This window comes from Gekko japonicus, unplaced genomic scaffold (genome assembly GCF_001447785.1).
Source record: "Gekko japonicus isolate JY-2015 unplaced genomic scaffold, Gekko_japonicus_V1.1 scaffold2483, whole genome shotgun sequence".
NCBI lineage: Eukaryota > Metazoa > Chordata > Lepidosauria > Squamata > Gekkonidae > Gekko > Gekko japonicus.
The window spans coordinates 159,663-223,297 of record NW_015163678.1 but is presented as its reverse complement, the minus strand read 5'-3'; the positions used below and the strand labels follow the sequence as shown (position 1 = coordinate 223,297).

Genomic DNA, 63,635 nt, shown 5'->3' with positions numbered 1-63,635 from the left:
TCCTGGCTCCCATTGTTTCCAATGAGCAATCCTATCCTTCCTTTTAGTACATCCCCAGCCAAGGGCAGATGGCAGCCCCCAGTAGGATGCCACAAGTCCGCCCCCCCAGGCACCCCCCCAGCTAACAGAAAAGCCAGGAGAAAGAATCAGAACAGGCCCCCACCTGGTCGTGCCAGCAGCCAGGAACAAGCAGCAGACCGGAGGTGATGGCAAGCCTCCCCGACCCCCCTCCAAGCCCAAAGACCTCCTGCAACTCCCACAACGACACCCGTGTCTTCACCCCCACCCCACCCCAAGGAGTCCTGCACGTTGGAGGGAGGGAGGGAGGGGAGCAGCGGTGGGAAGGCGGCAGAGGCCGGGCTGCCCACCCCCCCTCCCAGGGATGAAGACGATGCTGGCGGAGGATGGGACAGAGGAGGAGGAGAGGGACATTTGCTTTCAGGCTTGGAGGAGGTTTGGCGCCGGCCAGACGGGGCTCGGGGCGCAGAGAGGCACACTCATTCGGGCAGGCGCTCCCTTCTGCAAGCTGCCGCTGGTGCTGCTCATTGCAGTCAGCTGCCTCGGAGGAGAAGGGGAGTTGCGGGGCGCAGCCGGCTTCTCTTCCCCTGCTGGCTCGACATCTGCCATGCGTGGCCCCCATCCTCCATTCAAACTGCCCAATCGGGGGCCGCCTGGGCAGCTGGGGCGATGGCGCACGTGCCCACAGAGAGGACTCTGAGTGCCACCTCTGGCATGCATGCCATAGGTTCGCCACCACAGCCCTATAAATTAATGTTCCTCCCAAATGCCCTATCGTTTACAGCCTTGCTCAGGTCTTGCAAACTGAGGGCCCTCGTGGCTTCCTTGTTTAAGTGAATCCATCTCATGTTGGGTCTTCCTCTTTTCCTGCTGCCTTCACCTTTTCCTAGCATTATTATCTTCCCAGTGACTTCTCATAATGAGACCAAAGTACAATATCCTCAGTTTAGTCATTTTAACTTCTAGGGAAAGTTCAGGCTTGATTTGATCTAGAACCCACTTGTCTTTCTGAAAGTCTACAGTCTCCATAAAGCTTTCCTCCAACACCACATTGCAAATGAATCAACTTTCTTCCTGTCAGCTTTCTCCATTGTCCAACTTTTATACCCATACATTGTAATGGGAAATAGTATGGTATGATCTTGGTCACCAGTGAAATATCCTTATACTTCTAACTGGCTGCCTTTCCTAGTCTCAGTCTCCTTCTGATGTCTTGGCTACAGTCTCCCTTTTGGTTGATGATGGAGCCAAGGAATAGAAAATCTTGAACAATTACAATTTTTTCATTGTCAACATTAAAAGTTGTGTAGTTTCCCAGGGCTCTTTTTGTATCTGGAACTCCTTTGCATATTAGGCGACACACCCCTAATGTAGCCCATCCTCCAAGAGCTTACAGAGCTCTTCTTACAGGGGCTACTGTAAACTCTTGGAGGATTGGCTACATTAGGAGTGTGTCACCTAATATGCAAAGGAGTTCCTGCTACAAATATGCAAAGGAGTTCCTGTTTTCTTGATGTTCAGCTGCAATCCCCCTTTGGCACTTTCTCCTTTAACCTTCAGCAGCAGTCATTTCAAGTCTTGACAAAATGAAGCTAATGCTGGTTGGGAAGACTGAGGGTTTGAAGGACATAGTACTTCCTGCCTTCAGTGGGGTTCTGATGACCCTTGCTGACTTAGTTAAGAGCCTAAGGATTATACTTTATCCAGTATTACTGCTGGAGAGCTGCAAAAATGCTTTCTTTGAACTTTGTTTCACACAGAAGATGGTCCTCTACCTTGACTCAGCCAATCCGGCCACCTGCATCCATGACACAGTAACAGTGAGACTAGACTACTGCAATGCACTCTACATGGGTCTACCCTTGGTCAGTATAGAGACTCCAGTTAGTACAAAATGCCACAGCTTAATTATTATCCTGAGTTACGTGGAGTGCGCATATTACAACATTCTGCGGTCTCTCCATTGGCTGCCCATAAGTTACTGGGTTCAGTATAAGGACTTGCTATCACATACATACAAAGCCCTTCATAGCCTTGGACCCTCCTATCTGTGGAACTGCTGACACATGCCACCCTGGCAAAAGGGCAAAATCAACACCACCTTGTGGAGTGGCCTGCCTGAGGAGGTCAAGAAAGCTCCCCTGCTTCTGTCATTCCACAAGTTATATAAAACAGAATTGTTCAAGAAGGCCCTTTTAAAAAGGGGAATGGGACTGTGGACTATACCACTGTATAATACCAGTATGCATTATCTGGGTGCTGTATGCATTATCTGGTCTTGACTGTATGGTTTTCTACTTATGTCATACCATTTTATGTATTGTTGAACATATTATGTCTAATATGTTATGCTTTGTTTCAGATTTCTGTAATTGTGGTCTGACTAAATTCCCTATTAGATATTTCATCTTGTTGATTGCATTGACTTACACAAGGTGGACTGTAAATAAATAATTCTTTAAAACTCTAGCATGAGAGCACAATTATATCCTTATGCTGGAACTGGGACTCATAATACTAAAGTGTAGGGATATTTCTGAAATCGTCTGGACGGATTGTCTCCCACTCCCCCCACATTTTGGAGCTCTGAGTTGCTGGTCTTGTTTCTCAAGCGGTGCCAATGTAATAGGTGTTCTAAATACTAGAAAAGAAGCCTCCCAAGTGGAAGCTTTGCAAATCTTGATTCACATAACTTTTGTAATGCTACTGTAATGTACAACTGGAAAACTGTATGGATATTTGGTCTCCTTGGTAGAAAGGCAACGGTTGCTTTATCCACATAAATGTTTTGCTCCAACTTGGCTTTCATAGTAGAGCACTGTTTTTGAAGTATCCGTAGAACATTGTTCTCAAATTGTCTATGTTTCCAGCACATTCTCTGCTTTCTCTAGTCTTATCCAAAGCTGCTTTGCTACAGCCTTTCCTAAAAGATGACAATTGAGCAGTTTTGTATGCTGTGTAGATTGGGAAAGTACATTTTCAAAATCTTCCATCCTCATAGCCACCATTTTAAAGCCCTCATCCCCTCAGGGCTATTTTCCCATTTCCCCAGCCCTTTTTGCACATCAGATGCACAGTGTTGGCCAAAAAGCCTTCTGGTGGTGTGACCAGAAGAAATGTAGCCACGACAGGATGACCAATGTAATGCCTGGGTTAGTTTCCATCTGGATGGTCTGTTGCCACTGTGAACACCTCTGCATCTGCAGCAGCAGTGAATCCACAACAGAAAATGTCATGTGGATACAGCCATTTATCTAAGACTTCCTCAAAAAAAAAACTTCAAGAAGGATCTTTCCCCCCCTTTTTTTTCCTTCCAGGAGAATTTCACTGCTTTCTATTTGTTTATCCTTCCTCCTCAACCACCTTTTTCTCCCCAGAAGGGAAACACCCCAGCAGTTTCCCAACAGTCAGTTTCCAATTGTCATTGCACCCAAATATTCTGAGATCATAGCCTCTCCAAATCAGGAAGAACAGAAAGCCAGAAATGCCTTCCAGGAGCTTACTTCAAAACATGGTTTCAAGGCAATCTGGGTTAGCTCTTACTCTCGCACCAGTGGGGAGATAGCACTGAACTATGACTGCAGCACAATACAGAAAAGACAAGGGAAGTCATGTGTGAGAGGATGGAATGGAGTGTGTGAATCCCCAGAGGAAAGTTGTCTTAACATTGAGACTTCCATCCATTTAGTCCTTAAAGAAAATTAGGTCTATTTTACTGTGATAAACATAAAACAGCAGCACAGCTAAGGCAATCTATTAGGGAGTCACTCAAGAAGAATTAGTTACTAAATAAATGCCTTCTCCAGACATATTCCCAAGGTGCCAAAACTATTATAATTTAGGCATCAAGACCTTTTCACTCATCAAAAATTACTTTAAAAATGGCTGTCTTCCGCTTTTATCCATTGTTCTAATCTGTTCATGCTTTTTATTTTAATTATATTGACATTCCATTTTTTTTACTAATACGCTATGTTAGCAACTTTTTAGTGGAATAGCAGCCTATAAATATTTTGACTAAATAAAAATGTTCGCACACTACAGGCTACCAACTTGCAACATCTGTAACTGGCTGGGAGATTAATTAGGCCTCTGAAACTTATGTCTATCTGGAGAATACTCCAGCTGCTTGTAAACACTGCTGGATCGATATTCTCCATACCACTACGGACCATTTTTCTCCAGCTAGGAATGAAAGATGTGATAAATTCACAAATGGTTTGGGGGAAAAGCAAGTCACAAAGACACTTTTGCAGCATGTTAGAGGGCATTCTTTGATGTGATTACACCATAAGTTTGAAATTAGGAAATGAAAATAACATTTTCCATTATGATAGTAAGGACACTGGGCAAAGTGCTTGTGCAGATAGAAACAGTTCAGCTCAAGCTGTTCACCAATGATGATGATTTTCTATACCCATTTCAAACAGTCCCAAGTTGGGGGACTGAAGCAGTTTTGCTTGCCTTGGTAAAGAGCCTTTGCAAAGAGAAAGATGGGGCAGTGTTTGACCCTATTCTTTTGAATTTTTTAAAAATTCTTGCTCAGGTGCAATAATCATGCATTTACATAAGTCTCAAACACTTCTACTTTGGCAGTAAAGAAAAAATCCAGATAGCAAATAAGCACTTCATCCCAGAGACAGTCAAGCAACTATGTAAATATGGAGGACCAGATTTTGATCATTGAAACACTGGGGTGGGAAGATAAGGAAGGGGCACACACCTTAACATTCATAGATGTTGTATTGCGAATGTGATATGAACCCTGGAAGAACTCATGACCTTCAAATCAAGGTGTGTTGTGGCAGGGCAGTGGCAGCCAACTAGCCCAGAGGGATTTGCAGTATAGAATTACAGATACAATATAGAATAACAGTTCAGCAACCAAACTAGGATACTTAAACTTTTCCCAAAAAAAGCCCTTCTTTTGCTTTAGGTCAGTGTGGTATAGCAATATGAGTTCTGTTCTAATGTTGGGAGAGAAACTGGCTCAAATCCACTCAACCATGAAACTCACAGGGTGATCTTAGGACAGTCTGTCCAAGACCTTACTTATGTAAGGGTAAAACAGATGAGAGGAAAACCATGCCAGTGCCACTAAGGTCCTCAGAAGAAGGGCAGACTAAAACCATAACTCAGGGGAGGGGTGCAATGGTAATGAAGCAATCCTAAACAGTGGGACTTACTCCCAGGAAAGTATTTTTAGGATTGCACTGTAATTTGCTTGTTGTGTCTGCAGGTAGTTTACACTGAAACCAAAAGTCTCAAACATGTAGGAGGGTCTACATAACCTCTTTTCTGAAATGATGTATTTTGCAATTCTTTTCTTAAAATGGTGATTGAAAATTCTCTTAGAGTTCACAAGGGGACACTTTCCCTGAGCCAGCAAAGGAAGGCAATTCAGATCAGATTTGGGGAGTTAAGGGTGCAGTCCTCCGCAGTTTAAGTATTATCCAAGTATAGATTAAGGAATATATAAAATGTAGTTGACAAACCTGAGTGATGATGAGCAATCAAAAACTGGTGCTCAAAACTTTGCTACCTGGTACATAGCTAAGTGAATTTTGTACTGCAGAAAGGAAACACACATATTTTCGTAGGCAAAAAAAAATTATAGAGAAATCAGATAAAAGCCACGTATAGCGTAATTGCTACTAGAATAATTCTTCCACCATGGAAAGCAGCCAAAATGCTTAGACAAGCATTGGCCCCAAGTGACCTGGCTAATTTGGAGACAAAATCCTTCCAATTAAACTAACAGGACAGAAAAGCCTACCCAGGTTATTTTTAGAAATGAACGACCGGGTAAACGCCAAACTGGGTAAACTGGGTAAACGCCAAAGGTGTTCTGCTGACAGCAATACACTGCGCCCTGTTTGGTGTGTTCCATCTGGCACCTTTTTCCGGTGTGCTAGCATGCTTCCCCCACTTCAAGTTCATTAAAAACATTTAGGGATCAAGGGTGAAATGTTTAGACTCTCTGGAACTGTGGCCACATTTTCGTTGTCATCTCTCATAACTTGCATTTAGGAAACGACAACTCTGGGTGTTGCTTTATAGGTCACTGACTAAAACTCATGGCCATAATTTTGTGCAGCGCTAATTACTCTCTCGCACAGTTGAGAAACTGTTCCCAACATGAAGAATTAAGGAGTTTCTGGCCACATGGGAATTTCTGCTCCCCCAACAAGATCAATCATACCTATTACTTCCTATCAAGGAGCTGTAATCATATGAATTTTCTGCTCTGGCAAGGAGAAAAGAATATGATAATGAAGCCTAATGCATTTTGCTTGCCAATTTATAATCAGGTTGCGATGTCTTTTTCTTTTCCATGCATGGATATAGAAGGTCCCAGGTTCAACAGCTGGCACTCGTTCTTGATGGATGGCAGACAGGAAAGCTGGGAAAGAACATTATCCAAGAGTCAGACTAGGGTCCGGGAGATGCAGGTTCAAACCCCTGTGCTGTGAAGGAAACTCGCAAGGTGACCTTGAGCCACTCACACACAGTCAGCCTAACCTACCTCATAGAGTTGTTGTTACAAGGATAGAACAGAAGAGAATGATGTAAGCAGCTTTGGGCCCCCACTGGGGAGGACACGGAGGTATAAAGTATCTAAATAAACTTGGAGAACTGCTCTCACAGTACAGACCAATAATCTTACTCATTACATTATTAAACTATACTTTAATGTTTTATCTCACCTTTATCTCCAAGGAGCTGAGAACTATATATGCCCTGACCTGGACTGTCCAGGCTAGCCTGATCCCATCAGATCTCGGAAGCTAAGCAGGGTCGGCTTTGGCTAGTATTTGGAAGGGTGACCTCCAAGGAATGCCAGGGTCATGACGCAGAGACAGGCAATGGCAAACCACCTCTGAAATGTCTCTTGCCTTAAAAAACAACTCTTGCTCGCCACCTAGTGGTGCATATTGCCAAAGAGCTGGGACTCCTGGCTGTCAGACGATCTTTAGGCTATTCCACACCCAATGCCATACGATAATTAATTAATTAGGACAATGTACAGGGAATACTTCTTCATTTGGTCCACACAACAACTCCATGAGCTCAGGCCAACTGCAAAGGGATTGCCAGTTAGTCTCTCATAGCAAAACAAAACAGAAGTCCAGTAGCACCTTAAAGACTAGCAACATTTACTTCAAATTTGTGAATCACCGGAGCAAAAAAAACACATTTCAAAACAAAACAAAAACAATTTCAGAAGACAGAAGGAAAGCCAAAGCAACATGGCAAAGCCAATTCCAAACCCCAGCAAGACACGGACACACAGTAAAATTAACGAAAAAACGGTCCTGGGAGCCTTAAAATGCTGGCTTCTGATATTCCCGTTCAGTCCTGGGATCTTTGGGACCCATTTTTCAGTATCCCAAAACATTCCAGATACCCTCTGAAGACCCGGATATATTTGGAAAATACCAATAAGGTTTTTTCCATATATATATATATATATATTCAGACCAGAAATATCCAAATGCACATCCTCTATCTGGATCAAAACATCCCTTTAACCTCTCTTTATCAACAAATTCCAAGAGGCTAAATTCAGAACAAGAAAAGGTTGTTTGTTAAAAAACAAAAGCCATGGATAGATTTCTTGCCTGGGACACTGTAAGCCCATCCCAACAATTTTATGTTCTTTTGCTAGGTGCACAGGATTCCCCCCCCCCCCCACAAGACTAAACTGTTAAACTGATTCACCACTGAAAAGTGAGGCAGTTAGCACCAATTTTAATTATCTTATATAGTTTTCATTTCAACTCTATATCTCCCTAAAGTAGAAAACCATTTAAACATTCATTTTCAGTTTTATCTACTCTGGTGTGTTAATGCATTTCAGACTTGACAATACCAGTGAAATGACTGTTCTCAAGGTCTATTCTATTTACCCCAGAGAAATGAAACCTTTCTAACACATAAAAGTTATAATAAAACGCCGCTCTGAGGGAGTTATAACCATTTTTGCTTCAACTCTTGTGTTTCCTTTCTGCACATCTCCTATGATTTGTACTTTTTGGAATTAGTTTATGAAATGTAGGCTGCAATCCTGCCCCAATATTTTATGATCTGCTAGGCATGCTCATGGGTTTAAGTCCCAATGAATTCAATGGTTTTTACCATTGAGTAAACATCCATGGGATCAGGCTGCATATTGGATATAACTACAAATTCCAAGAGACCTACCTCAACATCTAATATTGCACAACATACACTACTACAGCTGTCTTTACTCACTAATGCCTGTGATCACTAAGGATATAAAATAGAACTTAGGCTTTATTGAACCTTAAGGATCAAGTATGTGAACATTGCTTAGATCACCTCCTAAACCTAAATACTTGAGAATGTGAATAATATAACCAGTTGCTTTGATGACGGCATACATGTGGTCAAAGATATGGAATATATTTTGATACAATGACTATGTATGCTCCAAGTGATGGAGTATTATTTTACCTATAGGAGAAAAAAAATCACACCACCATACTCAAAAGTATTTGATATTGTCAGAACTACCCACTAAAGTAGATCAGGCTGAGAGAGCACGAAACAATCACCCATCAAGCTTTATGACAAAGTGGAGATATGAATTTAGATGTTGCAAGTTCAATCCACTACATGGGCTCCACGGCTTATTCACATGGCGAGTAGCACTGAAATAAGGAATGAACCACAGGATACACTGGGATCTCAAAAATGTTCAAGAATATTCATACCACCCAACAAAATATCATAAAATAAAATAAACAAATCTCCCCAAAACAATCATCATGACAATCACACTCTCTTCAAGAACATACAGAGCCAGTGTGGTGTCGTGTTTAGAGTGTAAGACTAGGATCTGGGAGTACCAGGTTCCAATCCCCACTCTGCCACAGAAGCTTGCTGGGTGATCTTGGGCCAGTCACATATATTCAGCCTAAGCAATCTCACAAGGTTGCTGTAAAGATAAATGGAAGAGAGAATTATGTGAGCTGTGCTGTCCCTGCACTGGGGGGAAATGCAGAGTATAAATGAAGTAAATACTACAGTTGCTTAACTGACAAAAAAAGCTCATTTAAAGACTTCCAGACTAAAGGTAAAGGGGTGTCAAACATACGGCCCAAAGGCCAGAGCTGGCCCCTGCAGGGGAGCTATCCGGTCCGTGAGCAACTGGCTCTCTGCTGCTTCCTGCTCTCTGCATCACAGCTCCTTTTGCCCAGTCTCTCCTATTTCCTGCTTCGCAGGAGAGAAAGACAAGCCTCCCCCAATTGGGAAGGGAGGGGGAAGGAAAGAGCCAGAGAGAGAGAGAGAGATAAAAAAAAATGGAGTCCTGTGGCACTTTTAAGACCAACAATGTTTTATTCCAGGTTTTGTGTGCAAGCACACTTCTTCGGGGGGTGGGGGAAGAGCCTGGGAGAGCATGCGAGAGAGTACGGGAGAGAGACAGAGTCTGCAGCAGTCTTTCTTTCTAATCTCCCTTTGAACTTCCTTTGTAAGAAAACTGCTTCTCTTAGGTCAGCCACTGAACACCCTGGAAGGTTAAAATGTTCCCCCACTGGTTTTTGAATGTTGTGGTTTCTAATAGCAGTAGAAAGACCTCAGTAGCACCTTAAAGACTAACAAAGTTTGTAGTAGGGTATGTGCTTTCATGAGTCACTGCTCACTTCTTCAGACTTATTTCCATTTATTCTTTGCATCCTCTTGGACAGAATCCTCCTGTACCAAACTGAGACCTAGGTCTCCTGTTTCATTACCAGTGCTGATTTCTCCATGCCTGCTACCCCTCTGCATATCACACTTAATCCAATCATGCCTGCTATTGCCATTCGGCATCTGAAATCATCTTTATAAAGTTTGTACCTCCGGTATCTCATGTTACATTTTATGGCACACATAGCCCGGCCCAACAAAGTGACATTTATGTCAGATCCAGCCCTCAAAATAAATGAGTTCAACGACTCTGATCTATGTGATATGCAGATGGATAGTTACATAGAGTTGACAGGCAGGTGGATTTTACAAATTATTCCATCATTGTAAGATGATTCGAAACAGTCCACATCCATTTCAGAGCAGGTGCCCATGTCAGCACTGTTAAGTTCTGAACACAATTTTAAGCCATTTCCCCCTCAGGGCTGTCATTTACCCAGCAACTGTTTTGCTGAGCCCTGGATTTTGTTGACACAATGGCAACAACTTCAACTGGAAATTCCCTGGAGTAATCCAATAAAATTCTAAAGGATAGATAAATCTTAAAGAATATAGTTTTGTGTGCAATTCTAGAACAAAGTTATAGTAAATTGCATTAGACTTCTGTGCAAAAATGCGGGTTCAAGTAAGACTGCAATTTCCCCCATCATGGAAGTTACTAAACAGATCTTATTTGACACCTCCAGGGATTCAAACTCATAAGAACATAAGAGAAGCCAATGTTGGATCAGACCAATAGTCTATCCAGTCCAACACTGTCACAGTGGCCAAAAATACCAGGGGCCACTTTTTCCAATGCTATAATATCCTTTTTAAGGTGTGGTGACCAGAACTGTACACAGTATTCCAATTGAGGTCACACCATTGATTTATATAGGGGCATTATGATATTGGCTGATCTGTTTTCAGTACCCTTCCTAATAATCCCCAGCATAGCATTGGCCTTTTCTATTGCAGTCACACACTGTCTTGACATTTTCAGTGAGTTATCTACTACAATTCCAAGATCTCTCTCTTGGTCACTCTCTGCCAGTTCGGACCCCATTTAAGACTTTTGGCTCCAATATGTATCACTTTGCCCTTGGCCACATTGCCCTTTAGCCACCACTGCTTACTCCCAACTCCAAATAATTAATGAACAAGTTAAAAAGCATCAGACCGAGTACTGATTACCAGATTAGAGATAAATGGGAGTGCTCCATGAAGAACTGGGGGAAAAATAAGGGCATTGGATTGGATGCTATGAATCTGTTCTGCTAAAGAACAGCCTTCCTCCAACATAAGATGTGTCCCTGCCAAAGGAAGGCTCCAGGGTTAGCATAAAGCATTCGCAAGATCCAATGTGTGGACTCGACTACAAGCACCATTTAAAATACATACTTGAATACTGTCACTAGTGTGATGCCAAGATAAGTCTGTGAAAAATTCTGAGTTCTTGCTTCTCAGAAGTAGCAATGCTGCATTAAAGAACAGGTGATGACTTTTCAGAAATTTAAAAACTTGACACTTAAAGATTTTATTGTTAAATAAAAAGATAAGTGTATGATTTGTGGGTTGTACAGATCATCAGCAGAATTTTTCAACGTCCTAAACCATGTGACGCTCAGCAACAAACATCTCAGAATACCATGGCTTCCAGTCCATCTTCCATAAACTTCTTATAGAGGGCCATAAACTTGGCCACAAATGCCTCCAGGTGATAAATGGATTTGCTGCCCAGCTGCAGTCGGTGCTCATAGAAGGCTGCCATCTGAGCTGCTTCCCCTTTCAGTTGTCCATCACAGTTGTTGAGGAGTTCAGACAGAAGCCCCTAAGTAACACAAAGCAATATTCAATAAATGTTTGTTTAGGTTTTTCTAGATCTCCTTTCAGATTCATGAAGCCATCCTTTCAGATGACAGTTACTAATACCTAGGAAGAGAATATGCGCATATAAGTAACAGAGCTGTTTTTAACCACACTTACAAAGGAATTTAGCATACAGAGTACTTTTCAGATGACCAAGCACAGTCGCCAATGGACAAGCCCATAATTTTACTTAATGCACTAAGATCTCAGCATGGCATTGGCTAAGATCCACTGGAACGTTTCAGTAGATAGAAGGGATTTCTATCCTCTGTGCATGATTTCACTGCCTGCTCCCTCCTGCAGCAGCCCAAATTGCCCCTAGAAATCCGGGGGGGGGGGGGAAGCAGCATGAAGTGGGGAGCTGAAGGTCTACTGTGGGACAGTGGAATCGGCAAAAATTGCCCTTCCCTTGTATACATGTTCTGGCTCATCTCCCAGCATGTAATCCACTAGTAATATTAGTTCTAGCATTATATGGTCCTGCGAACGCATATATGCACACAGTTTAGAATCATTAACAGGAAGGTTTAAAAAGGAAGTGTGAAACCTGCAGTGTTCAGATTCTAGCTCAACGGCAGCCTCAGGGTTCCAACAGTGTGCAGTAAACCACCTATGAGTGAAGAGGCAGCTAACCAGGTAGATTTGAACACGCCTTTAATCCTTTTTCTCGATCTGCCCCTATCCTATACCCTAGGTGGTACAACAGCAACAGCTGCACATCTGTGTGAGTGCAACAGAAAGTGGAGTATTAATGAAATTTTGCATTTTTTTCTTTTCTGAGAAACCTTCCTTGGTGGCTCTTGAAGCATAGAATGTTCATGTCATTTTCCACTGATCTCTTTGGCCATCCAACACTCATTGTGTTTGTTCTGAGTTAAAACAGAACTAATTTAATCTGAGGAGAGGGGTTCCCCACCCCCTTATCCTGAGAAATGTCATTCAGGCAGAACTTGACACTGTCTGCCAGATCTAAATTGTTGGTGTTTCATATAGTAAACATTCAGGCTCTAATTGGACATCATTTCAAACCATTGTTCTAAACACAACAGGCAAACTGCAGTCCAGAGCCGGTTTGGTTTTCTGGCCAGTCACATTTGTAAATTCATGATCATCTCCATAGGTCAGCAGCCTCGGAAGGTGGAGCAACACCCATAAAGAAGGCTTGTAAGTTCAGAAAATATGGCAAACCATAGGGTTTTTAAAAACATTATTTTTTTATGTTCAGCCAGAATAGCTCCCAAAATGGCTTACAATTCCATTCTGTAACCATCTTTTCCCCGTGCCATTTATTCCAGGCCTCAATTACTAAATCAATTAAGAATCTTTATGTCAGGGGTCTGGTCTGAACAAGGTTGTTCAGGCGGCGGCAGACCCTCTGATACCCGAAGGCGTAGGTATAGAAATCAGGGAAATAGGCAGAGCACGTCCCAGGAAGAGGGAACCCAAGTTAGAGAGCCACCGCAGGGCCGAAGGGAGCCCAGAAGGAAGAACGGCCCCGACAGAGAGGATGCTCGGAGAACCCGAACGGGGACACTGTGGCTTTAAGCGGGAGGGAACATGTAAAAAGGGAATAAAGATGACAAACGACATACACCAGGGAGGAATCAATCAGGTGGAAACCAGCAAGGGAGCAGCTGTGCAGAACACTGACCCGGGGTTACCACCTGATATAAAAAATGGCAAGGACTTTAGTTAGAGGTCGACGACCCAACAAAAATTCTGAGGTGTATGGTCTGAAGTTGCCCATTCCACGACTGTCTCTTCGCCGTTTAAAGCCACGCTCCGACCCGCAACCCAGCTTCCAACACTTTATTAACCTTTTCTTGAGCACAAACAGGCCCCACCCTCATCTCAAACAACTCCTCACCCACAATAATACAACATCTAATCTAAACATGGACACTGGTACCAGATCTTGCAATAAACCCAGATGCCAACTTTGCTGCCACATACACCCAGACAACTCAGTCACTGGACCTAACAACATCAACTACACCATCTCAGGCTTATTCACTTGCTCATCTTCCAACATTATGTATGTCATTCTCTACGTAGGGCAAACAGGTCAAACCCTACGCCAAAGGTTTTGTTGTTCAGTCGCACAGTCGAGTCCGACTCTTTGCGACCCCATGGACCAGCTCCCGCCAGGCCTTCCGGTCTTCCGCCGTCCTCTGAAGTACGCCAAAGGTTAAGTGGACACAAATCTGACATCAAGAATCACGAGACTGAGAAACCTGTAGGAAAACACTTCAGCCTTCCAGGACACTCAATGAGGGACCTCAATGTAGCTGTTTTATTGCAAAGGAACTTCAGAAACAGACGGGAATGGGAGATTGCTGAATTACAAATTATTACAGAACAGAAAGCAAACTTTCTGGGTCTCAAAGGTGTCACTGGACTCAAACTTAGTTCCCACATCGGTTGTTAACTCCTTTATTACCTGTATACCAACTTACTGCTATATACATGCCTTACCTAATGTGTTATCCCAGTCTTAGCTGTATTTATTGCTCAGTTACTTAGGCATCTTGAATCTAATTAGCGCTTCCTGGCAACTAACCCCACCTACCTATTTGTAATATTTGAGGAAATCTGTTTCAATGAATCTGAGGGAGTGCACATACTAAATCTCTCAGTTCTCAGGTGTACCCAGAACGGAACTTTATTTGTCTTGTAGGTGCCACTGGACTCAAACCTTATTCCATATCTGTTTGTTAACTCTTGTATTTGTATGCTAATTTACTGCCATTCACAGATCTCTCTTACATTCAACCTCAGCTATAATCACCCAGTACTTATGCATCTTGACTCTAAACAGCCTTTCCTGACAACAACCCCCCACATGCCTTCTATAAGTAATGGTTGAGGAGGTTCTGTTCCACTGTATCTGAGGAAGTGTGCTTGCACATGAAAGCTTATACTGTGACTAAAACTTTGTTGGCCTTAAAGGTGCCATGGATTCAAACTTTGTTCTGCTGCTTTAGACCAACACGGTTACCCCACATGAGCCTTTCTTAAATTACCTTTATTATAATCTCTGGAGGAATGCAATGGGTTAAGAGTTCATAAAGTCGCCCACGAACTTCCAGCAACCTGTTGGAATAAAAATGATTAAAGCATGATTTGAGGTGTTAAGTTTAAATAAAAGACTGCTTAGCTGAGAAAGGTGGGCTAACTGATCTTTTTAAAAAGTTTTAATTTCAGCCACTGGAGCTGTTTTATTATTGCTAATAGCCTTTAGGAAGCTGCTTTCTTGCGTTCTGCTTAAATGGATATTAATTAAAGTGCAGCAACTACAATTTCAACTACGGTCAAGAAGATTCAGATTTCAGGACATTAAATGCAGTTTATAGATGCTTATTCACCCACCCCCCTTACACTCTAATTGTTAAAAATGCTAACTGCCACAAAATCAGCAATGCTCAAGTGACTCATGTCTTGCATCCTTCAATTATTTCCACGCACACTTTAAGGCCTCTACAGGAAAATCACCACAGACGAATAAATTAACATCTCAACGGCTCATCACAGTTGAAGTGGCTTGTAAATCACTATACATCAATAAGGATTAGGGAAAAAATAATAAAAGATGTCAAGAATATGCTGACAATATGAATAGCTAGAGAGAGACAAAATAAAATCTGTAAGTGATTGCACAATCAAGCAGCTGTTATGCTGAGCAACTTGATTTCAACCCAATGCCACAAATATACCTTCTACCTTCCAAGTTTTTTTTAAAGGCAGTAATTACTCTTATTCAGTGTCCTGTAGATGTGCAGCTCCCAAGCCATCAAATGCACTAGAAATCCCAATGAACTTAATTTAGTATTTCCAAACCCCCAGCAGAGGGGGAGGGATGGGAGGCAGAGGAAACTACAATGCTGTTGTTCTTACAACGTTTTGGAAATTCAATTGAAGAAATGTTTCAGATGTCAGCTCACTCAATTTTGCAGTACCTGGGGTTGCTTGGGATTTTTTTTTTTTTTTAAACATCCTGAAAAGTATTTTTTAGGATTTCAGAGCATCAAGTGACAGGTTGTGATTTCTGTAAAAAAGCGAACACTACTGTGATTCTATTCTCTAAGCAGTGGTTTTTCTTACAGCTTCAACCTGTGATCAAATAGGGAATGGCTGTGCAATTTCTAAGCAACAGCAAAGTCGTGACAAGCTTCTCTTGCACAACCAGGCCTAATACAAGGAGTCCTGAAGTGTCTGTTTGACAGCCAGGAAATCAGCTGCAGCAGCTGTCAGTAAGTCTTGCTAGCACAATATTTGTCTCCTGCTGGTAATAAGCAGGGTTTTCTCTTGCTGGCAACAGGGAAAAGATATTTGTGTCTTGAATCCTACATAGCAATGACTGGGGGAGGGAGGTCCACTACTATATTTTTCTGTTCAAGATTTCACTTCCCCCCAAAAATGCTTTGTTTCAAAAAACTAGTTAGAAACATAACCAAAAGACACAATACCAGTCAAAGGGTTGGATCCCACAAGTCACCAGGGAAGGTGCTTACAAGCATAGACCTTTCTCACATCCCTCTCCAACCCAGCAGTCTTTTCCAAACCCTGGAAAGTTTGCTCCTGTGGGTCATGGGACTTGCATAACCTAATAGCCATGTAGGCTGGAAGGCTGCAGTAGGGAGTTCGGATGGGCATGAACTGGCTCATGAACAAAAGTTTGTGACAAATTTTTGCTGGCTTATGGTTTGTGAAGCAATGTTTGCAAATTGAAGAGCCACCACAAACTTCCACAAATTTTATGGCAGTTATGTGAAGAGCAGAAAGCAGGGATTTAAATGGCTCCAAGCCATAAACCCCTACTTCCTGCTCTTCACAAAAAAACCTGAGCAGTGGGGAGCAGAAAGCATGGGGAGCTTTCTGCTCCCTGCTGCTCAGCTGTTTTTCACGGGGAGCAGAAAGCAGGGGTCAAGAACTAATACAAATCAGTTCAGTTCGTGAACCAACCTCCCTGTTCGTTTAAGTTCATGGTTCCACCTTGATTCTAACCACCAAAATGCGGTTCGTGCCCATCCCCTAGTGGGGAGTGGGAAGGGAACAAAAGCTGCCATTTCTGCCTCTTCCACCAGTGCGACTCTGCTAACAGAAGAGAGAGCAAAAAGCAATTTTGTCCTCTTCCCCTGTTCAATTTTGTTTTCTGAGCATTGTGAAGACAGTATAAATATTTCCTAAAAAAATGCACACAGAAGACAAGTCTTGTTCAAAACTCAATCATATTGCCTCTTTCCTGAATTTGGACTTTTACAACAGACACAATATTGGAAAATAACAGGAACAATGGTGAAGTTTTAAAGAGATCAGCTACAGAACACGTGACTAATAGTATCATCCATTTCACAGCAGCAAAGAGTAAAATGCTCCATGCGACATGCTGTCATTATATTTTTGCCAACGCACTGAATCAAAAGCCAGATAAATGTTTGGCAGCTTTATCAGCATTAGGACAGCAATGACTTAGTGCCAACACCACTGCTCTTCGTAAGTGAAGAGGGGGGGAGTGTTATAGCTCTGAACAAACAAAAAAAGCTGCCCTCATCAATTCCAGCTGGAACAACCTCACTGCACTGAGCAAGCAAGTTTGGTCTTCAATAGCAGGGCCTCCTGCGGAGGCCAACCTGAAAATGGGCAAAATCCACAACTGCCCACAACTTGGAGGGGTTGTGGCTCAGTGCAGAGCATCTGCTTGGCATGCAGAAGATCCCAGGTTCAATCTCTGGCTTGTCCAGTTAATGGATCTGGCAGTAGGTAACGAGAAAGACCTCTGCCTGAGCCCCTGGAGAGCTCCTGCCAGTCTGCGCAGACAATACGGACTTTGATGGACTGAGGGGCTGATTCAGTATAAGGCAGCTTCATGTGGTCATGACCATACATGTGTATTCCCTGTCATGGCCCTGTGATGGCCTGCCTGATGAGGTCAGGGGGCTCACACCCTCCTGGCTTTCACACAAACTATGTACAGTGATATGGTTACCTGTGTTCCCCCACCGCAAGAAGATTTTAGAAAACCGGACAGATGCTTACAATATATGGCTTGAAAAAAACTACACACTGACAAGGTAAAGCACAAAACATGATTTCATGACCAAGACTTTTAATACTAGCATTCTAATGCAACCATCTCCTACGTGCTTTAAATCCAGTTCCTAGAAACACAGTCTAGACATTCTAACAGAAAACAGCATTAAAGTACCACAATACATGGTTCGAGTCAGAAAACTGTGCCATAAGTTAAACTGCATTTCCAGTCGCTTGCAGTTGCAGCCCAATATGGTCACCTACCTCTGGGGGGTCTGCTGACTGACAATGGCATTTGCTGTCTCTCTCAGATACACCTCCCAGTCGGTCTCAGAAATGTCTTGATCAGGAGTGAAAGGACACCTACAAAAAAGGACACTCTTAGGATTTGCTTAAAACAATGCAAGAAACAAAAACTTTACTCTGGACCGGTTTGATCTCCTTGACTTACTGCTGGACTCTGCAAGCCTCACACATCAGAAGGGCCTTTCGGAGGTTTCTCCCAGACTTTTCTGCAATCCTCCGAGCCAGTTCTGGAGGAAGAACCAGACCCTCCTTCTTACAAACACTGGACAATACACTGCAGATCTAGAAGTTTAACAGGACAGTGAATTGTTTGGTATGACAGCACAGTGTTCTACAAAAGCTTGCACCTTTCTCAAAGTTTCAAGCATTTTCCTCCAGAGACAGCCATAAGGAAGACGGTCCTATCAGCTGGAAAGCACCCAGGGACTGATTTCTACAGATCATGCTTGAGACAGCCTGTTTCCGTCATTTGTTCCCTTTCCTTTGCCTGCACCAGCCCCTTGCCTTGACCAGAAGCCCTGGGCACTAGAGAAGCACCAACATGGTAATTCCTGTGCATGCTTTTCCACACAGGGAGTGAAGAGCACAAGGAATGGCCCCTTCCTATTGCCTCCTGGGTTACAGACAAAAAGCAGCAGCAATTTACTCTCTGTGCCCCTTCAGGAAGAGGCAAAGCCAAAATGGCAGTGCGCTATCAGTCACAGATTGCATGGGACATTTGGCACTTGTCACTTGTAACTAATGATTACAGAGCTGGTTAAGTGCCGTAATATATAGCATGCAGCCAGAGACCACTATGCAATCTGGCCCAGAATTTACCAACATTAGCTTTCACATGCATAAAAATGTGGAAGTTTCACTTAAGGCTTTAATGAACCATGGTGGTTAACAGTATCAAATCTGATCTCCACACATTATATCCAAATCTGAACTTAGTTATTATCTCTTTGGTGGCACTCTTCAAGATCCCCACCAGCACTATTTTGAGCCAGTCTGGTACAGTGGTTAGCATTTGGGAGACCCAGTTTCAAATCTCCACACTGCCACAGAAGCTTGCTGGGTGACCTTGGCCAAAAGTCACATGATCTCAGCCTAACCTATTTCATAGGGCAGTTGTTGTGAGGATAAAAGGAGAGGAGAACAAATGTAAGCTGCTTTGGGTCCCCACTGGGGAGAAAGACAGGCTATAAATGAAATAAGTGAATAATAAACAAACAAACTGTAATATGGGCACCTATCAGTCATTTACAAGGTTGCAAAAATTACTAAATGTGTGTATGAAGTGTGCTCAGTTCTTATAAAAGTGCTGCGTAGACTCTAAGTATTACCTTTAGACACTCGTAGTTAGACCAAAAAAAAAAGAAGCTTGGAAACCAAAAAAGAAATAAAGACACTGAACCATCCTTCCTAAAACAAAAATTAAAACCTGTTGCAAACATTTCATATATTAATAACATATTTGCTGAAACGGCACTGGATAATTAGTTCACATTTGTCAAAAGCCTACATCTTCAGTGCTGGGGGCCGGCACACGCACTGCCAAGCACCTGCTTCTGATAGGTGCAATGACTTTTGATGTGGAATTGCAGCACAGAATTAATCTACAGGTGGCCATATACTTCTCCATGGTCCGTCGCAATGCATGCTGGGCATCTTTGGTAAGTTTGTCCACTTCTGTCAACAACACCACTAAAACCAAACAAAAAGTTATCTTTTAGGACGCTAAACGCACAGTGAACTTTAATAATGCTATTATCAGAAGTCAAATACAATGGACCAGGAGGAAAAATTTCCTGATCTGAATGGCCCAGACTAGTCCGATTTCCTCAGATCTCAGAAATGAAGCAGGGTCAGCCCTGGTTAGTACTTGGATGTAGACCACCGAGGAATGCACAGAGGCAGGCAATGGCAGACCACCTCAGAATATCTCTTGCCTTGAAAACCCTTAGGGGTCACCACAAGTTCGCTGTGACTTGACGGCACTTTCCATGACCAGGGAAAAATTCTTTCCACTCTGTTTTTTTTCCACTGAGGTCCTCTTTCACATAATTAGTATAGTGGGTCTCCGTTTTACAATATACTCTCATGAAGCTGGGCACTCTATGGAGATATTCCAACCACTTGCATGCATCTTTTCTACCACAAAGGGGAAAGTAACAGCTGCGGGAAAACCAGTGTGACCAGCCTCACCATGTAGTTAAGACTATTCACACAGAGTCCCTAGTAGTAAGAGTCTGAGATGGAAGCAGCTTCCACACCTCTGCAAGTGTCAGAACAGAGTATAAGGTGGTGCTACTGGTATAGCTAACATGAACAGCCCAGTTCAACCTGTTCCCCCCCATCTTCAAAATTTCTAGAAATTTTACATCTCTAAACAGGACACAAAACGAGTTGGAGAATATAAATGTGAAAGAGAGAACCAAAACTAAGTACATGTTTAATCTTGTATCACCCATTTAGAGACTTTTTTAAAAATACAAGTGTACTTCTCATTTACAGACCTTTAAAATCTCGTTGAGTGCTTGTTTCAAGTTGCTGTGATTGTGCTACTGTCTTCAGTAATTCCTGAATCACCACCCGGTCACTGTTTCCTGCATCACTAAAGAAAGTTCAGATACAAACACTTTTGGGGGGATTTGTCACACCAAGTACAAGGTATTTCGTCTAATCCCATGTTTGCTGACTTTGAAGTAAATCTCAGCTGGTTCAATGGGGTTTACTCCCCTCTAAGTGTGCACACGACTTCACCTACTGTATACAGGTTCTGGCATAGAACTACTGCACAGGGAACACCAGTGAGTACATGTAAGCATAAATGTCTTAGCTTTGCTGCGCAGAGGACATAAGAGGGTGTGTATGCAGAGTTGTCAGCAACATCAGAGCACACCGTAACCTATTTTGGGCCACCACCGATAGTAGGAAAGGCAGAGTATAAATAGTTATATAAATAAAACAAGGAATCTCTTTGCTCATATAAGGAGTACTCTGTGCACATAAATCTCCCTGATCTGCAAAGACACACTGGAGTAAAAACTAGCATGTACACTAATCTGTTTGAAACTTAAACACCAAGACCCCAGATGATGAGGAATACAAAAGCATTTAGAGTACATACTAAAGATGAAACAAAATACAGACTTTAAGGCCCCTTTGCCAACATTTTGTCTTTCAGGTTAAAAATCATGAGCTTGACATATTCTAAGAAAGACCAAATCATATTATTACAGCATATTATCACTGGACTTCAGCTCTTTGGTAGAAACATTTTTTGCAGGAAATGGCTCTAGGCAGTTTCTAGTTAACATTCCAGAATCCACACTAAAACAGAAGCTCAAGATGTTCAAGATCCAACATCCATGCAAGACAACTGGTAATAAATAAAACAGCACCTTTAGCTGGCTCAAACTGTCTTTGCATTAATCCAAACATTTCTAGTTCTTTTGAAAATTTCTTCTCTGTCTAACTAATATTTCTTGAAAATTTGTTTCAGGGTTTTTAAAAACTTAGTTTGTAAATGTAGAATTCTATCTTTTCTACAGCCTGTATTAACACAAACCTTTTTTATCGTGAGTTACCTTGGGTTAACTTCAAGGTGATAGTTGCTTGCAATAGTACTAATTTCAATTTTCTTTTTGGAAGGTGCCTGAAATGTAAAAATACTAAATACAATTAAACTTAGCAGGTCAATGCTTGAAAGACTTAACTGAAATCAGTGGGCATTCACATATGAAGAGTACAGAATTCACTGCCACCTGCTCAAAATGAAAGAGGCTGTAATAGTTTTAGGACCTGGTGGCATCAAAACCATAGGTAACAGGAAAATTGTTGAGACACAGAGATACACACACAGCTTGAAAGGAGAACAAAGATATTTCAGTGCACCAGAGAAGAAACCCCAAATTCAAGAACATCTCTAAAGCAAAGGGGGGGGGGGGAGCAAGATACAGAGAAACACATGAAACTGTAACAAATGCAAGGGCTAAAAATGTAAAGTGAAACCAGAGGGTAAAGGTAAAGCACTGAAGCTGTCTTACACTGAAATTAGACAGTCAGTCCATCAAGGTCAGTACATCTATGAAGACTGATAAAGGCTCTCAAAGGTCTCAGGTCAAGGTCTTTCACATCACCTACTATTGGATCCCTGAAATTGGGACCTTCTACTTGCTTAGTAGATGCTCTACCACTGAGCTACAGTCTCTCCTTAATACACCTGTAAACAGAGGTGTCTACTGAAAAAGTTACTGGAGCATGATACATAGTATAGTGCTGGCTGTATGAGTCCTGAAGCAACTACTGCATTCACTACATCACAGATGGCGCATACCACTGTGCTTCCGTATTCTCACAAGGTGGCTACAAGCTCTTAATGTACTGTCAGTTGAATCATCATTTGTTTCACTTCGTTTTTGGCACTAATAATTAGAACACTGCATATTACATCAAAAACACTCTTGACGTGTAAGGCACTGAAGCCGTACCTTTACTGTGATGGTAATTACAGATCTCACCTAGTTCATATCAATCAGAGATTCCTTACGGAAAACACTGAATCATCATCATTCTGACCTAATTTGTTACAAAGTGGTAATCTTTACACTCCCTTCTATGCCTATGCCAACAGAATCTTACTACCTGCCTTTGAAATTTGAGGATAATGAAACACCCTAAGCCAGGGATTCATAACATGGTGCCTGCGGGAACCACAAGAGCCACGGATACCTTTCCTGGTGGCCTGTCAAGTGCTTTTAGAAAGAGGGGTGGGGGCAGGGGAGGTTGTTGCCCAGCTGGCCCTCTGACTGACCACTGGAGATCTGATTGGCTGTGCAGATTTTTAAAGAGCTGTTTTGACAGCAGCTGTCGCCACAACACAAGGATCTTCACCATATGACTGAAGAAACTCTGTATGCAGTGCAATGTTTTTAAATATGTTCATTTTAAAAAGCAGCCTGTTAAACAGCAATATCCTGTTGAAAGACATCATATTTTTTACACATAAAGAGTCATTTTCATGAGAAATTCTTACTGTTATATTTTGATGCTCAATTCTCAGCTTCTCTACTCCAGCGCCATACAACTCCCTCAGCAAACACATTATTCTGGTCTTTTTTCCTGCGCCTGAGGGTCCATACACTAACAGATGAGGAAAGTCGCCACACTGAACCTGTCAACAAAATACAGGAAAACTCTAGCAGTGGTTACTTATGGTTACAAGCAAAATTATTTAAAAAACAAAGAAAATTTGTTACTGGTGCACACCTTGACAAACACTTTCTCATACCACTTTTACAAAAACAGTACTTTTAGTTACTTCAACAGTAACGGAGCACAGCACGTTGAAGCAGTGGGAAAGACTGCAGAATGTGGCTCAGGCTGGCAGGCTTACGTGGCAATCCCAAGCATCTTTACATTGAAGCTAAGTGCCACTCAAATCAACAAGTTAAAATGAGACCCGTAAGGTTGCAATCTTAAGAACACCCCATCTACACGTATACCTCCATATAGCATATACAGGATTCCCTACCCTTCTTGTAGCCTAACAGCCGTGTGAAGCAGATTTGGTGAAGAGACTGCAACAGTTCATAGGTAGGCAGAGATTTAAACTGAAGACTAGCTAGGCAAAACCCAACATTCCAGACATGAACCCAGATTGACTCTTTGTTATGCACAGGATTACACACATAGGATGGTGCTTTTAAACTCATTGCTTGGCCTGAGCACCCTACCTAGTCTTGCGGGGAGGGAAGGCTATAAATCAAAATAATAAATAAATAAATACATTTATAAAGTAGAGCTGCCACTCTATGAACCATAAGGGATGTTTTAGGATCCAACAGTTCACAGTGCCAAGGTACATACACTTAGAACAATACTCAGTTTAGTTTGGGGTTAATACATCTTGCATTCCAGTAGCAGGTCTGTCATGCATCACAAGAAGTCCAAGCTTGGACTCTTTGTCAAATGAACTATTTTAATTCCACAGCTCTTCACTTTCTGCTTAGCTTTGCAATGGAAAACCTGCATATTTCACAGCAGGAGTACACAATATATTCATACTTCATTTCAGGCATACCACACATCTATCCAGAGACACCAGGATAGCAGTAAATAAATGCTCAGGCAGGTACCCTGGGATATATCACCTTTCTATAAGCAAGCTCTCAACATAAGCAATACCATCTAGGGTCAGAGAGAATAAAGCTGGGGGGGGGGGGGGAGAAGAAGCTGCTGAATGACATGTGATTAAGCATCCTTAAATTTGCCCTGGATTTGAAGCCTGACCCTATGCCTGATTACTCAGAAGCAAGTAGGAACATTACAGGCAATTAAGTTTGCACAGGACTGTAGCCTTAGGCCTGGTTCACACCTGCAGAAGCACAAAGCAGCAGAATAGACTGTACCACTTCCAAAGGTGGGGGGGGAGAGGTCATATTTGTGACAATAAAACAGCAGATTAGGCAGTGGGGCTGCTTTGGAACTTTTTCTTCCTGCTAGTTCTGTATTCGTACCAAGCCCGTTATATGAAGGAACATTCACAGGTGAATCCATCTCCTACACCTCACGGATCTGCCACTTCATTCTCCTGCATGTGTAAACCAGGTCTTACTATTTGACTCAGACTGCCGTACCAAAGCTTATAGCTGCATAGGCATACCCTGGAAGCATAGCTCTTTGATTACACGGATTATGAACGGATTATGAATTAGGGTGGAACACTCTGCACACGCTCAGAAGTACTTTTTTCTTTACTGCACGTATTCCAGGGAACCAATTTTGACTTCACAAACTTTAGGATCGTGCTATGTCACTGAAGTAAGGTTAATGAAAAATAATAAGTAGTGATAAATAAATGGTCCAGAATCGGGGCGGTAGGGAAGGGAGACCGGGTGCCCCCGAGAGCCCGCCTTCTGCAGCCACTTCTCACCAGGTTGCGAAGCTGCGCCGCCTGCTCCCGGTGATAGTCCAGTTTGCTGAGCGAGCTCGGCCGGTACTTATCTACCCAAAGACTCATGGCCGCCACCCGCCTGCCAGCGCCGAAGAAAAGAAAAAAGCGCGCGCCTTCAACGCGAAGATCTCCCGCCTAGGACAGACAACGCCAGTCCGGTCGTACGTCACCCGGCGCATGCGCCAAAAATCCTTAAACGTGTGTTTTACGCCAGCGACGTTTCATTTCCGCCAGTCTCAGTACGGCTTGTTCCCGCCTCCGTCTCTTACGGTGGCCTTCTTGGTATATAAAAAAGAGTCGTAGCCGGTGGGTAGGGACGAATGATTTCACTCAGGAAGAATAGCGCCGCTGCTGCGCTACGTTCTGTTTCCATGGCAACTTGCCGGCAAGGATGTCTGGCAGCTTCCGGGAGAGGCCTGAAAGCTGGCGTGGGCTGTCTTGTAAGGTTGCGAACAGGCAGGAGCCTCTCGTTCGACCTTTACGCCGTGCAAGTGATGAAGTGAGCTCTGACTCACAAAATTTTATGATGGTATAAATTTAAGGTGCTACGGACTTCTGTCTTATTTTATGCTGTGGTGCAGCTCCAAGGAGGATGGGGCTGTTAATTCCCAGTAAGAACAGTCCTACTTGGTTCAGAGCAAAGACCCCTGTAGTCCAGCAATCTCTTTCCAACAGTGCCTTGGGGAGGAAGCCACAAGCGAGTCATAAAGGCACCAGCCACTGTATAATGCTAGCATCTCCCATTTCTGAGGTATACTGCCACTGAACACAGAGTCAGATGGGTAGGCGTGTTGGTCTGAAACAACAGAACAAAGTTTGAGTCCAATGCCACCTATATGTAATGGTTGGTGAAGTCCCCCCCCCCCCATCACAGGGGCCTATTTTAGGGCTAATGTTTGGCAATACATTTGTCTGATTTCTTTTGTAAAGCCAGCACTGGTTACAGTACTCTCACACTGGCAGTCAGGACATTCTCGTGCAATAAAGTGCATAATTCATTAGAAGAGTAGAGCATATGGTTGCCAGATCCAGGTTGAAAAACTGGAGGTTTGAGGCTGGCGCCTGGTGAGGACAGGGATCTCAGTCAGGTAGGATATCGTAGAGTCCACCCTCCAAAGCATCCATTTTCTCCAGGGGAACTGATGTCTGTAGTCTGGAAATGAGCTGTAATTCTGTGGAATCCCCAGGGCCCGCCTGGAGGCTGGCATCCTTATTTATTGAATGATTTGATTTATGCCCCGCCAAAGCAGGCTTAGGTCGGCTTACATAAAAATTTGTAAACAAGTCAGAATATAAATATGAGTAAAAACATGACATAAAGTGCTAGCATATAATGATGGTGAAGCGTTGGTAGTATCAGCATAATAGGAGTACAGTCAGCGATTTAATGATGATCTCTTAGTCCAGGCAGTTTCGGCAGAGCTCGGGTATCAGTTATGGTATTGGCGATATCGATGGTATTGGGGCCAGAGCCTTAATTTATTAGGGGTGGCTGCTTAATTGAAGGCCCAGTGGAAGACCTCCGTCTTACTGGCCCTGCGGAACTGTAAAAGGTCCCACAGGGCTCTGAGATCTTCCAGGAGTTTGTTCCACCAGTGCAGAGCCGCCACTGAAAAGGCCCTGGCACTTGCCGTAGCCAGCCTGGCATCTCTAAGACCTGGGAGAGCGAGGCGGTTTTGGGACCCTGATTGTAGGTGGTCCCTCAGGTAGGTAGGCTCCTGGCCATAAAGGGCTTTAAAGGTGAGAATCAGCACCTTGAAGTGAATTCGGAATGCTATGGGCAGCCAGTACAATGCTTTTAGCGCAGGTTGAATCTGCTCCCGCATAGGGAGACCCAACAAAAGCCTGGCCATTGCATTCTGCACCAGCAGCAGCTTCCGAATATGGGCAGCCCCATAAGAGCATTACAGTAATCCAATCTTGAGGTGACCATAGCATGAATCACTGTTGCCAAATTGTTGCGTTTGAGGAAGGGAACCAACTGCCTGATCAGCCATCGTTAGGGAGGCATCCAGGAGTACTCCCAAGCTCCTGACGTCCAGCACTGGCACCAATGGCACCCCATCAAAGGATGGGAGTGGGATCCCTACCCTCGGACCATCTCAACTCACGCACAGGACCTCTGTATTCATCAGATTCTATTTCAGTCGATTTAGTCTAAGCCAACCAGCACCAGGTCCAGATCTTCCAATCTGGAGTCAGACTGGCTACCTGACAGCAGATAGAGCTGGGTGTCATCCGCATATTGGTGACATCCCAGCCAGTGTCTCCGGGCAATCTGGACAAGGGGGTGCATGTAGATGTTAAATAGCATGGGGAAAAGTACTGCCCCTTGAGGCACTCTGCAAACTAGCGGGTGCCTTTGGGACAGCTATTCCCCTAAGGCCACCCTTTGTCCCCAATCCTGAAGGCACAAGGAAAGCCATTGCAAGGCAGACCCCTGAATCCCAGTGTCGACCATGTCAAACGCCACTAACAGGTCTAACAACAGCAACACCACCAAACTGCCCCGATCCAGATGCCTCAGAAGGTCATCTGTGAGGGCGACCACTGCTGTCTCTGTCGGAAGCTGGACTGGAAGGGATCTAATGTGGAAGTGTCATCCAAAAAACCCTGTAACTGGATTGCCACTGCCCTCTCAATTAGTTTGCCCAAATAGGGCAAATTGGAAACCGGCTGGTAATTTGTTCTGAACATACTGCTGATCAATTTCATGGTGTGGCTACCATGGATAAAGATTTCTATCAACTCTCCACATCATTCAGTTAATTCTCCATTCATACTGCAGCTGTCTCCCCTCACACAAAGGAGCAGCTTTTGACAATAGCATTTTTATTTGCAGTCACTTTACCAATAATTACCAACTGTGTACCCACCCCAATACTACTATACAGAGTAATGTATTTTGTTTTATAGAATCATAGAGTTGGAAGGGACCTCCATGGTCATCTAGTCCATCTCCCTGTTTTTTATTTACTGCAGTCTCCACAATGGGGTTCCTTACATCATTATGCTCTCCTCCATTTTATCCTCACAACAATCCTGCAAGGTAGGTTTGGCTTAAATAGGATTGCCAACCTCCAGGTGGTGGTGGCTAGAGATTTCCTGCTACTACCACTAATCCCCAGACAACAGAGATCAGTACGCCTGGATAAAATGGCTGCTTTGGAAGGTGGGCTCTATGGCATTATATCCCAATGAAGTTCCTCCCCTCCTCAAACCCCACCTTTCGCAGGCTCCACCCCCAAAATCTCTAGGTATTTCCCAACCCAGAGCTGGCAGTCCTGTTTGGCTGAGAATGTGTGACTGGATGAAGGTCAGTGAGCTTCCATGGCAGAGCAAGGATTCAAACCTGAATCTCTCATATCCTAGTCCTACACACTAACGACACTATGCTGGCTTTAATCTTTTCTGGGTGTTTATTGCCAAGTCAGACCCTATTAGCATGTTTATGAAGTTAGAATTTCTGTATTTGTTTATGTAAAACATTTATATGTCACCTTTCAACCTAAATAGGGACCCCAGGTGGCGAACATCAGGCACTAAAATATTTTTACTCCAAAGTACACTCTTTGAAGTGGTTCATCTCATTTCTCCAAGGTCGGGAACAGAGGGTGGCACTAGGAGAGAGGGTTTCACCATAATACCCATTGGTATGTGGTGTCCCCCGGGGCTATTCTCTCCCCAATTTTATTTAACATCTATATGCTCCCCCTTGCCCATAAGAACATAAGAGATGCCAATGTTGGATCAGGCCAAAGGCCCATCCAGTCCAACACTCTGTATCCCACAGTGGCCAGAAATACCAGTGCCATCAGGAGGTCCGCCAGTGGGGCCAGGACATTAGAAGCCCTCCCACTGTTGACCCCCCCCCCAAGCACCAAGATGACAGAGCATCACTTGCCCCAGAACCCCTATCTATACCTTGTGGCTAATATCCACTGACGGACCTCTGCTCCATATGCTTATCTAATTACAGCAATCCCTGAATACATATTGCATAGGTATTCATGCTAGAGACACACATAAGCAGCATCACCACTATACAGAAATACAAACATAAGCTCATATCGTTACACCCCTCAGTCGTCGTTTCTCCAAGCTAAAGAGCCCTAAGCGCTTTAACCTTTCCTCATAGGGAAAGTGCCCAGTTGGTATGGAACTTTGGGCTGGGTTGCCGCCAGTATGCTGATGACACCCAGCTATACCTGTTGATGGATGGCCAGCCGGGCTCCGCCCCAAAAGTCTGGCAGAGGGGTTGAGAGCTGTGTTTTGATGGTTGAAACAGAGCCGGCTGAAACTAAATCCATCAAAGACCGAGGTCCTGTGGCTGAGTCAGGGAGACTCAGGTTTGGGCTGCCAACTCCCAACTCTTGACAAAGCACATCTAACATCAGTGCCAATGGCGGGTGATTGTGGATGCCTCCCTTTCAATGGCATTTTTACATTTGCGCCAGGTCAGGTAGCTAGCCCCCTTCCTGTCTTGCCCTGACTTAGCCACAGTGATCCATGCAACGGTCACCTCCAGACTTGACTACTGTAACTCACTCTATGCAGGGCTACCCTTGAGACTGACCAGAAAGCTTCAGCTGCTCCAGAATGCAATGGCGCAAGTTCTCACCGGAACTCTGGTTATAGCACATATTCAGCCAGTGAGTTCCACCAGCTGCACTGGCTCCAGATTGAACACTGAATCAAGTTTAAGGTTTTGGTTTTAACCTTTAAATCCCTACACAGTGTGGGACCAACATACCTTTGGGACCGCCTCTCCTGGTATACTTCCCCCCCCCAAGAGCTCTGTGCTCACAGGATAAAGATCTTTTATTGGTTCCTGGACCAAGGAGCATCTAATTAGCCTTGACCAGAGCCAGAGCCTTCTCGGTAAAATGCTCTTCCGGCTGAAATTCGGGCCCTATAAGATCTTTTACAGTTCTGCAGGGCCTGTAAAACAAAGCTGTTCCACCAGGCCTATGGCCAAGGCTCCTTACTGAGGTGAAAAAGAACACCACCCGATGGGCCCTCTTCCTGCTGCTTCTCTTGTGGATGTTCCCCCAGCCCCAGCTTTTGATGTGGTTAGGGTTGCCAGCCTCCAGGTGGGGCCTGGAGATCTCCCACTTTTACAACTGATCTCCAGCTAAGAGAGATCAGCCCCCCTGGAGAAAATGGCTGCTTTGAAGGGTGGACTCTATGGCATTGCACCATGCTGAGGCCCTTCCCCTTCCCAAACCCCACCCTCTCCTGGATCCACCCCCAAGGTATCCAGGTATTTTCCAACCCGGAGCTGGCAACCCCAGATGTGGTCAAAGCTTTTCTCAGATGAGATTGCATTGTTTATGTGCCATTTGACTGTTGCTACTTATGTTTTAAATTGTTTTAATTGGTTTATTATTGTATTAGCAGGGGAAGGGAGTCAAAAATTGAATTAAACCATAAATAATAATAATAACTTTGTATGTACATTGAATCTCATTTGCCGTATTGTGGCCTGTTCACTTCCTTCCTGTGTCAAGTCATTTCTTTCAGTATTAAAAAATTCTGCCTAATGAATGGACATGCATCTGATGAAGTGAGCTCACAAAAGTTGGAATAAATTTGGTTACTCTTTAAGGTGCCATTGAACTCCTGTTATATTTCATCCCTTCACTCTGTTTCTGCCCTTTAAACAGCTACGGATCCAGAAGATTTGTCACTTCACACCACTAAGCACCAAGCAACTTTGGAACATCTCTTTTCTCCAATATGTAGATTTCCTTCCCTTCCTCTCCCCACAACAGACACCCTGTGAAGTAGGTGGGGCTGAGAGAGCTCTGAAAGAGCTACTCTTGAAAGAACTGCTCTGACAGAACTGTGGCTTGCCCAAGGTCACTCAGCAACTGCATGTGGAAATGTGGGGGATCAAACCCGGTTCTCCCAGATTAGAGTCCATGCTCCTAACCTAGGGTTGCCAAATGTCTCTTACCTCCTCGATGGGGGACCCCAGGCTATCTCCCGGTATGCGTGCGCCGCACCTACGTCACATCCGGGTGACGTGCACGCGGGGGTGGGGTTTCCCCCGGGCCCCAATTCCGCGGGGGCGGAAATCGGGGCTCGAAAGCGGGGGGGAAATCCGCCCCCAGGGGCATTTGGCAGCCCTATCCTAACCACTCCTGCAGCCTTGTTGGTCTGCTGTAGAATAGCTAGATCTGAGTCCAGTAGCACTTGAGAGCAACAAGATTTTCAGGGTATGGGTTTTGAGAGCCGAAGTTGACAAAAGGAGCTTTGACTCTCAAAAGCTCATACCCCAAAAATTTTGTGGGTCTCGAAGGTGCTGCTGGACTCAGATCTAACAAGAACTCAAGTTGCGACACCAACCTGCATCACATCTTATTCTTGTTTTAGAAGTAAAACATATTGACTTCGATGGAAATTGACTCCTAGTTTAACATGCTTGGGACTGGGATGTTAATGTTCAGATTTTGACCAGGCAATCTTAGAAGCAGCATCTACTATATGCTGTCAGATTGTTATGACCCATAATAAGGAAAAATAATTTAAAGCATAATGAAGGACATCTGGCAAATAAAGGATGTCTGGCAAGATAACTAACTTGTTTTTTCTCTATACATCACTGATTTATCACAGTCGAAATTGAAACAAATGCCTCAGGATAAGGAAGAGAAACAGCCATCGTGGCACAAAGTCTCCCCCACTGAATGCTTAGCACAATGAGGAGGCAACCTCTTTGACTACCTGAAATAGCTTTGTGGGGAATCATGGCACCAGCATGGACAAAAGGCATATGGGATGGGGGGACTGAGGAAAATAGAGTGAAAAAGCCGACTGTACCTGGTCCTTTAATCTTCAGGTAAGTAGAACATACTTGAGGAGACATATGTATATGCATATACCCAGAACAAATATAACATGTTCAAAATCTATACAGTGCACACACAGACATATTTTTGAACATATTTTTTAAAAAAAATACTTAGAGACTTTAAGATTCATATAACTCGCCGGCTACTGCCCAGCCCTATACCTGAAAAAGAATTGGACTACTAAACTAATCAGCATTTAAATATTTATTAAACACTAGAATCAGGGTTGCCAAGCCTGGGAAGGGAAATTCCTGGAGACTTGGGGCTGAGCCTGGAGGATGGCAGGGTTTGGGGAGAGAAGGGAGCTCAGCATGGTACGATGCCACAGACTCCACCCTCCAAAGCAGCCATTTTCTCCGGGGGAACTGATCTCTGTCACCTGGAGATCAGTTGCAATTCTAGGAGATCTCCAAACCCTACTTGGAGGTTGGCTGTCCTAAATAGAACTGCAAGTTTAATCAGCTATCACTTCGAAGTCTGACGATATGTATGTTTTCTAGGTAATACATTCTATAGAATGACTAGATATGATTGGGTTTAATTCCAGGGGAGTAGTCATATTCACCTGATATAGCAAAATCAGCTAGGAGTCTTGTTGCACTTTAAAATTAATGTATTTATTGGTGCATGTGCTTGTGTGGACTAGAGTCCACTAAATCATATCCCTTCAGTTAGCAAATGCAGTGAAATTCCCCTTTCATTACCCTTCGACCTCATTGTTTTCATTTTCTTTCTGTGTACGCATGTCTATGCGCCCCTGAGAAATACACTTCATGAAAAGAGTTCAGGGAAAGGCTGCAGCTCACTGGAAGAGGCTCTGCTTGGCATGCAGAATGTCCCAGCTTCAATTCCTGGCTTCTCCAGTTAAAAGGACCAGGCAGCATATGATATGAAATGGCTCAACCTCCCTGCCTCCTGCTATTTGCAGTGGAAGCCAAGGTCGTCTGTGGCAGACATAACTTATCCAAAAATGCAGCTAGAAGCCTCAGAACTGACCACTGATTTCAAGATAATCATGGGAGTTACAGAGCCAAACATGAAGGGAATTGGAACATCCTGGCCCACATAATCTCCAGAACCACCAACAACCAGTGTTCCCTCTAAGCTGAGTTAGTGTGAGCTAGCTCACAGTTATTTAGCCTCTGGCTCACACATTTTTGTCTTGGCTCAGGAAGGAGGGCTCCAGAGCAAACTAATTTATGCAGCAGCCAAATAGCTGGCTCACAACTTTCATGCCAGGAGCTCACAAAAGAGAATTTTTGCTCACAGGACTCCATAGCTTAGAGGGAGCATTGCCAACAACCCTTTTTTTAAAAAATGGAAGCTGTGGTTTTCCTCTGGCAGGCATAACACATCAGAAAATTAAGCTAGGCATTTGAAAATTGAGAATGATTATGGGAGTTGCAGTGCAGTAGCAACACTGAAGGGAATTGGGACATCCAGGCTCAGGTTTAAGCCTGCCAGCTTCCAGGTGGGGCCTGGAGATCTCCCGGATTTACAAATGATTGCCGGACAACAGAGGAGGAAGTGCCTAGGAACTGGCAGGAGGGTTGCAGCCCAGCAATGTGCTGCTCTCCCGAGTCTACCCAATTCTTGATGTTCTCACACCTCTCCTTCAGTACACTGCCACCAGCTGGTCAATTTTGGAAAGTCCTGCCAAGAAGATCAGCACGCCTACCTTCCCTTCCTCAGTGCTGTTCAAAGGCTCCGCCTGTGTCTTCTACTACCCAATGTATGTTTACTTCAGGTATGGCTTACTGTGCTTACATACTCCTATTTTAGATAGCCTACGGGGTAGGGCGGGGTATAAATCTAAATATAAATAAATAAAATAAATAAATAAATGTTCAAACGGTGGAGGTTTATGTGGTACAGAGAGCACCTACTAACATCTAAAACAGTAAAGGATTTATTGAAAAAGAAAAGTTCACACACATACACTGCAGCAATGGATTGAGAAAAGAATAAAAATAAAAGGTGCAACTTAAAAGTCCTCTGTCCAGGGCTGTAGCTAGGTGGGGGCCCTGCAGCAGTGTCCCCTCCTGAATCTGCAACACCTTCCACCCCACCCCGGGAGGATGCCAGCTACTCCTCTCCCTCACCTCCACTGCACCTGCGCCAGGCACAGTGATTACTTTGGAATTTTTGTCCAGGCTGCCTGACCTTTTTTAGCTCCATGTAGTTATGGTGATCATCAAGATTACATCAAGTGTGTAAGCTCCTTCTTCCAGATGAAATCAGCCCAACTGACTTTGTTCACCTTGTGTCCAGGGAATTTAACTCCTCTGTTAGTCCCTCCCCCACATCCTGGATCAGTCTTTTACATCCTGTTCTTTCCTGGAAGAAATAGGATTTAGCCTCCCACATCCCAAAGCTCTGTCACCTTCTAAGTGTCAGATTCCAGGTGAGGTATGAGCTGGACAATTCATTGTCTTCAGCTGGGGAAGCTATTTGCATTTATAAAGCTTTGATGCCTGGGTACTTGCCAGAACAAATGACAGGATGGGTTATAGAAGCAATCATCATCTTTTCCTCCTGTCTTCTGCTAATGGGGGAAAAAATGTTTAAAACTAAGTTTTGCAAGCCCAAACATTAAATTATTGAGATATAGCCCCTAAGTAATGGGCATTTCTTCATATCAGTATAACTCTACTGAAAATAAAGCCAGGAGCCATAAAATTGGCCACTGCCTTCATGGGATGATCATGGGTGTTCAGTGCCAAAAAAGGAATGGGAACTTCCTGGTCCAGGTCATCTGTAGAAGCCACTCCTCCTTGCTATTTGCATTGGAAACTAAGGTTGTCCATGGCAGGCATAACTCATCACAAAATAAAGCTAGAGGTTTGAAAATTGACCACCAGTTTCAGGACAACTGTGGGACTTGCAGTGCCAAAATTGAATGGAATCAGAACATACTGACCCAAATTATATCCAGAAACCCCTCAACATCACCCATGCTATCTATAATGGAAACTAAAGTTGTCTGCTTGTGGCAGGCATAATTAAGCAGAAAATAAGCCTGGAGTCGCAGAACTGACCACCAGCTTTAAGACGATCTTGCAAGTTGCAGTGCCAAAATTGAAGGGAATCTGAACATCCTGGCACAGATGAGTTCCGCAATATCGCTCTGTTCTGCTATTTGCAATGGAAGCAAAGGTTTATTTACAAGAAGCCAGGAAAGTTCAAGCAGCACAGACAGAGAGGATGAAAAATATCTCCTCTGTGACAAAGCAACTTCCCTGGACCATGGAGGATAAGAAAATGATGTAAGCCAAATTGGGGGGAAATGTGGGGCATAAATGATTTGATAAAATAGTGGGCTGATACTAGTAAAGCTCCAATGGAAGCCAGCATATATATGGGTAATGCACATTTGTGCAGCTCAGCAACAGATAGCTTCCAGGGACAGTATGTTGCCATGGCTAGAGGGTTGTGTTTATACATCTAAACCCCAGTTAAACTTTGAAGTGGCTTCATGAAAGTCCATAGATCAATTTCACATGGCAACTTATACAAGTATAAGAAATAATGCCAGGGTGACTACTGCTTCAAGGAAGCCAACTTTAACCATTGCCATGTGGTTGCTACCACATCCTCTGTCATTGTTCCTTCATATATCTCATTTAGAAAACTGTTTCGTACTTCTTCTGCTTAGGGATTTGATTGAGCAAACATTGGTTTAGCATAATGGGCATTACTTGATGGCTTGGTTATCTACTCTGTCAGCTGTCACTCCAGTTTATCTCATTTTTCCCCCTATCATGATGGCTGTATGGCTGTGAGTGAATTTCTGTGTGCCTCCCACAGGCCAGACCGCTAATTACTAGGAGAATTCGACCCTTATGAGCTGACAGATGGCTCAAGTGTTGACAGGCTGGTGTCACTCCCATGAAGTGAGACAATAAAAAAATCAACATTGATTGCATTAGACAGACTCCTATTTTTTAAAATCCCAAATCCTGGACAGCAAAGACCATACCTACATTGTTAACAGCTTGGAAATGAGAAGTGCCCCCTTATATCCTTATGAAAACTGAGGGTGAGATTTAAGTAGCTACCAGAAGTAACCACATATAGCACACGAACAAATCTCTGGAAGGATATACAGTAAAGTCTGGGGGGGGTTAGTTAAGGGATCAAACTGGAGAAGCAAAGCAAATCAAGCAACAAGGAAATGTGCTGCATAAAGGGCCAGCACAAATGGCTGCTGCATGCAGGCTGGAAGGATTAAAATCCAGATGTTGCCAAATGGAGAATGTGTACTTGAACAGCCAAGCCTGGCTAGCCAAACACAACCCCTTCCCTGAACCAAGCTGGGGGGGGGGGGGCAGTTGCTAGGACACAAAGGAGCAAAGTTGTTTTAGGGAGACCACTAAGTTTTGTGCTGAGTTCCAAGCAGGGCCGGCTCCAGCTTATTTTGCACCCTAGGCGAGGATCCTTTCTGCACCCCCCCCTGCGCCCACCAATTTTCAAAAATAAATGCATTTTAGGAAGAATGAAAAACACAAATAATCAAGAAACTCCCAGAGTAAGGGCCGGTTTGGTGCCCCTAAGGGCCGACCCGCTCTAGGCGATCGCCTAGTTCGCCTAGTGAGTGAGCCGGCCCTGGTTCCAAGCCTTTCTCCCCCACCCACCTACCCCCGTCAAGTTTCAGCTAATTTATGGCGACATTCAGATGTGCCATTGCCTGCCTTTGGGTAGTGACCCTGGTATTCCTTGATGGTCTGCCATCCAACTACTCACCAAGGCCAACCCTGCTTCAATTCTGAGATTCTGGGCTAGCCTGGGCTATCCAGGTCAGGGCAACCAAGCCTTATAGGTCCACCAAAAATTACCATGCCAGCAACCAGAGTGGGAAATAACAGCTGATGCCTGGGTTCACAGACTAAGAAATCAAGTGATGACCTGGAGGAGGAAGAGAAGATGTTTCTGAGGTTATAACTGGAGTGTAGGGCTCAGTTCTTTGTGGAGCACAGCAGCAGCTGAAAAAGGGAAGTGAGACATATTGGCCTTGCATCACCCCTTGTTATCCAGAACATTCAGGTCCTGCCTGCCTTTCCACTCTTACATTCAAGGCAAATGGACCTGAGAAAAGTGGGGAGTTTTACTTGCTGTATTGTAACACAATTATAATTTCATCCATATTGTGCATTTGAAGACAAACTGGCACGTGGCTGATTCTGACGCCAGAACTTTAGTAGCGCCTGAAAGCTTTCTAATGCTATACATTTTGTAAGATTACCAAAAACATAAGGATGAAACGCTAGGCTGCTTTCTTTGTATTAAATATTCTGTTCCCTCTGCATACTAATTATTTTAACAGGGTCTCTTCTCTTTCAAGCTGCAACATTTGCTTTTCATGTTTCGAACTTTTTTCTTTTCCCTGGTGAAGTGATTACATTTTTGTTGGATCATCTGACATGTAGAAGTTTTTGAACTTCTGACAGTTCTCTTGAGAGCTGCCTTCATGAGAGATTCCTTTTCAGACAGAAGTTTCTGAAGTTCTGCATCAGTTTGGGGAAAGTTTGCTTTTCTTTCCAGTTCTGATGTATTCTTCTGCATCATTTCTGTTTGGGGGGGTGGGGTTCACTCTTGCTTATACCATAGTAAAACTACAGGTAAATTCTACTTAATTTCAGTGGACAAGAAAGCCCTGCCTGGAAACATTGATAGTGTCTACATTTTTTCTTTTTAAGTAACAACCCCCCCCCCCCCCCGAACGTCACACTTCTGAAATGTGTTCTCTTTTTAGCAATGGAGTAATGATATATAAAAACATAAATTATCTCACTCGTTTAATTTATTTGTTCACTGAATGAACAAAAAATAGAAAAAACTTTTACTGTAATTGTACAGAAGAGAAACACAACAGATTTGATCCAAAACAGTGAGAGTGGAGGTAAGGCCATGCAATGTGCTTTCCCTTCTCTCCCTTCCACCTGTGGCCTCCTGCAACAAAAAAATAATAATCCTTCCTAAATATATATTTATTTCAGTTTTAAAATGCATTACATCATGCATATATGTTCTACAACTTGATATAACCATTACAGAATTCCACAACATCTCGTTTAGTTTCTTACATCTTCTTAAACCATTTGTAAAACTTTCCCCACCTATTAGAAAATATCATTGTATCATTGTATTGTAACAATGTGGTTAACTTGTCCATTTCAATCACTTCCTGTATTTTAAAGATTAAATCTTTTTTACACGGTATTCCCCCTTGTTTCCAATTCTTGGCAAACAAAATACGTGCTGCAGTGACAATATATCCTATAACATATTTTTCTTCCTTCTTATATTTTTCTGGCATTACATTTAACAGAAAAAATTCTGGTGTATATGGTATCTCAATTTCTAGTATGTCACCTAACATTTTGTGTACTTTATGCCAATATCTTTGGGTCTCAGTGCACCTCCACCACATGTGGTAGAAGGTGCCTACGTTATTTTTACACTTCCAACAATTTTTTGACAAAGTTGGATAGCATTTTGCTAGTTTGTCCGGTGACCAATGCCAGCGATGGCACATTTTAAATAGATTTTCCTTATAGGGAATAGATCTCAGGTATTTTGCAGCGACCCATACTTTGGACCAATCTTCAATGATGTAACCAAAATCTTGCATCCAAGTGATCATACAGCTTTTTACCTCCTCATCTAGCTCATAGTTTACCAGAAGTAATTTATACAGTTTCTGTATTAATTTGTCATTTGTAGAAAGCCATAATTTGTCTAAGTCATTCTTCTCATAGTAACCCAATCTTTTATCCAAGTCATTGCTGCCGCTGTATAATAAAGTTTCCAGTTGGGGATTCCTAAGCCTCCCCTTTCTTTTTGGTCCTGCAATACCTTCCATTTAATACGTGCTGGTTTATTCGCCCATATGAACTTTCTACAAATCTTATCTAATTCATTGAATATTTTAAGATTTCTCAGAACTGGGATATTCTGTGCTAGGAACAAAAATTTCGGTAATACATTCATCTTTAGTGCCGCAATTTTTCCCATAAAGGATAAGTGTAATTTCTCCCATGTTTCCAGGTCTTTTCTTATTTCTTTTAGTAGTTTAACATAATTATCTTCAATTAATGTATTATTTCTTTTAGACATGATTATCCCCAAGTATTTGACTTTAGTGACCGTGTTTATATGAGTCAACTTTTCTAATTGTTCGATTTGAGGTAATGTACAGTTTTTGGTTAACATATTTGTTTTCTTATAATTTATTTTTAGACCTGCTACTTCTCCATAACTCTCGATTACTTTCATCAAAACTGGAATGGATTCCATCGGCTCCTCAACAATGAAGGCCAAATCATCAGCAAATGCTTGCAACTTATAGACTTGGTCTTTGATCTTCAGACCTTTTATTAAATTGTTGGCTCTTATTAAGTCTGTTAAAGTTTCTAATGTAAAGATAAATAATAAAGGTGACAACGGACAGCCTTGTCTCGTGCCTTTTTGAATTGGAACACTTTGTGTTGATTCACCATTCACTATTACTTTTGCAAATTGTTCTGAATAGATCGCTCGAACCATGGTGTAAAAGGTTTCTCCACAGTCCCAACTTGCTAGTTTTTGTAGTATGAAGTTCCAATTAACTCTATCAAATGCCTTTTCGGCGTCTAAAAAGATTAGCGCCAGTTGTTTCCCAGGCTGTTGTTCGTAATATTCCAACACATTCATAATCACCCTTATATTGCTTTTCATTTGTCTTTTTGGGAGAAATCCTGTTTGGTCTTGGTGGATTATTTCTATTAATACCTTTTTCAATCTGGATGTGACTATTGCTGCGTAGATTTTATAATCGGCATTAAGTAATGAGATTGGTCTGTAGTTTTGGATTTCTTTTGTGTCTGTATTTGGTTTATGTATTAGAGTAATCGATGCTTCCTTCCAAGATTGGGGCATTACTCCCCCTTGTATAATCTCGTATATAACATCTTTAAGTGGGAGCAAAAGTTGTTCTTCAAATTTATGGTATACTTCTATTGGTATACTATCAGGTCCTGGGGCTTTGTTTTTCTTCTGATTTCTAATTGCTCCAATTACTTCCGTGACTGATATTGGGCTATTTAATATTCGCTTTTGATTTTCATCAAATTTCTTATTATTCCATCTTGTTATGTAGTCTTTAATTTTCTGCGGATTAAGAGGTTCTTGATGATATAATTTCCCATAGTATTTTTCAACTATTTCTTTGAGTTCACTATTGAGATTTTTCTCCGTTTGTTTCTCATCTCTAAGTATTTTAATCAATTTTTTCGCCTGTTCCTTTTTTAATTTGTATGCCAGCCATCTTGAGGGTTTGTTGGCATATTCGAAGAAATATTGTTTTGTATATTCCAGTTTTCTGGCTAATTCCTGTGTTAATATCAGATTTAATTTATGTTGTTGCAGATTCAGTTTGGATTTGAGATGTTCATTATATCTGCCTTCTTTCATTTTGTCTTCTTCTTCCTTTATTGAATTTACTAATTTTGTATACTCATTTTTACGCTGTTTTTTCTCCCATGCGTCTTCCGTTATAAATAAACCCCTCAAATAGGCTTTAAAGGTATCCCAAGTTGTTAGAATTGACGATTCAGGTTGGATGTTATTTTCAAAGAACTCTTTAAGGTGGTTTTTAGTTTTTTTGACAAATTTTTCTTTGTTCATCAGTCTTTTATTTAAATGCCATCTTAATTTCTTATACGTTCCTAGTACGGACATCTTAATTGTGTTATGATCTGCGAATGTAGACGGTAGTATTTCTATATCTTGTACTTCGTTAATTAGAGAGATTGATACCCAAATCATGTCGATTCTTGACCATGATTTATGTCTATTTGAAAAGAATGTAAAGTCCTTCTTATATAGATTTTTCACTCTCCAGATATCTGCAAGGTTTTGTTCTTCAGCCAATTCTAAAAAGGATTTGGGAAGTATATTACCCCATTTTTTATTTTTCCCTGTATTTCTCCTATCTATTTTTGTTTCAAAAACTGCGTTGAAGTCACCAACTACACAGAGTTCATCGAAAGACTGTAATGATATTAGTTCTTTTAAGGATTTGTAGAATTTTTCTTGATTCTGATTGGGTGCATATATGTTTACTATCATCATTTTTTTGTTTTTCCTAATTATAGTTATTGCTATTATTCTACCATCTGGTGATGTAAAGGCCAGTTCTGGGTTACAACGTTCTTTGACGTATATGGCTACTCCTTTTTTCTTTTTCTTTTTATCTGCTGCATAGAATAGTTTCCCCAATTTTTTTGAGTTTAAGTATTTAGCATCTTCTTCTCGTATATGTGTTTCCTGTAGGCATATGATTTCAGCTTTTAATTTATTTATTTGGTGATAAATTCGCCTCCGTTTTTGAGGGCTATTTAGGCCATTAACGTTTATTGTTAGGATATCGATCTTCTTACTTTTTTCCATAATGGTTGGTTGTCTTGTTTAACCTCGCTCTGTATCTCGTAACCACATGTAATGGCACAGGATAAGCTCTTCTCCGTTTATCTTTTTTCTGAGTTTCCTTTCCTTGTTCTTCTTTGGGTTCATTTTCATCTTCACCTGATTCACTAGATTTTCCACTTTCCTCCTCTCTTTCTCCTTGCCAACCAAGGTCTTCTCCATGATTTTCCAAAAAAAATTGCACTTTAAATATGGAGTCTATTTTAAATCTTTTCCCCTTGAGTGTAAATAGTATTCCTTCTGGAAGGAGCCATCTATAGGGAATATTGTTTGTTCTTAATAAATCTGTCAAAGTATAGTATGTTTGCCTTTTCTCTCTAATTCTCCACGGTACGTCTTTCAAAATTTTTATCTCTGTTTCGTTTATCTTAATCGTTGTTTCGTTAGAGGCCTTCAAGATTTTATCTCTCATCTGTCGTCTACTAAATTTTATTTGTACCTCTCTTGGGGTTTTATTTCTTCTTGAGAAGGCTGTGTTTTTTCTATAAATTGCCTCTACTTCTTTTTCTATTTCTTCATAAGTACCTACTTTTAGTTGTTGAGATATATTTTCTATGAGTTCTTCTTTTAGGTTTTTTTCTATAGTTTCTGGAACATTCTGGCATCTAATGACCAAGGCTGCCTTGTCTAGTTCCAAATTCATCAAGGTTTCCTCCAACTTGCCTGTGGTGTGTTTTAGATCATAGACTTCTTGATCTAGCTCTTGGAGTTTGTCTTCTAGGCCTGCATTATCTGTAGCTAATTTCATAATTTCTTGCTTGTTTTCAATTATTTGCTTTTTAATTTCCTCCATATCTGCTTTTATTTCTTCCCTATCTGTTTTCATTTGTTGTGAAATTTCAGATATATTTTTTTGTATTGGTTCTAAACCCTGTTTTATCATTTCACTCATTGATGCTTGTAAAGGTTCAATTTCTTTTTTAAATAGATCCGGTAATGCAGAGTCTAAAATATGTTTGGTAGTTTGTTCTACTATGTCTTTGATTAGACTTTTCATTTCTTTACTTTGTGTCTGTCCTGAGCTCATTGTTCCAAACTTTAATTGGGTTTGGCCGCTAGCCTGGCCAGGTGAAGTTAGCGAGCTTTTTCTAGGGCCACTGCCTCCGGTGGCCATTTACTACTTTTTTCAGATCTTTATCTCTGGGCCCTAGTAACCTTTGTCTCTAGACCCTTATTTTTGATTTAGCACTAATTATATAATTATAGATAGGTATATTTTTCTCTCCCCCAGATCAGAAATACAATTATTTATATATGACAGTTCTTTCTATTTTTGTCAATATATCAAAACGTTTCTGACTCTTAAACAGGTTGTCTCTACTTTTGTCTTTCAAATCAGCCAGGCTTCTACTAAGTTCTAAGGCTTTTCCCTTTTAAACATCCTCTTCTCAATTCTCTTTCTTCTTCGTTCGCTGCTCTGCTCTGCTCTGTTGGACGGGCTAGCGTTCTGGGTCCTAGCACCGTTCACCTGGTGTTCCTCTGCTTCCTTTGCTGCTGCGCACACGCACACGCAGGCACGCGCCGGCGTTTTAGGCTGACGTCTGATTCCCCACTCTGTCTGCCACCGTTTGCGTCGTCCCTGTTGCGTCACCGGCTCCGAGCTCCGCCCACTCCTCCGCCGGAGCACCGCCGCCCAGCTCGGCCGCCTCCGCGATCCGCTCAGCCGCCTCCGCGATCCGCTCGGCCGCCTCCGCGATCCAAACGCCTCTCTGACTTCCCGGCAGCTCCACAGCTCCACAGCTCCGCCGCTCCGCCCGACCGTCTCTGCACCAAGGACGAGGGAAGAGAAAGAAAAAGAAAAAATCAGGTTCTAGCTAGTCGTTTTAGTGGAAGTAGTTAAAGTAATTATTTAAAGCTATTAGATTGAAGATTACTGTAATCTACTTTAAAGCAAACAGAGTTACATCACTCCGTGTTTGTTTTTTTTAAACCGGTTCTTTTTAGTGTTACTTTGACCGATGCAACAGCTGTGGCCAATTAAAGGGAACCTGTCCCCTTTTACTTTGTTCGGTTTTCACTTTTCGGTTTAGTTAAGGTTTTATGGTTTATAACTACTGCCAACAATTAGTTCTATTTTTCTAAAGATATTGGGGTACTTAGCTTCGGTGGTCCAGTGTTTTCTCTGTTGTTGGGTAACTCTCTTCGTTTCCCTCTGGTCGTGTCTTGAGCTCGTCGTCTAGCGTCGGGCGTTCTATGGTCTCCCGCGTTGAGGCGTTTTCCCAGTTCCAAGAAAGGTTGCCTGCCTTCACTTTGGGTTGGGAATGAAGCCCCTTGCTTCTCTCTCTCCCCTCCGAGGAGAGAAAATTGGGGGAGAGTGGTAAATTCTCCTCCAGAAGACAATTAGAAAGTCAATGGACGGGCAGCAAAGCTGCGAGCGTCCACTCTCGGCAAGACCGGAAACGGACCACTGAATGAACAAAAAATAGAAAAAACTTTTACTGTAATTGTACAGAAGAGAAACACAACAGATTTGATCCAAAACAGTGAGAGTGGAGGTAAGGCCATGCAATGTGCTTTCCCTTCTCTCCCTTCCACCTGTGGCCTCCTGCAACAAAAAAATAATAATCCTTGAAGGTTAGGGCAATTCTCAGGAATGGCCGGGGAGGGCACCTAGAAGAGGGCATTTGTCAAAACCAGGAAGTGTTTTATTTCCACATATTCCTTCTTCTTGCCTCCTTCAGCAAGTGGAAGTGTCATTTGTTCATGCAAGCAGCTTTTGAATTTTGGGGTCTATATAAGGCCAATACTACCAATAACCCTAAATCCTGCTGTGTATTAGCAACAGAATATAGGAATCAGCACTCTAGTCCCAGTGATAATTCAAGATGACAGCTCATTCCCTTGCTCTTCTCTTGGAACCAGGTCCTCATTTCTTTCACTAGCGTAGTAGCTGCCAGCTGCAAGGTGATGGCCAGTGGCCTTGTGCATGAGAGGCATGGAGTGACCCTGCCTCCTAGTGTTGATGTGGCATTGCACAGGCCCAGGCAAAATAAGTCAGTAATGGGGGGGGGGGATAGAAAGTAAAAAGTCTTGTCTGTCCAAGTATGCCAAAAGCTCAGGCAGAATGCTTGTAAAGTTAGAAAATTACTTTAGAATAATATTAACATGGAGCAATATGAAAGATGCATGTTAATGTGGTTTTGATGTTAAGGCTGGTGAGCCTGCGTCAGAGGTTCTTTCTCACAGAGATGGTTTACAAGCTGAATTACTAGGATCAATGGTGAATTTCTTTCCCCCCTGTTTGATGTGCTTAGTCCATTGTTGCAAAGCAAGGAATCTTTTTTTCTATAAGCTTTTATTTCTACTGTTAGAAGAAGGGGTCTTGTGTTAGATGTTTGCTTAAAGCAATACTGCATTTTGAAAAGAAGTGACATTGTTGACAAAACTGCAGAAATTGTGGCTGGAAGTTTAACAGGGGGTTTTTTTTCTTCCAAAAGGCATGAACAGATGCTCTTGATCAAAGGCATGCTATGACTAGTACCACTCTGCTGGTCACTGATAGGAATTCATTTCATACTTTTTCTTATTTGGGGCAACAAATGTAAGGAAGGATGGGGTGCAATATGAAAATCTGAAAGGATTCAGGAACAATAATAAAGATCTTGAAATGTACAAACAAAATGAAGACGGCAACCTTCTTTAAGAATAAGGAAAGGAAAATCAAAGTTCTAATTCTCAACATGGCTAAAACTGTGGATATATAAATCTGGAGATAGCAGTCATGGACAAACTAGACAGGTCTTTCTACAAATGTGAGAAAAGCCTCAGATTTGAAAGAAAGAAAGAAAAAGCCCTGAAATCTAAATAAAATACATTTGTGGGATAAAACCCTCCAGAATGATAGAAGCAGTGCCTATAGCTTTAAAAATAAATGCCTTCAGTTACTGTTGCTAGGCAATAACAACAGTATTGCCAGCCTTCAAGCCTTTGTTTCTGTCAGTAAAAGGCAAGGTGGAGAGCCAGAGCCCTTTCCAGGGTTGCTTTGTTCTTTTAGGAAGGACTCATTGAGGCTAGGCCTGGCATCAACTATAAGGCAACTCAATACCACATGACTTTCATGACTTATCCAGGACTGGGTGCTTGCTATTATTCAGCAGCAGTCACCCTACAAAAGTCAGTGTGTATTAATGGATAGAGTTTCAGACTAGAATATGGAAGACCCATGTCAAAATCCCCACCCTGCCATGGAAGTTCACAGGATGACTTTAGGCCAGTCACACATTCTCTGCCTTACCAACTTCACAGAGTTGTTGTGAGGATAAAATTGAGAGAATGATGTAAGTTGCTTTGGGTCCCCATTGTGGAGAATGGCAGGGTATAAATGAAGGAAAGAAATAATAAATATAGCAGGAGGGGCAGATAAATGTTAGTTTTGTAAGTAGTTGGGAAAGAGAGAAGGAAGCAGGCAAAAGTGAGGATATAAAGGAGAATGGAAAGAGGAAATATTGTGGAAAGGGATGCAAGAGAAAGTGAGATCCCCTCTGCAAGTACTTGCAGGTTACCTATCATGTAACCGAGCTCAGCAGCTGGCAATGCGCAGCTGGTCTCAGAGGTTGATTTTCAGTGCATTATTTGTCTGGCTGTTCAGCAGCAGTTCAAGTGGGATCTGAAGTTTAAGCAACTCATGATTGGATGGACCTTCAAGGCTACAGCACCATAAGGCAAACCTGTGGAGGAAATAGATCGGCCTGGCAGAGGACTGACCTATGACGTAAGCACATTAGGTCTACCAGCATTGACCTGAATAGACATACCTGATCTGATAGCCAGGAATACATGGAAATTTACCTGTGAACCAGAATAGCAGAAGACAAGGCAGAACCTTGGTTCTGACCCGGTCTGATGCAGCTGGAACCTCTCCACAGTGACCTTGACCATGTTACCCCTAAATGTAAACACACTTATCAGTCCAGTCAATGTCAGCTGAAATATTCCCAGAATTTTCCCCCTCCAGTTCAACTGGTTCCAGTCTTGTAACCAGCCTGGGAGAAAAATACAGAAAGCACCAGAACACAGTAAATTAAGCTGGAAGCAGCATTTAGCTCCCCTGTACTGCACACTCTGTTTTTGATTTTTTTAAAATAGACCCCAATAGCCCACTTGAGGATCTTGGGAAAGGAAGGAAAGGCTTAACCAAGCACTAGTTTATGTCTCCCAGTGACCGCTCTGCAAGTGAAATATTTAATTGCCTATGGAACAGGATGCTTTCGCCATTCAGCCTGAAATTTGGCAGGGACTGGATCCCTTGGGTGAAGGGGTACACCTGAAAAGATGCATTTTCTCACTGAAACCAACAGAAAGAACTATTAGACTGATTTCCTAATACAGCTGCACTATAACATCCTATTAAAGAATCCAGTTCAAGCTTCTAAAGTCTCCAAATCTTTCTCTCTCACCTTCACTCCTTTGCACATATTTTTTTGGTTTTGAAAAAACAGGAAAAACAACAAGTTGTGTTCCTTTTTTACTACAGCTTTTTCGTGTTCATCCAGCTGGTTGTGTTATGATCCCACCGTCTTGTATAGGTGGATATCAGCAGTATCTGAGGACAAATAGAATTTTTTTCTGCTCTGATCCTTAACTCCTCAACACCTGGTCCCTTGACTGCTAATCGCACACCTCCAGCCCAAGAGCCTTCTGGAATCTTAAAATACATTCCTTGCTCAGTAGCTGTGGAGCAGCACTGCTCCTAATGACAGGGAAGGTTTTGTACCTCAAAGAAGAATGGACTTCAGCCTTTACTGGACAAAATGAGCTAGTAATTTATAAAGCAGTGGGGGGGGGGGGCTCACACAGGATTATCTCTACAGTCTTTCTGCAAAAGCCCCCCATATAGCACTGGAGCTGCCATCAGAGGATATTACGATGGATGCTGAAGAAAAGAGAAAATAATGTTTGCAAGTCATACTGTTCTTGCAACCACAGAGTGATTGCAGCAAAACCAGTGCTTTTTAATAGATGCTTCCAATGGCTTATTTGCCCCAGGTATGATACTTCTGGGAAGTGGCTTTCTTCTCCTGCTTCCCCACAGCATCCTCGTGCATTTGTGTACCTCCCAGGGTTTCCCCAGGTTTTGATCTTCCCCAGGCTTGCTTTTGGTTCAACAAAGTTTTGTTTGTTACTGTTTTATATCTGTAGACTCATGCTGGAGAATAACATTAACATATATTTTAATGTTTTGATGCTTTGGCAAAAAGAGATTCCTCACTGGAAACTTAAAAACCATCCTTGGCCCTGAAATTTGGTATCCCACATTCATGCAAGCTGTTTCCACAGCTGCAACACGGTGACAGTGCACTTACCTTACCAACAGCAGAGTTTCTGAGGCACAATTCCGCCAGCATAAACAGTATTGTCTGCTAGAAAATATTAGGAGAGCTTCAAAATTACTCCTGAGCTCTTTAAAATGGAGGCAGCAGAGGTAAAAGCCTGAGCTATTTAGCCCATGTGAGAAAATGAGAAGTGAGTTATTGCAGGTTCGTTTGTGTGTGTGTGTGTGTATGCTTCTGAGGGAAAGAGGATATTTTTAAAATGCACACTTAAAAAGAGGAGTACTGGGGGGCAGCACCTTTGGCTCATTTATGTATAAGCCATACTATTACCACCACAGAACAAAGTTTGAGCCCAGTGGCACCTTTAAGACCAAGAAAGTCTAATTCTGCGTATAAGCTTTCACATGCGCATGAAAACTTATTTTTGTTGTTCAGTCGCACAGTCGAGTCTGACTCTTCATGACCCCATGGACAAGATCTCACCAGGCCCTCCTGTTTTCCGCCGTCCTCTGAGGTTGGCTCAATTTCATGTTCGTTGCATCGATGACGCTGTCTAACCATCTCATCCTTTGCCGTCCCCGTCTTCTTTGACTTTCAATCTTTCCCAGTGAGTGCTCCCTTCTCATTTGGTGGCCAAAGTATTTGAGCTTCAGTTTCATTATCTGGCCTTCCAGGGAACAGTCAGGGTTGATTTCTTTTAGGATTGACTGATTTGATCTTCTTGCAGTCCAAGGGACAGTCCAAGCTTATACCCAGAATTAAAATTTATTGGTCTTAAAAGTACTACTGGTCTCAAACTGTGTTCTGTTGCTTCATACTAACACAGTCACCCACCTGAATCTATTACTACTATAGTAAGGTTTCCAGCAGCCCCCACCCCCAAGGGTATGGTCGCTATGGCTCAGGCACAGACATTTTCTGTTGTTGCCCAGCGCTGTGAAACAGCATTCCAGAAGGGCTGTGTCAGGCCCCTATCTCTGGGCCTTCCCATGAGGCCATAAGATAGAGCTATTTAAAAGAGCTTATGGGAAAGCCTGAAGTTACACATGTCTCTTATCTGTTTTAATGATTTCCTTGAATAATTTGAATAGATGATTACTTTTATATTTAATTTGTTGTTGCTACCCACTATTGGAAAAAAGTGGGGTATATAAATACTCAAATAAATAAAGCTGTGTTGCCATTCTCCTCAGTGAAATCTCTCTCAACACCCTAGGTGTTTTCCTTTCTCCTTCAGTCTGGGGAGATGAATTATGGTAATTGTTTTGTCAGATGCCTACAGAAATCTTTAACTCCTTGCCACATCTCCTCAGAAAACCCAGCTGTGACAATCATCAGAACAATACTTTTCTATTCTTGATCTGTGCCCCAAACAGATTTCCCCCCTCCCTTGGAAGTGTTATATTGTCATTCTAGGGCTATCAAATGGCAATCAGAAAAAGTAAATATAAGCAACAATACAAGCCAGCGGCAAGCCAGTTTACTATATTCACTGGTGTTGCAACATCAGATAAAACATTTTGTTCTCTGCAATAGTTTAGAAGGCAATTTAAGAATTCGACAGTTACTTATACCACAAAAAGACTTACCACAGTGCAAAACCATGAAAAGCTTCTTGGGTAATCTTGGATCAGTCAGCCTAACTTACTTCGGGTTATTGTAAGGTTAAAACAGGGTGAGGGGCAATGTTCCCTCTAAGCTGTGGAGTCTTGTGAGCAAAAATGCTACTTGGTGAGCTACTGGCATTAAAGTTGTGAGCGAGCAATCTGGCTACTGCATAAGTTAGTTTGCTCTGGAGCCCTCCTTCCTGAGCTGAGACGAAAATGGGTGAGTCGGAGGCTAAAAAACTGTGAGCTAGCTCACACTAACTCAGCTTAGAGGGAACAGTGGTGAGGGGCACGGACACCATCCTGGTGTCCTTGGAGGAAGGGCAGAATAACAATGTAATTAATTCGTTAATTAAATGAGCACTTTCTACAAATCTGCAATATTTTCTAATGTAGCAATATATCTGTCTTCAGTGGGAAAGGCAGCAGACATTACTCAATTGTCTTAATCTTTTGAAATATAATCTCCCTTTCCCTATTGGTTGTGTGGCAGAATGGGCCTGCTCTGGGCTGCAGGCCCTGTTCCGCCCTGCCCTGCCCTCCAAGGTTTTCCCAACACCTGGAGAGGTTTTTCTCTCTCTCCGGTAACCTGCCACCACCACCTGACCTTTGTAGGAATTGCCTGCTGGGAGGGCCAGGACTCCCAGGTTCCCATCCAAGTTCTGAGGCCTTGCCTCTGGGTCTCCTGCTGCCCAGCAGCTGGTCACCACGAGCACTGTTTACTGCCTTGTGCGCCCCTGGAGGAATAGCCACTTGTCAACTGACCCCCTTCCCCCGGCTCCTCCTTCCTACAAGGAGTCTTTGTCACATCAGTTTCTCCACCCACTGACCAGGTCAGGCTGAGTCAAAAGAAGTGGCCTACTAGGTATTTTCTCTGTAAGTTAAATGGCCAGTCGGCTCCTAGCCAAGCGTTATTCCCAAATGGAGGCAAATGAAGTGAGCTTGGACAGAATGGGAATGTTCATCTGAATAGGTACTTACTCCTAAGGACAGAGATGGCCATTCCATGAGACAAGGACCCCATCTCAACTGCTGGGATTTGGGCTGCCATTAAGAATGGCACAGTGAGAAACAAACAGATGAGAGTACCCTTGTGAAATTTCTGTTCATTTCCATGAACCTTTGTGGATTGTCCCTTATGCTCATTAGTAGCATGGGAAGTGCTAATCAGATTTTCTCCCAAATGTCTTAGGCCAGTCTCTGAACATCAACTCTTAAAACCAATAGCATGAGTCCAAAGCATCAACTTTAAATTCATTGTACAATTCTGAACTTGAGTTAATTCACAAGTTCAGAACAATGGACACCCTAGGCCAAAACAGGGACATAGGATTCTTATTAGGAATGGACACAGACCAGCTCACAGACCAAATTTCATCATGGACTGGAGTCTGGTTCGTGGTCCATGAGTCTGATCCATGCAATCGTGTCACTCTCGCAAACCACCCACGGACCGCCATGTTTCCCATGGAGGTTTGCTTGGTCTGTGGGAACAGACTGCGAGCCAGACATGCTGGCAACAATGATTGCCAAGGCAACAGGAGATTGCCTACCCTTCCCTTGCTGAGGCACAAATTGCCTTCCCTTCACTTCTGGAAGCATGCCACCACTGGGTTGCAACTTTAGAGAGTGAAGGGGGGCATGTTTAATTGCGTCTTCTTCCCTTACCCAGTCACACCCCAGTGGTGGCATGCTTCCAGGAGTGAAGGGAAGGCAATCCTGGAAGTGCACTTCAGTGAGTGAAGAGAGAGCATTTTGAATGCCTTCCCTTCACAAACCCAACAAACCACAACCCGGTCCATTAAACAGGACAGTCCATGGAGGTACATGGTTCATAACCCCCTCGAACAACTAACCTCCACGGGCCTGAATTTTTTTGGTCCATACCCACCCCTAATTCTTATCTCATTACAAATGCTAATTTTCTGCCCCCAAGCATTTCCCCTCTGATCTAATCAAACTGATTACAATATGCATTGTACCATTAGATCCTGATTCCATCTTTACAACACCCTTCCCACCTCCTGTCTAGTATATAAAGAAGCAGAGATCTCCATTCCCACTCATTTCTGATGAAGGGAGCTTTGACTCTCGAAGACTTTTGTTGGTCTCTAAGGCACTACTGGACTCGAATCTAACTGTACAATTCTTTTGTCTGTGTTGCTGCTTAAAACATGAACCAACATATATTGTTCGATTTAGTCTGTGATTTAAACATCTGATTGACAAGATGCACAATACCTCAGTGTTATGGAGTAGATCCTAAGTATTACATTGCAAATAGTTTTCATGTAATAGAACTCGCCCACCTCCCCCTTCCTGCTGCACATTGTCATGTTGCCCCAAATTCTGCTGCAGGGGGTACAGGGTAAAGATGGACCCATGACAATGGTCTATGATCCTGGGGTAGGGAACTGCAAGGGCTGTTTGAGCTAGTTTGACAGCCAAGTCCAAAACAATGAAAGATTGGCCTAAGGGCTTTACTTTGAATTGAATTGAATTGAATTGAATTGAAGAGCATGAGGGGATAGGATTGTGCCCTGTGAAACCCCACAGGATAGGTCCCACACTGATGATAACTGGTCTCCAATGGTAATTCTTTGAGTACAGTCAATGAGGAATGATTTAAACCAGTCCAATGCACAAATCCCGATGCTTACTTTTGCCTCCAAGCATTTCAACAAGATAGCATGGTCTACTTTATCAAATGTTGCAGATAACTCCAGTTCATCAACAAAAGCCAGCAGAGCTGTCTCTGTCCCATAGACGAGTCTGAAACTAGACAGAAAAGGCTCCAGACTAGATGAGTCTTCTACTGCTCTCTCACTCACTTTGTCCAGTAAAGGCAGATTAGAGAAACAGTGATAGGCCATGTCATTTTTCTGTGGGGATTATTGGGATTTTTTAAATTAGTGGACAAATAACCGCCTCTTTGAGGGGCTGAGAAACGGTGTCCTGAGTTAGTGATTGATTTAGAATAGATACTAAAGACTCGTTGATGTGGTCTTTACATGATTTAAGCATAATGAGCTAAGCATAAATAATGAGATAAGAAACCAATATCCCTGTTAAGTCCTAGGGTTTCCATTGTTCTGAGTGTTGTAATAACTTGCAACTCAGCAATTTCCCTTTCTAGCCTATTCCTGAAGTTCCTTTGCAATAAAACAGCTACTTTGAGGTTACCCATTGAATGTTCTGGAAGGCTGGAGTGTTCTCCTACAGGTTCTCAGTCTTGTGATTCTTGATGTCAGATTGGTATCCATTTATCCTTTGGCATAGGGTTTGACCTGCTTGCCCTATGTAGAGAACTGAAGGGCATTGTTGGGATCTAATGGCATATACAATGTTAAAAGATGAGCTTGTGAATAAGCCTGAAATAGTATAGTAGTTGATGTTGTTAGGTCCAGAGAGTTGTTCTGCTTCAGTGCCTGCAAGCAAAAGAAAGCTTTCTTCTTTTCTTCTGTTACCAGTTATTTTATAAAATGTTTTATCGTTTGCATATAAAATGTGGATGTGTTACTCTTGTTACATTTTCTGCTTAGGGAGCTATATTCTACAAGCCATCAGCTCTAGAATTCTTCATTAAGCAAATAATGAATTCTGCAGCATTTTAAGGATCTGGCCCTGTTAGGGCTGCCAATCCCAGGTTGGAAAAGTCCTTGAGATTTGGGGGTAGAGCCTGAGGAGGGACCTCATGCAGGGTACCCTTTGAAGTGGCCATTTCCTCCAGGGGAACTGATTTCTGTAGTCCAGAGATCAGCTGTAATTCCAAGAGACCTCCAGGCCCCACTTGAAGGCTGGCAACCCTAGACCCTACACTTGTTAGTCAGTATTGCAGATGAACACATTTAGGCAGCACTTTGGAACATTAACCTGAAAATTCAGGGCAAAACTGTACGTTATGAATTTTGGCCAGGCAGGTGCAGATTCCCTAGACCCAACTCACTTCCCCTGCAGTCATGCAGCAACTGTGGAGAATTTTTATAGTGCACAGGAAGAGCCCGGTTAAGCTCAGAATGATACTGGAAGGGAGGATGGGCTCCTGCCTTCCTCCCACCTACAATTTTCAAGAGCCAAACCAGTCTAGGGGAGTAATTTGCCCCACTTTGAAGCTGCGTCCCAGTATTCTATGCATGTGCAGCTCCAAAGTGGGACTGTTTACATTTAACCCAAAAAACTCAACCTATGATTTGCTCTTTACACTATGAACCTTGTGGTCTGTTGAAATTGTTGAAATCAGGCTCCACCTACACAGCCGGCAAACTGAAGAAGTTGAAGAAAACGCATCTTTTAAGTATCTAGAGCGGGCGTCTTTGCAAAGGCTGTTTGGAAAATGTTATGACTATGTGGACTCCTCCTATCAAGTTCTACTGATTACATGGACTTTACGTCTTATCTTCTAAGGAGGAAACATTGTATCTTATGCCTTTATTTTGTTGTTGTGACACCACCAACTTTATATTTGTTAAATACAGCTTATATTTTGGCAATTTCTGATGGTGTTTCACCAAACCTGAGCAAGGCTGTTAACAATAGGACCTTTGGGAGGTCATTAATTCATACAGTCACCATATGTCAGAAGCAGTTTGACAGCACTTAAGTCATACATAGTTTTTACCCTAAGCCTTGCTGAAGTCAGTGATGAGTGGGTCAGTGATACAGCATTCAACCCCTGTTATCTCTGCCTAAAATGATCAGGTCAGAGGGGATACGAAAGACATCTGCATCAGACTCCAAAGAGCAACCACCAATCAGAATAAACAGTACTGACCCTGGTAAACCAATGGCCTGATTAAACATAAATCAGCTTCATGCACTATTCCACGTAAAAGTGGCCAGAATTAGATTCATACCACATTGGACAAATTATAAATAAAAAAGAAATATTTACTCAGAAGTAAGTCACATGGTGTCCTAATCAAGAGTGCTGAGGACCATAGGCAGCACAGTCCTGCCGATTTATTTATTTATTTATATTTGTTCCACTTCAAGTCCCACTTCAATCAGTGGACTCATCTAACATCTGCTTGGGCATAGGACAGCAGCTTTAGCCGTATACACACAATTTTGTGATTAAACAGCCTAGCTGCAACAAAATTTAGAGGAAGAGATCTCAAAGAGCCAGTATAAGAAAGCCAATTTGCATAAGTGAAAATATACAATTTAAAATTACTGATAACTGGCATATTAAAGTTTCTGCAGCCCATGCACTGGTTGTTGTGAGTCCTTTATTAAGAATGGCACAAATATACCCAGGAGCACCCTGCACAGTTGTTTTAGTACACTGGCATAAAACTGTGCATGATTTGCCCTGGCAACTATTCATCCTTATCATTTCAATTTCCATGAAGCATCTCTAAAATAGCCATTAATCCCATAAAAATCCAGTTCCTTCACTTACTGGATATTTTAGCATCCCGCCTTCTCCTTAATTAGGCATTTGAATAGTTAAAAGCGGTGGCCTCTAATCTGGAGAACCAGGTTTGATTCCCACTCCTCCACATGAAGTCAGCAGGGTGACTTTGGATTAGTCACAGCTCTCTCAGAGCTCTCTCAGCCTCACCTACCTCACAGGGTGTCTGTTGTGGGGAGAAAAAGAAAAGGAGATTGTAAACCACTCCAAGACTCCTTCGGGTAGTGAGAGAGCAGGGGTATAAAAACCAACTCTTCTTTTTAATTTAAAGATTTTATTCCAGAGCTACAGTTTGTACATCACTGTCATACAGTGTAGAAGACATCCTATATGCTATGAAATGTATTGTTATGAAATTCAGGACTATGAAATCATGCAAGCAGAATATGTAACTTTGAACCCACCCCCTCTCCAGTCCCTCAGCCATTCTATAGCTTTTTCCAAAGTTGGTGACCCTTCCAATGAATCTACAGTTCTCCTCAATCTTATGCACAGTCTGTCACCACAGATAAGTTTTTCCCATGTGGTTGAAAACTGGCCGATAACTATTAAAAAGCATAATATAAATGAATTAGAGAAATGTTAAAATGTTAACAAACATTTGCTACTCAGACAAAATGCATCAGAGTCAGTGAGAACAGGATAGAAGAGGTTCTTAGTGAATGTTTCCTAAAGTGGTCTCTCAGCCAAGTGAAAGTCAATATCTCTGAAACAGGGGATCTTTTTTAAAAAAAATCATGCTAATATTCTAATCGCAGAAGCAGATGAGCAGCATAGTGATACTGTTCAGTCACAGCACATAGATACAAAACAGGGGCTTGGATCCTGCACATTTTCAAGGCCAAAAAGATTTCCAACCACAGAGCAGCATTTGGTGAAACATGAGAGAGAAGGTGAGGAAGTTACCCTGCATGGGTAGAAATAATTTTCCTTGTAGAAGTGCCATGAGTGATCCAAGCCATGAGGGCCTGGAATTAACGGAGGCAACCTAGCCCCATTCCCTCCCTCACAAGCAGGATTTTCCCTCCATTTTTCCTTACTTTCTGGCTGAGCAGCCCCCGTATCTATTTTCTTCTTTTCTGAAGTTTTCTGGTTGTCCCACCCTTTGACTTAATTGTATTTCGCTGCTGACTCAGCACTTGAGGGAAGAGACAAGATCACCTCTTTAACTTAAACTTCTGAAAATGGCACACAAGAGGCTTTAGAAATAATAAAGAAATTATTTTATTCAATGTAGAGGGGGAAAGGTCAGGTGAAACCTGGGGTGAAATGTCTGAGGCAAATCTATAATAAACTCTGAGGTAACTTAGTAATTTCACATTCATATGTTTCCAGCAAGTGAGAGTTTAAAGCTTTTCACAAAGTCTTAGAATCTTAGAGATGAGAGGCTTTGGTTTCAGTGTTTCCTAAACACTCCAGTTCACTTTCTTGTGTTAAACTGACTCTTCAAGTTTCAGAAGGCAGGGATATACTACCAAGCACCCAAATTCCTTCTCTAAACCACCAGGGATCATTCCACTCTTTGAGCTATCTCCCTTTCCAACTGGGCAGGGAATCACTTCTCTAACTAGAAGATCTATCCATTTTTATGGCCCAAATGGGGGTTTTTATGACCCAAATGATCCACCCAGTCCTCCTTGCCAACCTTCCCAGATCTCTTTCAGTGCTAAACTGTTCTCAGTCAGGGCTAAACTGTTCCAGTTCTCAGTCAGGGCTAAACTGAGTTCTCTTCAGCAGTCAGTTCCCAAGTCTTTCTGCACAACTGGCACTAATCAAATCCCTTTGAGCAGCCTGTCATGCAAGGCTGTCGGGCTCTGTGAGGCATTAACCCTTCACAGTTTGTCACATGTTTCTACAGCACTGCTTTTCAAAGCACAGTTCATCATACCCCCAGCTGGACCAGGAGTGCTTCCAAATACAGGTCTGGGTAGTTAATGCCTTAAAATGTCTACCAAGCAAAAGTTGTTGCATTTTTGACTAGTTTCTCAGGTATACTTTTCTCAGTAGCATCGTGACTATCAGCAGAAACCAGTTCTTCACATTATTTCCCCCATTAACAGCATTAGCTGTTGCTTCAACAAGCATGGATATTCTCTGCCACCCAAAAAGAGGACATTAACATGCAAACCCCAGCTCCATGTTATCCTTCCACCCAGGGAACCCCTTCTAGATCTAATATCCCCCAATTCCATTTCCTCCTCCATGTTCCATTTATTGTTCCTTTATGTCCTCCAATTCACAAGCACCTGCCTTGGGGGAAATGCAGAACTGCCTGCTTGAGAAGAAGTTACTTAAATTTAAAAAAAAACAAACACAAGACAAATACAAAACATAAAACTTAACATTTCTATAACAACTAATAACAGAATATATCAAAATGTAAATGATTATCTGGACTATTAAATAAACCGCTACCCTTTTTGATGCCATATAAACCATTTAACATTCCATCTGCTTCAGATACAGATATCATCAGGACGAGACTAAAAGGAGGCAGAGGAGAGGTAGGTAAAGAGGAATATATTTTAAAATAAAAGGAGATCTTGATAGATAGGGTTAGAAGGTAGAATCTTGTTAGAGTTAATATACTCCATATAGGGGAACCATTTGGCTTCATATGTCGTCTGTCTAGGATAGATGTCTGATTGCAGGAGGGCGTTATTGATTTTTCCCCATAATTAATAAGTCCCAATTTTTTTCAAACCACAAGCCTACTGATGGTACTACTTGTTGCCTCCATAAATATGCAATGGATGTTTTGGCAGCTGTAAGTAGGCAATTAGTCAAATGTTTCCTGATATCAAGGAAGAAGTTACTTACCACGGGGTCTTGCACACTTCTGCTGCTCCGTACCTCCAGTAGACCACTTTTGCCGGCAGTTCTTACTCCAAATGTAAAGCTCATGAATGTTTTAGCATAACCAATGAATGGTCTCTGTATTTTTCTGGATTAGTTTTGAATTCTCTTAATTGCATTTCACTCAGTACTTCCTGCATGTCATGGCCCCACAATCCTGCTCTTTTTGCCTTCATATTCCCCAACTTAAATGACCACATAGTGAGGATCCACTTATTGCATCTGAAGAAGTGGCTTCCAGTGCATAAAAGCTTATACTGGAATAAAATTGTGTTCATCTTTAAAGTGCTAAAACTCCTGATTGCTCATGGTAGTGCCCTGCTCGAAATTCAGCAAGATTAGCTTTCTCAGTCACTTGCTACCTATGCACCAAATGAACATGTGCATCTGCTCACACTGCACAAGTGCTTTCTGGGAATTTTTAAAAAAACCAATCACGGATGTTGCTAAAAATGGATACGTGCAACATTCTGAGAGCTTTCCAAGTATATCTGAGATCATAGGACAAAAACACAGAAACCGTTTTTCCATATGCCTGACTAGCTGAATTTATAGCTGGGGTGGCGGTTAGATTTTAACTGGACACCTTCTAGAATACATCTAATTGTTGGCAGAGTAATTAACACAGTAACAGTGCACAACCTGATTAAAGAGTAGATAAAGGTTTATTTAGGAATTAATATACTGGATAGAAAAGCAGAGAGACAGAGACAGGTTCCTAACTACATCTCTAGCTGAGGGAGAGGGTAAGATTGAGTGGCACTTCCGAGAAGAAGGGAGAATTTGCCCTAAGAGTACCAATCTGGAGACAGACAAGGAATGACACTTAAGAGAGAAGGTGCTGACCTCACTATCCTACCTAATTGTCTTCTTGCTGCCCCCTGCTGGTTCTTCTTCTCTTCTTTGTACACCAGGCATTGCTTTTTCCAGCACTAATCTGCTTAGCTGCTGTGCTGAACTAGCTTTGAAAAGCTTCTGTATTTTCCCTCTCTTGCCACACAAGGTATGTGAACAATTCTTAATGTATGTGACTTTGGCTCTTGCAATATGAGCTGAGAGACACTGAACTCATCTTCATTCCTCACCCCTCTTTCTCATAGTTTATAACCCCCATGGGATGGTGACTTGCAGATTTGGTTACAAATCTGTTGTACACGAGGAACAAGATTTTTTAAAAAATCATTTGGAGTGCTTTGTCTTGTGCTAAGTACACTGGTTCCTGTAAGAAAATAGAGCAAAAAAGTAATTCAAGGAGATTAAATGATGTGGAATAAAGCCTCCAAAAGCTGTAATTGAAAGTGACAGAAGCATTAGTTTTGAAACAAGTAACATTTAATCACTCCCGATTATACAGAAGCATAATTTTTTGTATGTTGTTTTCTTCAATAGAATTTACATTTTAATCTGTTGAGACAGCTAATCACTTCTGTCTGCCTTGTTCCAGGAACCTGTCAGACTATGTAAAAGTAACAGCAGCAGGAGGCAGACTAGACTTCCAAATTACGAACCAAAGAAAATGGACTTCTATTAGCTTCTGTGTATGCAGTCAACGATTTATTTGCCAGTTTGGTGTAGTGGTTAGGAGCGCAGACTCTAATCTGGGAGAACTGGGTTTGATTCCCCACTCCTCCATATGCAGCTGCTGGTGTCAGTCAGTCACAAGTTCTTTCAGAGCTATTATCTCAAGGGCAGTTCCCGAGAAAGCTCTCTCAGCCCCACCTACCTCACAGGGTCTGTTGTGGGGAGGGGAAGGGAAAGGGATTGTAAGCTGCTTTGAGACTCCTTTGGGTAGTGAAGGGCAGAGTATATAAATCCACTATCTTCTTTTCTTCATTTATACCCTGCCTTTCTTGGGGACCCAAAGCAGCTTACATCATTTTTCTCTCCTCCATTTTATCTTTACAACAATCCTATGAGGTAGGTTAGGCTGAGAGTATGTGACTGACCCATATAGTCACCCAGCATGTATACTTAGCAAGTCCATTTATGCTGGTTACCTAAAATTGCTAATGCTGACTCAAGGCAAAATCCAGTCCAGTCCAGCAGAAGATGCTCCTGAGATGCCAACCTGCAGCACAAGAGAGGGAGAGCCATTCCCCAGTTGCACTGACATCAACAATAGGAAGAGAAAGACCTGATATGACATGGACTGGCTCAGTAAAGAGCCATCAGTTTGCAAGACCTGAGCAAGGCTGTTGACGTTAGGATATTTGAAATACATTATTAATTCACAGAGTCGCCACAAGTCAGAAGCAACTTGACTGCAGTTAACACACACACACACACACAAAAGCACACACTGACATCAACAGGGCTTGGAGGAGAAAGGGCATAAATCAGAGGCAGACCACATGCTTTAGAGCAGGGGTGTCGAACATAAGACCCAGGGGCTGGAACCGGCCCGTCCAGGGCTCTTACCCGACCTGCAAGCAACTGGTGTGAGGGAGGGAAGGCAGGAGGCTGCTGTGGGGGGACCGGGCGAGCAGGCACATGTGATGAAGTGTGTGTGGTCAAAGCTGTCAAGAAATAGAAAGGAAACGGCTAGGGCAAGGCTATGAGGCTGAGGTAAAATAGTGTGGGGGAATGGCAGTAGCTCAGTGAGGATTGGAGAAGCCACTACATGGCGGGGGAAGAGCCTGTGTCCTTTATAAAGTTTATATCTCTGGTACCTGGCATTACATTTTATGGCACACATGGCCTGGCCCAATAAAGTAATATTTATGTCAGATCCAGCCCTCGTAACAAATGAGTTTGACGACGACACCCCTGCTTTAGAGGATTGCAGGTAGGAAGACCCCTGGGAAGCTGCTGTCAAGCAGAGGAGGGGCCATGGCTCAGTAGTACAGTATCAACATTGCATGAAGAGGGTCACAAGTTGAAACCCCTGCATCTCCAGTTAAAGGGAGAAGATAGTAGGTAATGTCAAGGACCTCCGTCTGAGACCCAGGAGAGCTGCTACCAATTGCAGTAGACAGTACTGACCTTGATAGACCAATGGTTTAATTCACTCTAAGGCAGCTTCAGGTGTTCCTGTGTATACAGAGAACAAAACAGATGGACTAATGGTCTGACTGAGTTTAAGCCAGGGCTTGTCAGCCTTCTCCATTAACCCCCCCCCCAAAAAAGAACCCTGTGCAGTAGGTGAGGTGGACAGGCAGTCCATCAATTGTTGCTGCTGTTTTTCTACTTAGAATCCCATTCTAGGACTGGCTCCATGGGGCCAGCTAAGCTTTTGCATCACTTCTAGATAGGCTTGCCAAGTCCCCCCGGGGGGCGGGGAATCCCCCGCCCCAGAGGCCCATTCCCTGTCGGCGGCAGATCGGGCCCCGGTGGGAACTCCACCTCGACGTGCACGTCGCCCGGAAGTGATGCGGGCACTCCGGGCACGCTGGGGGTGGGGCCACGGTCATCCAAGGGAAAACGCTATGGTTTTCCCTTGGATGGTCGTGGCCCCGCCCCCAGTGTGCCTGGCATGCCCACGTCACTTCCGGGTGATGTGGATGCGGCGTGCGTGTACTTCGTGCGCACACGCTCCAGCCGCCAGCCGGGAGTCCCCTGCTGCGGCTGAGTTCTCCTTTGGCAACCCTACTTCTAGAACAATGCCACTTAATCCTGCAGAATTTGTACAGTCCTTCTGAGCACTTAGAACAGGCCCAAATAGGACCATTAGATGTTCTTATAGTTTCATCACCTCTTGGGGGAGGGTAAATGTTGCAAATTATTTATGAAATTTGATCTGACTTTACTGTGTCTCAGCCAAGAATACTGAGACCTAACTTTTAAAAGATGAATCCTCCTCATTCAATCAGCAGAGCAAAAGAATTCTGATGATAACCTGAGATGAGCCACACTGAAGCCCTTTGCTGCTATCCAGCCTGAGCTGTTGCAGGTATTAAAACCTGGGCATGGACAAAGACATGAGCCAAAGGGCTTTTGGCCCCAGCTCCACTGGAATCCCAATGGATTCCCACTGGATTCCACTGGAATCCCAATGGATTCCAGACCAACCAAAAAATTTCAACAAAGTCCCCTTTTCCATTGCAGACTCCCCTGGCTCCTGTCATTCCACAGGGTCCCATATCCCTCAGGGCAGCAGCATTCCATGGAGATCCGTATGCTGCAATGGGACAGGAGAGGCAAGAAAGTTCTGCTGATGGAAAAATTAGGCTGAATCCAACCCTTTGTTTTCTTTTATGGGGGTTTATTATGCCAACCTTCAAGTGAGGCCTGGAGATCTCCCAGCATTACAGCTGATCTCCAGACCACAGAGATTAGTTTCCCTGGAGAAAATGGCTGCCTTGGTGGTTGAATTTTATAACACTGTACCCCTCTGAGGTTCCTTCCCAAACCCTCCTCTCACCAGGCTCCACCCCCAAATCTCCAGGAAGTTATCCTCCTAGAGTTGGCAGCCTTACTTCATTTACATTGTATTTTGTGTATTTTAAATGTACTGGTGTTTTAAGCCATTTTGGGTCTCCACTGGGGACAAAAACAGGATGAGAAATGCACTAAATGTTTTCTTTGTTAAAGGTCCCTAAATGTCTCCCTTACAACCTGCTGTTGTTAGTATTTCAATCAGCTTCTTAACAAAGCAAAAGAGTGCTTACTTCAGGTACAAATGTAAGTGATGGCAGCACAATGCAACTTGGCCAATCTCCTATAAAGCTGGGTTGGAGGAGACTTAAAGTGTATACAAGGGAGTGAGTCAAATGCAACCCTTGCTTGCCAGCATGTCTTCCTGAAATTGTTTCTCTTCAAGAATTTCCCATCTTGGAGTTGGTGACCCTGTTCCAGCTGTTTTTTCTTCCAATGGGAGTTACTTGCAGTTGTGGGGCCCCATTGTGAATATATGGCTAGAAAAAGCACTTTTATGTCTCCTGCTTTTATCTGTCAGTGTTTAAGGTATTTTATATTTTTGTTTTTATTAAATGCTTTTTGTGATGGTATTAAATATTTTTGCCACTTGGTACTAAGAAAAAGGCTCGTTGTGGAAAAAATTACAATGGCCTCTAGAAAGAGGCTCTGAGCGGATGCCCCGGCCTTGGACACTCAGTGTCAATTTGCTGTGGCGACCTCAGCACGGTATAATGACACTGAGTCCACCATTTTCTCCAGAGGAACTGATCTCTGCTATCTAAGGAACAGTTGTAATTTTGAGTGATCTCCAGCCCTCACCGGGAGATTGGCAACGATGGTTCCCCAGAAGGGAATGGTTGGTTTGGAAGGTGGAGTCTATGGCTTTGTACCTGTCCGAGGTCCCACGCCTCCTGAAACCTCACCCTCTCCAGGCTCCACCCCTCACATCTCCAGGACTTTCCCACCTGGAGTTGGCAACCCTATTTCCCCCTCACTCTTCAGCTTTCCACCCCCCACACACCTGCAGCCTCTCCCGTACTCTGAAGCCCTGACTGCTACGTCACATTGGCTGTCATAAGGGGGCCACCTCAGCAGCATATAAGGATACACAGCCCACCATTTTCTCCAGGGGAACTGATCTCTGCCATCTGGAAAGCAGTTGTAATTCTGAGTGATCTCCAGCCCTTACCTGGAGATTGGACACATTTTACCTCAGAACAGCAAACTGTTTAGAATGTTAGAGGCAAAAGCCAATCAAGTCACAATCAAGTCGCTGCCCTGAGCCCGTTCGCGGGGAGGGCGGGTTATAAATTTAAATAAATAAATAAAAATATGCAAACTACCTCTGTGTTCCGAGGCAAAGGCCAATGAGGCTGCATATGCAAATAACCTCTGTGTTCTGACTGGCTATGTGGGGGGAGGAACAGCAAACTGTTTAGAATGTTGGAGACGAGACTCAAGCAATGCAGCCAGTGGATAGGGACAGATTCTGAGTGACACACCAGGGTGCCAACCAATTCCGGAGCATGTGGAATGTTCTAGAGAAGTGCCGCCACAATTTGGCTTTTATATATAAGGGAGATGTATAATTTTACCTGTTATATTTGTTTATTGAATTTTAATTGTTTTATTATAAGCTACCTAAGAACCAAGTCTGGCTGAAACTACAAGTGCTTTGAACAAACAAAAACAACAACAACATATCATATATGCCCCTGCAGGCCCAGGGAAAACAAGAAGATTCTCCAAGGAATTTACAAAAGGAGTCCTTGCACATTCCATTTTATCAGTGGAACATGTATTTTTATTCTTTGCCACAAGATGGAACACTCTATCAAAGGAGCAAGGTTTAGCTCTGTGGGTTACGGGAGGCAAAAAGAGTGGGAATTAAAAGAATCTAGCAGAACCAGGTTCAAGTGAAGGGAACCCTGCTCCCAGTCTTGACTCCCC

The 63,635-nt window shown here is 42.8% G+C and overlaps 1 protein-coding gene across 1 annotated transcript; it reads right to left on the bottom strand.

Annotated features, from left to right (window-relative positions):
* Positions 1-11,286: 11,286 nt before the first annotated feature.
* Positions 11,287-25,007, bottom strand: RFC3 (replication factor C subunit 3). Its single transcript, XM_015407761.1, has 9 exons — positions 24,839-25,007; positions 22,940-23,077; positions 21,492-21,559; positions 20,418-20,515; positions 19,424-19,605; positions 18,062-18,198; positions 17,875-17,973; positions 14,604-14,673; positions 11,287-11,542 (listed from the first exon to the last, which is right to left on the bottom strand). The coding sequence occupies exons 1-9, from the start codon at positions 24,923-24,925 to the stop codon at positions 11,351-11,353; spliced, it is 1,071 nt and encodes a 356-aa protein (XP_015263247.1). The 5' UTR covers positions 24,926-25,007; the 3' UTR covers positions 11,287-11,350.
* Between the last annotated feature and the right edge of the window lie 38,628 nt (positions 25,008-63,635).

Coding starts and splice junctions, on each gene's coding strand:
- RFC3 (XM_015407761.1), bottom strand. CDS start 24,925: ATGAGTCTTTGGGTAGATAAGTACCGGCCGAGCTCGCTCAGCAAACTG. Junction 14,674..17,874: donor AGTCAGCAGACCCCCCAGAG/GTAGGTGACCAT, acceptor TTATTCCAACAG/GTTGCTGGAAGTTCGTGGGC. Junction 11,543..14,603: donor CTCCAGAGATTATAATAAAG/GTAATTTAAGAA, acceptor TGTGTTACTTAG/GGGCTTCTGTCTGAACTCCT.